Source organism: Lissotriton helveticus, chromosome 8 (assembly GCF_964261635.1).
Source record: "Lissotriton helveticus chromosome 8, aLisHel1.1, whole genome shotgun sequence".
In the NCBI taxonomy this organism is placed as follows: domain Eukaryota; kingdom Metazoa; phylum Chordata; class Amphibia; order Caudata; family Salamandridae; genus Lissotriton; species Lissotriton helveticus.
Genome location: NC_136069.1, coordinates 1,688,299,510 through 1,688,360,457, shown reverse-complemented (window position 1 = coordinate 1,688,360,457; position 60,948 = coordinate 1,688,299,510). Strand labels below are relative to the sequence as shown.

Below are 60,948 nucleotides of genomic sequence, written 5' to 3'. Positions count from 1 at the left end.
TGAAACACGTTCTGAAGGACTGCTTAATAATCATACACATGGATATGACAACCCCTTCACTTAAGAGTCATACAATCTGTGTTTAAGTCACTTTCAATCTAAATGTCTCTTTCAGCGCCAGAACAATTCTTCCTTACCACTCCATGTCAGTCTGTTTTGTTCCTTATTACTGCATACCCCTTTGTGAAGTCTGTCTTTGAAATATTGGCAGCTACATTGATCCGCATGAGTTCTTCTTTCCCATGCCTTAAAGAGTGTCTTGCTCACAGGCTTGGTCTCACTATGTATGCAAGAATGGGGAATATATTTAAATTTCTGTTTTTTGCATGTACAGTGCACCTCCATTTTCTTCTCCTGGATGCAGTCCATGCCATATAGTACCTCCAATGAATAAATACAGCTAATGAGTTACTCTCATTCAATCCTTTTATGACCAAAGTGAACTTTGCCAACAACACGCTGTTTGGAATTCCTATCAGGCCTTAACAGAATGATATAGCACTTTGGGAAGAATATGCACCCCAACAGCCCTGTGCTGGAGCACAAGATGGCAAACACCTCCACGGCCACCATGTACTTGCCCCGTGTGCTCAGGTATGCTGGGATGAAGGAGATCCACACACTGACAAACACCAGCATACTGAATGTGATGAGCTTGGCCTCGTTGAAGCTTCCAGGCAGGTTCCTTGAGACAAAGGCTACTATAAAGCTGACTGTGGCCAGGAGGCCCATGTATCCCAGCATGCAGTAGAAGAAAATGGCGTCTCCTTCATTACACTCAAAAATTACTTTGTTTATATAAGACACTTTGTTCAGTTCTGGGAAAGGGGCGGAAACAATTATCCAAACAACACAGATTAATGTTTGTACCAAGGAGCAGAATAAGACAATAGATATTGGCGTCTTTAATCCTAACCACTTTCTTGCAGAGCTTTTTGGGTTTGTTGCCGTGAAGGCAAGAAAAACAATTACAGTTTTTGCCAGAATACAGGAGACACTGATGGAAAAAATGACTCCAAAAACCGTCTGCCTCAGTGTGCAGGTGAGTCTTCTTGGGCGGCCGATGAAGATGAGGGAGCACAGGAAGCAGAGCATGAGGGCGAATAGGAGCAGGTAACTAAGCCCACGGTTGTTGGCCTTCACAATGGAAGTATTGTGGTACTTCATGAAAACTAGAAGCACAGAAGCTGTGAGGAAGGTCATTGAGGAAGCAGATATTGTGAGTGTTAGACCCAATGGCTCCTCAAATGTCAGGAATTCCACAACCTTTTCAATACATTGATCTCGTTCTTCATTGGACCACTCGCTGTCAGGACATTTGGTGCAGGAGATCATATCTGAAAAAGGATTAAAACTAGCTTAGACATGTTTTGATAAAAACATTTCAAAGCAATCTTCATTGGTGCCTTGGAAGGTGGGGACAGGCTCTTATCTGGTTTAGCCTGCAGAATATGTTTCAATCACAATTAAAGGCTCAACTTCCAGAAGAGATTTCAGTATATCACTATCAGTATGAATATATTTGTTTATTTGAGATCTTGTCTCTTAAACAATAAATAATTAAAATGTAATATGTTATGGAATGCATTGGAAATACTTCACAGAAAATCATTTATACAGTGCTTACACTAAAACACGGCGAAAAGCACACATAGGTTAGAATAGCAAATAATTCAGCAGCCAGAAGAGTTCACATCTGCTACCAGCCCCTGTGCAAAAACAGAAATGTATTCAAATATTCTTTGCCTACTCTGAGATCTTCATCCTAGGGGATTTTAACCAGAAATTGAGCTCCCAAGAGGAGCCACCCTCATCAAATCAGTCAGTGCTCCTGTACAACTTTGACCTTTCACAAAACCAATGGCATAAGACAGGCCCCTCTATGGAGCAGGGGGTCTCCCAATCCTTGACGGGGACCCAAAACCATTCAAGGGCCCCATTCTACCAAAAGCCTAAGAACATTTGCGAGACATTGGAGATTCAGGGGTCCTACTCACTTTATGTACAGGAGCCCAAACATTTTGCATTATGCCACTGCACAACACGGGAATGTCGCACACAACTAAGGAAGACTCTTTAAACTTGTTTTTTCAACAGAAGAAAATGTACAATGAGGCATGTCCAAATAAGAAACAGGCGCTGAAGATTGAATGGCACCAAAAATATTCCCCTTCTTCTCACCAAACAAGGAATACAGAACTTGTGTTAAACATCGCAAAGCGCGCTTAGCGCTATTTATTTTATCGCTGGATTTCAATGCAGAGATAGCGCATTATTATCAAGGCTTATCTCTGAGGTGATATGAAATCCAGCAATAGAGGCGAAAAGCGCCAGTATCGCCTGAAAACAAAAGTTCATTTGGAGGAGATAAGGAGATCCTTGCTAATATGCCCCAATGACCGTAACCCTACAATCCCCCTCCCATAATGTAGATGGCTTAGTCGACTTTCAAGCAGGTGTTAAGATCCTGTGATAATGGGGCTTAGCGCGATTGATCTTGTCGCTAAGCGGGTCTGCTGCAGGCTTGTTAATGAAGCGAAGCCTTGTTAGCGTCCATTTCCATGATGTTTTGCTCCGGAACGATTACTTTGCATGTCATTAGCGATGACATGCAGGGCGATTAGAAAACGGGAGCAAACTCATGGAAAATAGCGCTAACAAGGCTTAGCACGAGCTTGCTGATATTGCGATGTAAATATTGCCGCCAGAAAGCCAGGAAAGCGGAGTTATGGCCCTTGATGATATGCCCCTCATTGATTGATTGGTTAATGCTATTTACAAGAGCGATTTCAACCCCAAGTGGAGAGCTTGTCTTTTTGCACTTTATGGTTAACAAGAGCCTCAACCTGAGCTCTCCGACTAGAAAGTTGAGAGCTTCATTGAAATCTATGGAGTGGCCGCAAGCTATAAGCGCTGGTTCAGACCTGCTGCCATCAACAGTGCGATGTCCTAATCTACAGCCTCTGCCTTCTATTAGCCTTTACCAGGGGTGGCAGATTTACAAGGAAGTGCCGCAGCACTGCATCGCAAACCCTTTGGCTGAGCCGTGCTGCAGCACTTCCGGAGCACAGTAAAGCAACATATTTACAATAATATGTTGCATTCCTGTGCTCTCCCCTGCACTGGAGCACAAACTGCTGCCATGCGTCAGCGCAGGCACCCTTGCACCACAGTGCAAGGATGCCTACGTCATGGGGACATTGATTTTGTGCAGGAAGGGGTACCTTCCTGCACAAAAACAATAATGACAGGCATTTCCCTCTTTCAATGCGAGCTCTAGAATGCATCACACATTGAAAGAGGAAAAATGAGGTGAAATTAAAACATTTCACCTCGTTGCACCTCGCTACGCCACCCTAGGGGTGTAGCATTCAAACACATTTCCAGATTCACGATTCCTCGTAAATCTGGAAATGTGTCTGGTTATGTTATGTTATGTTAAATTATTTGTACCGCGCACGGTCACCAAACGGTTTCATGGTGCTCAAACAAATGCGGAGGGCAGGGACAGGGTATACTCAAACGCTAACCGAAAGCGACAGGGTTTACTCAAACGCTAACCGAAAGAGGAACGTTTTTAGCATCCTGCGAAAGCAGTCATAAGTTGGGCAGTGTGGAAAAGCAGTTGGGAAGGAGTTCCAGGTCTTGGGGGCCAAAAAAGAAAAACACAGGCCACCATGCTTTTTTCGTTTGATTTTAGGAATAACTGAGGGCCCGATTCACAGAATGAACTTAAGACTAAATCCTAAACTTACTACTATTTGGTATTCACAGAATGCACTTACTACTTTCGGGATTCACAGAGTGAACTTACTACTTTCGGGATTCACAGAATAGATTTAAGACTACTAACTCTAAGTCCGAAATCGGGGAGTAAATTACGGCCCGGAGGCGGAGCTTACGGCCCGGAGGCGGAGCTTCCGGCCCGGAGTCGGAGCTTGCGGCCCAGAGTTGGAGATTTCAGCATGGCAAAAATCCCCACCTCCGAGCCGGAAGCTCCGCCTCTGGGCCGGAAGCTCCGCCTCCGGGCCGGAATTTACTCCCCGATTTCGGACTTAGAGTTAGTAGTCTTAAATCTATTCTGTGAATACCGAAAATAGTAAGTTTATTCTGTGAATCCCGAAAGTAGTAAGTGCACTCTGTGAATCCCGAAAGTAGTAAGTGCATTCTGTGAATACCAAATAGTAGTAAGTTTAGGATTTAGTCTTAAGTTCATTCTGTGAATCGGGCCCTAGGAGATTGTGAGAGGTGGAGCGAAGGTCTCTCAGGGGCACATATCGCTTCAGACAAGAGGAAATGAAGACAGGAGCTTGGTCAGACAGAGCTTTGAAGGTTGTACAGCCAAGTTTAAAGGTGCAACGTTTGGCCACCTGGAGCCAATGTAGGCTCTGCAGCAGCGGCGAAACGTGCTGATGTTTAGGCTGATGGTAAATTAAGCGTGCTGCCTGATTTTGCACCAGTTGCAACCTGTGAAGACGGTAAGCAGGGATTCCCACGTACAAAGTGTTGGCATAGTCAATTCTGGACGTAACGAGAGCCATGATGACAAGTATAAGTGCATCTTTAGTGAGGAACCTGCTGATTTTACGTATCCTACGCAGATGGAAAAAGCAGGATGACGTGACAGCATTGATATGAGGCCTCATTGATAGATCACCAGAAATGTCTACGCCCAGGCTCTTTACTGAGTTGACGGGGCAAGGTGCAGACCCTAATGAAGGAGGCCAAAAGCTGGCATTCCATGGATTGGTTGACCCGCCTACCAGCACCAGCTCGGTCTTAGTAGGATTTAATTTGAGCTGACTGTGATACATCCATTCCGATATATCAAGCATGGTAGTTTGGAAGTTAGCACGGGAGGATAAGGAAGTGTCAATAGGAATAATTAACTGCAAATCATCCGCATAGTTGAAAATTGTAGCCGAGGATTTGCGAAGAAAGGCGATTAGGGGCTGCATATAAAGATTAAATAATAAGGGGGACAGAGCGGAGCCCTGTGGGACTCCGCAGGATAGGGGGGAGTAAGAAGCAGAGAAGGTAGACAAGTGCACTGCCTGGGATCGCTTATCCAAGAAAGATCTGACCCAATCGAGAGCTACGCCCTGGATGCCAGCATTATTGACACAGTCGATCAGTATTGCATGATCGACCATGTCAAAGGCCGCCGACAGATCCAATAGGACCAATGCCTGAGAGATGTTATTATCGGCGCCCCCTCTCAAGGCATCCATCACAGCCACAATAACCGCCTCGGTAGAGTGTAATGGCCGGAAACCGGCTTGCTGGGCATCCAAAAAAGACGAGCTCTCAAAAAAGGCACTCAGGCAGCAAGTGACATACGTCTCCAGAATTTTACCAAGATAGGGGAGAAGGGAAATAGGCCTGTAGTTGCTCAAAACCGTAGGGTCGGCATTGGACTTTTTTAGTAGCGGTATCACTACTGCCTGTTTAAAGGAGTCTGGGACCACCCCCGTAGTCAGTGAATTATTGAGTAATGCCAGTGGGGGGTCAGGACAGGCCAGGAAGATTTCCTTGAGGATATGGGCAGGGCAGCAATCGTTAGGGGAACCAGAGCTCAGAGCTCAGAGCTAGGAGTGAATGAAACTCCGTGAGGGAAATAGGTGGGAAAGCGTCCAGGCTGTCTTGATTTTTGGGAGGTGAAGGAAGGAGGGAAGAGGATGAAGGCGAGGAAATATTGTTCTTAATAGTAGCGATTTTGTCTAAAAAGTAAGAATTGAGAGAATCACACAAATCTTGTGTCGGTAGCGGTTGGGGGTTAACACGGTCTGGCAGAGAGAGCTCATTTACTATGGAGAAGATATCCTTTTCCTTAGAGACAGACTCCATAATTTTTGAGGAAAAATAGGTTGTCTTAGCCAACAGGATAGATTTTTTATAGGCTTTCAGGCAATCCACATATTCAGTTTTAAGTTGTTGGCCATAATTACGCCTCCAGCGGCGCTTAGCCTGGCGAAGAGCTAGTTTGTCCAGCTTTAGTTGGTCCGTGAACCACCGCTGGGCGTCGTGAGGGCGCATTGTTTTTATAGTTTTCAGCGGGGCAACAATATTACAGGCGGACAACAGCCATTGTTCAAGAAGAAGGGCCTGGCAAGTCACTGGGACGGAGGCCGAAGGAGCTGAGGAAGCCAGTATAGAATGTAATTCCACCAAATTGGCTCTCTTCCAGTTCCGAGCTGGGAAATTAGTAATAGGGGTGGAGTGAGTAGGGATTGTTAGGTTGAGAGAAAAAGAAATAAAACAGTGATCTGACCAAGGACAGGGGGACACTATAGGAGGCGAAATTTCAAGATTGGCCGTCCACACTTGATCTAAGATGTGACCCTTACAATGTGTGGGAGTTTTAACATATTGATTGCAGTTCAGGCCTAATAGAAGGTCAGAAAATTCCTCCGAGAGGCTACTCTCCCGGGAGTCGGAGGGCCAGTAATTGAAGTCTCCAATAATAATAACCTTAGCGTGATTGATGATGAGCTGGGAAATTAGGTCTCCAAACTGTTGGGGGAAAAGGGGCATGTGGTCGGGGGGTCTATACACGAGGACACAAATGGAGGAGGACCTTGGAGAGGAGAATTTAGGAATGAGACTTTCAATTTTGGGGATCGCGACACTAGCTAGGGTAGTAAAAATATGTTGGGAGCGAATAATAGCTGCCTCCCCGCCTCCGGCCTTCCCAGCGGGCCGATTAGATTGTAAAATGTAATTCGCGGCGGGGACGGCGGCAAGAATATCAGGGGCAGAGTCCTCAGTCAGCCATGTCTCCGATAGAAGGAGAATATCCACAGCTCGATCGTCTAACAGCTGGAAGATTTCGAGCTGGTGTTTCACCGTTGACCGGGTATTAAGGTAAATCACGGTCAATGGAGTAACCCCAGGTATTGCCGATTTGTGGCATGATGTTTTCGGCTCAGTGCACAGAGAGAGAATCTCTGGACCAGAAGTATCAGAGGAGACAAAAATACCACAATCCTGAGCAGCCCTGGCAGCACGGGCCTGAAGAGGTCCCGAGCAGCGGAACATCAGGAGGTCGGCAGAAGAATAGGTGATAAACTGGGCATTATAGCTGGCGCCAGGGCCCGGTCGGCCGCGGACGGGCGCAGACGGGCTTAACTTAGGCGCAACTTCGGCGCAAAGTCTGCGCGCCCGCTGCGCTTCCGCCAGGTTACCATTTTTTACAGACCAGGAAGTGAGCCACTAGACTGCTAACCTGCAAGATGGAGGGGCAGGGCGGAAGTGGTGTAAGAACAGGAAGTGGCGCTCGGCTAAACGACCCTCCGCACAAACGGCACAGAGCCAGGGCGGAACGGGGTCAAGAGCGATGAGGAAAGCAGGTAAGTAAGTTTTGCTAAGCTCAAGTTCCCACAGATATCATACACAATGCAGGTTTTGCACTAACACGATTAATTGCACAGAACTTTTAAAATCAGCTTATTAAAAAAACAGCGAGACGAGCACACACCAGCACACACCCGCAGCCTGAATCGCCGCGTTTGTCAAGGGAGTGCTCCAGCTGTTGGGCCTAAAATAGGAAAATTTCAGCAGCCACTAGACCGCTAACCTGCAAGATGGAGGGGCAGGGCGGAAGTGGTGTAAGAACAGGAAGTGGCGCTCGGCTAAATGACCCTCCGCACAAACGGCACAGAGCCGGGGCGGAACGGGGTCAAGAGCGATAAGGAAAGCAGGTAAGTAAGTTTTGCTAAGCTCAAGTTCCCACAGATATCATACACAATGCAGGTTTTGCACTAACACGATTAATTGCACAGAGCTTTTAAAATCAGCTTATTAAAAAAACAGCGAGACGAGCACACACCAGCACACACCCGCAGCCTTAATCGCCGCGTTTGTCTGGTTCCAAGGGTGTTGCGTTGGAACACCCACAGCAACACCTATGGAACGCCCCTTTCACGCAAAGTGCTGCAGGTAAAGGGTCCATATTTAGGGAGGCTTTTCCTGTCCTTGTAAATATGGAGCAGTATATATCAAAAAGAGAGGGGGGGACCAAGGAGCTTATAAGGTCCAGTGTCCGTGCTCCGAAAATCAATGTTTAAACAACAAGGAGGACAAAGTTCCTATGCCAGGGAGCAAAAAGTCACCCATGCATCGTGGTGCAAAAAGTCACCCATACTTAAAAAATTGGAAGAAAAAGAAAGAAAAAAGAGAAAGGGGGATTCCTAGGTATAAAAGACCCAAAATTATGAGAGGGAAAGACATTGTGTTTCCTCTGTTGCCCTCACACACCCCGAAGAGTGTCATGCTTCATCATCGGGCGTTTGCTCCTCGTAGGGCCGGCGCTGCAATTCCCTACGGGTCCCCCGAAGGGTCACTTTATCGGAGATCTTTTAGAGGAATGCCGGATGATGCATGCGGGTGTGCGGGTAATGAGTCAAGAGGAGGGTAAAGAAAAATCGTGCCAGTGTGATAGATTGAAATTAAAACAAGGGTAAACATGCAGCGATATGTTTAAAAGTATACCCTTGGCAGTCAATACTGCTAAAAATTATTGACCCAAGAGGCCTATTATGCCTAGGTGTCAATTGTCAAGGTCAACATGTTTCGCGCTTCCGTTGCCCATAGGTCGTTAGCGCTTCGTCAGGACCATAAAGAGTATGTAAAGTGCACGTGATTTAGTGAGTATAAAAATTACCCTCTTATCTCAATCAGGGTGGAGTAGAACCTGTGTACCCTTATCATGGTCACAGCTAATAGGTGGAAGCCACTCCTGAATGAAGCCTAGGAAATTGAAAAAGAACAAAACAAAGTAATAAGACAGCATCGATAACAACTTGATGCCGCAAAATGTACCACATGTGTGTACATCAATTACACTTAAGCAATAAAGTAGAAAGGCACACAGGACAGGTTGATCGTAACTGGTCAAAAAGAGGGGGGGGGGCTTTGTTTAATGTGGTTTTGGCCACTACCCTACATAGCATCAATATTGAAAAAAGGCGGGGAGGAGTTTAAGTGGTCCCCAACCTAGTAAAGTTTAAAATATATGCTCCATACGACAAAGCAATCTGTCCTGGTTTGTTTACTTAAAACGAGCGTACAAACTGTAAAGTGATAAGTGCTCAAAGAATATGCTCACCAAGCACTGCGTGTAGTAATCCTACGTGGTCAGAATTATGGGCGCCCGCAAGTAACCGGGCTGTAAAAACAAACACAGAGACAGCAGCCTACAGGCACATTAGCCAATCATTCCTTTCCTCCCCGGAAAAGGATACCGCCTCACACCTGACCCGGCCTGTGCATTTAAACCGGCGGTTTTACCGATGTGAGTCTCCTTTCGGCAGAAGCGTGGTCTTGGGTAGGTTGCAAGAAGGCAGCACCCGCACTCATTTGTAAGTACTTCAAAGATACAATATCCTGCACTGTGAGCACTCGGCCCAGCACTTCAGATGATTGGCTAATGTGCCTGTAGGCTGCTGTCTCTGTGTTTGTTTTTACAGCCCGGTTACTTGCGGGCGCCCATAATTCTGACCAAGTAGGATTACTACACGCAGTGCTTGGTGAGCATATTCTTTGAGCACTTATCACTTTACAGTTTGTACGCTCGTTTTAAGTAAACAAACCAGGACAGATTGCTTTGTCGTATGGAGCATATATTTTAAACTTTACTAGGTTGGGGACCACTTAAACTCCTCCCCGCCTTTTTTCAATATTGATGCTATGTAGGGTAGGGGCCAAAACCACATTAAACAAAGCCCCCCCCCTCTTTTTGACCAGTTACGATCAACCTGTCCTGTGTGCCTTTCTACTTTATTGCTTAAGTGTAATTGATGTACACACATGTGGTACATTTTGCGGCATCAAGTTGTTATCGATGCTGTCTTATTACTTTGTTTTGTTCTTTTTCAATTTCCTAGGCTTCATTCAGAAGTGGCTTCCACCTATTAGCTGTGACCATGATAAGGGTAAACAGGTTCTACTCCACCCTGATTGAGATAAGAGGGTAATTTTTATACTCACTAAATCACGTGCACTTTACATACTCTTTATGGTCCTGACGAAGCGCTAACGACCTATGGGCAACGGAAGCGCGAAACATGTTGACCTTGACAATTGACACCTAGGCATAATAGGCCTCTTGGGTCAATAATTTTTAGCAGTATTGACTGCCAAGGGTATACTTTTAAACATATCGCTGCATGTTTACCCTTGTTTTAATTTCAATCTATCACACTGGCACGATTTTTCTTTACCCTCCTCTTGACTCATTACCCGCACACCCGCATGCATCATCCGGCATTCCTCTAAAAGATCTCCGATAAAGTGACCCTTCGGGGGACCCGTAGGGAATTGCAGCGCCGGCCCTACGAGGAGCAAACGCCCGATGATGAAGCATGACACTCTTCGGGGTGTGTGAGGGCAACAGAGGAAACACAATGTCTTTCCCTCTCATAATTTTGGGTCTTTTATACCTAGGAATCCCCCTTTCTCTTTTTTCTTTCTTTTTCTTCCAATTTTTTAAGTATGGGTGACTTTTTGCACCACGATGCATGGGTGACTTTTTGCTCCCTGGCATAGGAACTTTGTCCTCCTTGTTGTTAAAAAAAAAAAAAAATATGGAGCAGTAACATGCGTCACTGGAACGACACAAAAAGTTACCTACTGGTGGAGCTGAGGGCTTGCACATCTGCCCCTTGGAATGTGGATTGTTGGTGTTGCAGGGAGAGAGACAGAAGCTGTGATGTCAGCAGAGGCACACCCCCTCCTCCTGCACGGCCTACTATAGGCAGCATCAGCTGTGAGAGGAATTCATGCAAATATTTTAAACTTATAAAACTACAATTACATTTCAAGTAAGGCATAAGACGCACAATGGTAAGTGGGTAATTGAGCACATGATGATGGTTGTCACTACTTTGAGTCAAATCGTTATCCATTTTTCCATGGCACCTTTAGAAGATCACAGTGCAGGAAATGCCAGCTTCCCATGTGTATCTCTATTATGCAAACATTTCATAAATTAAAAGAACACAGATGCAACACTGGTAGGCCTCTATAGCCAAGAACACTTATCCTAGCAGTCTAGCTATAAAGGGGGTCAATGTGTGGTCTTCTGCAACGTACGCACATGAAGACCAAGCAAAGAAAATAGTCACTGCAGCTCTCAGTCAAGGTCAAGTAAGGACTTTCCAGATAAATGTTTAACACTTGCTCCTAGTGCACTGTGCACTCTTCAAGAACCAACAATTGCTAGGAGGGAAAACAAATATGCAATGTATACAATTGACATATAACATATAATGTGTGGGGAAATAATATCATTCAAAATCTAAGCCCACCTGTGACATTGCTGATTTCTCCTTGTGCACAAGGGACACAGTCAAAGCAGCACACAGGCTCCCCCTCTCTAGCAGCCTTTCTGTATCCCGGGGTACAACTCTCACTGCAGACAGAGCGGGGAACCTGAGGAACAAACAGAGAGAACATCACTACTACTGACTGAGGAAAGGAGAAAGTGAAGGATGAAGAGAGAGAGTTGTATTAGTAACAATCACAGATAAAGGGGGAGTAGGAAGAAAGAAACACATGTCACTAGGCGTGTGATAGCATTGGGGCGGTGTGGCTTAGCTGCCTAAGATGGCGGGCAGAAATTAAAGTAGCTCACAACCACCTATCACCAATTCTGCACCATCCTGTCTATTTAACAAAATAAAACCTACAATCAGCTGCTCCTCAGCATTGCTCATCTGCTGGTCACGGGATTGAGCAATTTGGGGACAGCTAGAGGCATCTAGAGCCAGGCAAAAGGAAACAATAACACTAAGGCCAAGAAGACAGCATCCTGGCATACCTACAGAGGCAGAGCGGAGGGGACCTGAAAGTGGGCGGCTGATGTGTGCTGCAAACGTGGCCCAGTGCTGATAGGACCCTGGTCGGTGTTGGCACCCTGCTGTGCAACATGGGGGCTGTGACAGAAAGAGGTCCACTTCTGAAGCAGATTACCACAGCAGAGAGGTGGAGCTGCAGCAGAGTGGAATGCAGGCACTCCCTGCTCACTGTTGCCCATCCAAAAACTTGAGTGCGACGATATAGTGAGCCCTAAATGTCAACAAATTTAAGTCTATGCAGGCACCACCACCGAACTCATGCAAAGACTCCAGATGATCCAGAATGTAGCCTCCAGACATATTCTCAACCTGGCCAAGAGAACCCACATCACCCAGCACTTGAAGGACTTACACTGGCTCCCAGTCTATGAGAGATACCAGTTCAAGTTCCTGACACACGCCTATAAAGCCCTCCATGACCAAGGCCACCCTACATGATTCACTGTCTGCACTTCCACCGAACACCCAGGAACCTCTGCTCCGCACATCTCAGCCTTACACAGACACTGCACATACGCCATACCAGAGGATGCTCCTCCTCACTGCCAAAGCTTGGAACACCCTCCCCCTTCCCCGCAGCTCCTCGCCCTTCACTGACCGACTTCAGGAAGACCTGGCTCTTCCACTGACACCTATAGCAAGTGCCTGGATACATTCACTGGTTACAAGCCATGATTTATAAATCCTGCTTTAGTGTTTGAACATAAGGAGGGGCTGAGTTTGGCCCAGGGGGCTGGAGAAGGATGAAGATCCCCCGAGTTGGGTCCAAATAGGCAATTGAAGCTGGACAAAGACTCCAAGCAGAGGCCTTTTTGAATCTCCAAAGCCTGGCAGGAGAAGGGCCCATGAGTAAATTCCTTCACCCTGATCCTAGCTTGAGCCTGAGGTTTGGAGTGCCCTTGGCTTCAGAGGCTACCCCCATTCAGAGCCAAGTGGAAAGAGAGGCAGGGAAAGAGTGACATTCGCGGCCAGCACACATATCCATTACTGTGCAGCAGCCGACAGGATGGCTGCTGCTGATTCCGATTGAGGGCCACCATGAAACACACCTGTAAATAACGCAATGGTCGCCTCAACAGACACCAACCCACGGTGACCATGGTAATGGATATTTAATGTATGATCACAAAAGTCTCCTCCATCTCTACAGGACTGGCACGAGAGTGGAGGATGCCAGGGAAAACCCTCCACCTAGTAGGATTCCTAGACCAGTAGATCTGCTCACTAATTCAAGCTGGTTCCATGTCCTCATTCTTTATCATTGAAAGGGCCTATAGATCCCTGGCCACCCTTAGGAACTCCGGTCAAACCTCAACTAAACTGCACTTTCATTAACTTGATATAGACACCATCCTACAGTATGAGGGCACCCAAGAATTCTTAATGGACTTAACCAACCTAGTCCAACAACAGAGAAAGTCTTTCATAGAAGCCAAGAAAAAACTGTGCATTCTCACCATCTGCTACATGTGGTTGTATCTCACCAAATTCAAATCAAATATCAAACAGGCACCCTCTTCATCGAGACCCTGAGGAAGTGTTCCAATTGACCAACGAAAGAACTACTGTGTGGCCACACATCCTGCCCCAGATCATGATGGATTGCTTAGCTGGGGCCCCTGCCACAACCTCCCCACAATGGTCCAGACACTCTAGGCTCATCAATAACTGCTCTTGGTCATCCTGGAAAAGCACACAAGCCACAGTGAGTGGACTGCGGGGGAATGATGGAGGGGCACAAACGACTGGTGCTGTAATACTACAGGGGGCTATGGGGAGATCCAGGCCATCAGATAGTACAGGCCCTTGATAGATTATCTTTCTTCTACTGAGGGGGGAGCTATTATAAGTTCCGGGCTGGGAACCACAGGGCCCATGGGACCCCTCTATCCCATTCTCCTCCAGCCAACCTGCTCAATGAAGTGCATCATTGACTAATTCAGGACATACCCAAGACAGTTCCATGATGGCACCCTGCTCTGGTGCCACGTACACATTTTCTCAATGAGCTCATAACCCCAAGTGTCGACATGGGAGACTCTTAACGCTGGGGTACGAGCATAGCTGGTGGTCTGTCGGAATGGACTTCAGTTGAGACATGGCAATCTGGTTAGCCCATTAGCACTAGGAACTGTGCTGCTTCACAGCAGGTGCTTCATGTTACCGAAGTATAGGGTGGGTGGGATTGGGTAGTTGTCATTGGTATTGTTATTTTTTATGTTATTGGTGCTAACACAACTTTCTGTAGTTACCGAAATCCACCCCATACAACGCACATACTCACCCCCGATGGCGTACCCACGAGAGGAGGCCTGAGGGACCAGATCAGATTATATCCGTGACCCCAGTACAGAGCATCAATTGTCTAATTTACATGATCAAAAGAATGCAAAAAGAACAATTGATGGACGTAATTCAGAAAAATGTCATACATTTACCCCAGTATAGAGATCTGGGCCTAAACCCATCGGTTTTTTGCTCACCATGCCATTCCAGTTTGGACCCAGCCATATGCAAATCAGTCTTGACCCTGTGCCCAATGGGAACAGTCCAGCCCAATCTGCCAGGCCAGGTCCTCCGTGGACTGGAAACAAGCATCCTAGGACTGGTTTTTGGCTTTCAGCCCTCATCAGCCAGGATAGCTTGACTCCAGTGGCAAGGAGAGCACGGGACTCACGTCTGAACATACCCGTCCCACTCGGGGTGACAAATGCAAAAAGAACAATTGATGGACAGAATGCAGAACAATGTCATACATTCACCCAAGTACAGAGATCTGGACCTAAATCCATACTTTTTTTGCTCACCGAGCCATTCCAGTTTGGACCCAGCCATGTGCAAACCCAGATCAGATGACTGGGGGTGAGTGCTTTCAATGTTCAACACTCCGTCCATAATCCCCTCTGGTTTTGCTTTGTTCGCCCTAAGTTGGCAGAGTATGCCCAGATGTGGGTTCCTTGCTCACTTTGCCACTGGATTCAAGAAAGCCTGGCTGATGAGGGCTGTGAGCCCGAAACCAGTCCCAGGATGCTTGTTTCCGGTCCAGGAAAGACATGGCTTGGCACTTCGGGCTGGACTGTTCCCATGAGGCACAGGGTCACACTGATTTGCATATAGCCATGTCTGAACTGGGGTGGCGGAGTGAGCTAAAGAATGATGATGGATTAAACCTAGATCAGTTGACTGTGGGTGAGTGCTTGCAATGTTCAACACTCCGTCCATCATCCCTTTGGTTTTGCTATGACCAAATGAATGGCAGTCCTCTGGGCTGCAAAAAGAGCACAGTCTGATGTGCTGTACTACCAGGAGACTGACTTGCTGGGCAATAAAGTCCCCTTCCTAGTATACTGTGGGCCACTCAGGCTTTCCACTCTGGTTTTACAAGAGGATCCAGAAAAAAGCCTTCTTGATTTAAATCCCCCTTCCCTTCAGGGTTACAACGGAATGGAGGGGTCAGAGGTGGAGAAACATATTCATTCATTGTTTCTTGTATGGTGACCCCCTGACACTAATGAACGTCTACCCCACCTTTTCACACTTAGAATACTTACTAGTGCCCAAAACATATGGACAGTGTGACGGCGGCACACATCCTAGCCAGAAGATCTTTGGGCCACTTCCAAGTAGTCATTTGTATGACAACAGGACACCACGTGGGCCCCCAATGATGGAGACTGACCTCACCAAAACAAAACATGCCCAACACACATAGAAGAGATCATTGACTCCTTCTTTACCCAGAACCGTAGCTCCACAGACTAACTGGGCATCCTATAGAAGGCATTTAAAGCGACCCTTCAGGGTATATTATAAGGTATTCAATGGGGGAGAAGCATAGAAAACAACAAAGAGCAACTGATCTGTAGTACCAGATCCTTGGTCTGGAAACGTGTTACTTAGACAACCCAGTACCGAGGCTGCGCATAAACCTGACTCACACACAAACTCTCTTACAACACATAATGCTAGATGAGGTGAAGAACAGATGGCCCACTTCACAAACACATCTCTACCAATAGGGAGACAAGGCGATCAAGCTCTTTTTACCATCTCTGCTTCAACATACAACACCGTACCCCTATCACATGGTAACAAGACAAAATATCGAATTCAAAATATAGAATTACCAAAATATCGAAGTTAAAATATAGAATGGACAAAATATCGAATGGACAGAATATAGTGGTCAGAAATATCGAATTGAAGGTAAGTAATATAATATCGATTTTTTTAAATTTAGAAAGTCAAAATATCGAAGTATGTAATATAGGTATTAAAATAGTGTTTTGTATGTTAGTATATGTGTGAAAAGTGTATATTATTTAAGTAATTTATTTTAAATAATGAATTTTATGTTATTTAATTTTTGCGTAATTTAATTCTGTAGAGGGTTGTGGGTTTATGGGGGAATAGGGTGGGGAGTAATTTAATTATATTCAATTAAATATTAATTTTTAGAAATTACTAATTATTTTTAATTTAATTTTGCGTTTTAGTTCTGTAGCGGGTTGTGGTTTCATAGGGGAATAGGGTTGGAAGTAATTTAATTGTGATTAATTAAATATTTTAATGTATTTATTGGTATTCATTTTGAATTCATTGTTAATTAATTTTTAATTGGTAATTAATTATTATTAATTGATTAATTGATAATTATGCTAATTGTATTATTTATTTTCCGTAGCGGGTTGTGGGTTTATAGGGGAATAGGGTGGGAAGTAATTTAATTGTATTTAAGTAAATAATTTTTATTTATTTATTGGTATTGATTTTTTATTTATTGTTGATTGTTAATTGTTAATTAATTTGTATTAATTGGTAATTAATTTGTATTAATTTATTAATTGATAATTATGATAATTGTATTAATTTATTTTCTGTAGCGGATTGTGGGTTTATAGGGGTATAGGGTGGGAAGTAATTTAACTGTAATTAATTACATCTTAAAATAATTTATGTGTATTGATAATTAATTTTTATTATGAATTAGTTTTTGTTATTGAAAATTAATTCATTGTTAATTAATTATGAATAGGTAATTAATTTTAATAACTAATGTTTTGTGTGTTAATAATTAATTAATGATTACATAATATTAAATTGCCAATTAATTGTAATTAATGTTTTATTGGTATTGATATTTAATTTATGTTTGTTAATTTATTAAATCATTACTTTCCCTACTGTTAAATTCACTAGAGAGGGAATAGTAATTTTTACCCCTACGCTATCCAACGCTTTCTCTACTGTTGAACTCTCTGGAGTGGAAATAGTCATTTTTACCCCTTCGCTGTCCAACGCTTTCCCTACTGTTGCACTCTCTGGAGTGGGAATAGTCATTTTTACCCCTCCGCTAAATGTTACCCTCCCGTTATCCTACAGTAAAAATATTGATTTTTTTAATTAATATTATGTTAATATATAAATATATATATGTATTAAAACATTAAATTGTATTTTTTTAGATAATTTCAATTCATTATTTAATAATTTTAAGGTTAAGTATTTTTAAGTATGTTTTAGTTAATTATATTTATTATTTCATTAATATCAAATTACTTTTAAGACATTTTAAACATTTGATATTTTGACTAACTATATTTTTTAAAACAATATTTTTTATGCGATATTTTTGTACTTACCTGTTTGGAGATAGGAATTCGATATTTTTGCAGTCTATATTTTTTCCTCGATATTTTAGATTTGTCGAGCCCTGATAGCTCAAAAATTACTAGTGACAGATATTGTCACCTACTTTGAGTGATACAGCTCTGAAAAATATACAAGAAGAGAAGTACTACCCCAAGAGCAGATCGACTGGTTTGTGTAAGACCTACGCCTTTTGACACTTTCTGATGCTGAAAAGCAAAACTTAGACGGGGATCTCATGAAAGGGGAACTCTTGGTAGACTTGAGCGAGTTGATGTATGAGAAATCACCTGGTCTTAATGGGTTCCCAGGAGAAATCTTTAAAATTGTCATGCACAAATTGAGTGTCCCCCTAGAGATGGTCATGAAGGAATCAGTGGAGGCGTTGCGTTTACCACAACTTTAGTACTTTGGAGATCATAGTGATTTTGAAACTGAAGTGTCAACTGGAAAGATGATCTGCATACCACCCCATTCCCCTCCTAAACGCAGAGGTAAAAAAGTTTGCCAAAGCACTGGCAGATTGATTTCTCCTTGTAGTTTTCTCACCGGCACAACCCAACCAAGTGGTATTGATGCTCAAACAAGCTGCTCAGATAACATTAGGAAGCTCTATATTGCCCCTAGGCCTGGCAGACAAACTGAAATGGTTGGCAGCAACACTGCTCTTCGATTTCAATTTTTTTTTTGTCATAGCTGCTCCGTTCCCCCGGCCACTTATTGAGGGGGCGGGACTCCGGGCCTTTGAAAAGGTCCTGGTGTTGCCCGAAAGGACACTTCGAGTTCTAGATTTTTGATTCTGTTTTCCTCACTTCCAGGTCGCGCAGGCACTTCCGGGTCACGCTCCGCTGTTCCCTGTTGTTCGATTCCTTGCCTTCTCCGTATCGGGATCCCACTCTGTTCCAGCATGTCGTCGGTCAGTCTCAGTGGACTGCTTCTCCTGCTGCTACATTTGCTGTTCCTTGACCAGCTACCCTCACTTCACCATTCCACCTTTGAAATTAAGGCAGTAACACGCTCGGGCTAGTTTGAATGTTGCTAGCCTACCACACTGACTTGAACGGTTGTTATAGGGCGCTGTGGCTTACGTATGAATTGCAAAAAACACAGTTGATGGACAGAATGTAGAACAATGTCATACATTCACCCCAGTACAAGGATCTGGGACTAAATCCATCGTTTTTTTGCACTCCACATCACCCTGGGTTAGACACTGGCTATATGCAAATCAGCTCTGACCCTGTGCCTCATGGGAACAGTCCAGTCCGAACTACCAAGCCATGTCTTTCCCAGACCGGAATCAAGCATCCAAGGACCGGTTTCTGGCTATCAGCCTTCATTCAGCCTGGATAGCTTGACTCCAGTGGTGTGTAGAGCCTGGGACTCACGTCTGAGCATACCCAGCCCACTCGGGGTGAAAATTGCAAAAAACACAGTTGATGGACAGAATGTAGAACAATGTCATACATTCACCCCAGTACAAGGATCTGGGCCTAAATCCATCGTTTTTTTGCACTCCACATCACCCTGGGTTAGACACTGGCTATATGCAAATCAGCTCTGACCCTGTGCCTCATGGGAACAGTCCAGTCTGAACTACCTAGCCATGTCTTTCCCAGACCGGAATCAAGCATCCAAGGACCGGTTTCTGGCTATCAGCCTTCATTCAGCCTGGATAGCTTGACTCCAGTGGTGTGGAGAGCCTGGGACTCACGTCTGAGCATACCCAGCCCACTCGGGGTGAAAATTGCAAAAAACACAGTTGATGGACAGAATGTAGAACAATGTCATACATTCACCCCAGTAAAAGGATCTGGGCCTAAATCCATCGTTTTTTTGCAATTCCACATCACCCTGGGTTAGACACTGGCTATATGCAAATCAGCTCTGACCCTGTGCCTCATGGGAACAGTCCAGTTCGAACTACCAAGCCATGTCTTTCCCAGACCGGAATCAAGCATCCAAGGACCGGTTTCTGGCTGTCAGCCTTCATTCAGCCTGGATAGCTTGACTCCAGTGGTGTGGAGAGCCTGGGACTCACGTCTGAGCATACCCAGCCCACTCGGGGTGAAAATTGCAAAAAACACAGTTGATGGACAGAATGTAGAACAATGTCATACATTCACCCCAGTACAAGGATCTGGGCCTAAATCCATCGTTTTTTTGCACTCCACATCACCCTGGGTTAGACACTGGCTATATGCAAATCAGCTCTGACCCTGTGCCTCATGGGAACAGTCCAGTCCGAACTACCAAGCCATGTCTTTCCCAGACCGGAATCAAGCATCCAAGGACCGGTTTCTGGTGGTGTGGAGTGCAAAAAAACCATGGATTTGGGCCCAGATCCTTGTACTAGGGTGAATGTGTGACATTGTTCTACATTCTGTCCATCAACTGTGTTTTTTGCAATCTCACCCCGAGTGGGCTGGGGATGCTCAGACGTGAGTCCCAGGCTCTCCACACCACTGGAGTCAAACTATCCAGGCTGATGAAGGCTGATAGCCAGAAACCGGTCCTTGGATGCTTGATTCCGGTCTTGGAAAGACATGGCTTGGTAGTTCGGACTGGACTGTTCCCATGAGGCACAGGGTCAGAGCTGATTTGCATATAGCCAGTGTCTAACCCAGGGTGGTGTGGAGTGCCAAAAAACGATGGATTTGGGCCCAGATACTTGTACTGGGGTGAGTGTGTGACATTGTTCTACATTCTGTCCATCAACTGTGTTTTTTGCAATCTCACCCCGAGTGGGCTGGGGATGCTCAGACGTGAGTCCCAGGCTCTCAACACCACTGGAGTCAAGCTATCCAGGCTGATGAAGGCTGATAGCCAGAAACCGGTCCTTGGATGCTTGATTCCGGTCTGAGAAAGACATGGCTTGGTAGTTCGGACTGGACTGTTCCCATGAGGCACAGGGTCAGAGCTGATTTGCATATAGCCAGTATCTAACCCAGGGTGGTGTGGAGTGCAAAAAAACGATGGATTTGGGCCCGGATCCTTGTACTGGGGTGAATGTGTGACATTGTTCTACATTCTGTCCATCAACTGTGTTTTTTGCAATCTCACCCCGAGTGGGCTGGGGATGCTCAGACGTGAGTCCCAGGCTCTCCACACCACTGGAGTCAAGCTATCCAGGCTGATGAAGGCTGATAGCCAGAAACCGGTCCTTGGATGCTTGATTCCGGTCTGGGAAAGACATGGCTTGGTAGTTCAGACTGGACTGTTCCCATGAGGCACAGGGTCAGAGCTGATTTGCATATAGCCAGTGTCTAACCCAGGGTGGTGTGGAGTGCAAAAAAACGATGGATTTGGGCCCAGATCCTTGTACTGGGGTGAATGTGTGACATTGTTCTACATTCTGTCCATCAACTGTGTTTTTTGCAATCTCACCCCGAGTGGGCTGGGGATGCTCAGACGTGAGTCCCAGGCTCTCCACACCACTGGAGTCAAGCTATCCAGGCTGATGAAGGCTGATAGCCAGAAACCGGTCCTTGGATGCTTGATTCCGGTCTGGGAAAGACATGGCTTGGTAGTTCGGACTGGACTGTTCCCATGAGGCACAGGGTCAGAGCTGATTTGCATATAGCCAGTGTCTAACCCAGGGTGGTGTGGAGTGCAAAACAACGATGGATTTGGGACCAGATCCTTGTACTGGGGTGAATGTGTGACATTGTTCTACATTCTGTCCATCAACTGTGTTTTTTGCAATCTCACCCCGAGTGGGCTGGGGATGCTCAGACGTGAGTCCCAGGCTCTCCACACCACTGGAGTCAAGCTATCCAGGCTGATGAAGGCTGATAGCCAGAAACCGGTCCTTGGATGCTTGATTCTGGTCTGGGAAAGACATGGCTTGGTAGTTCGGACTGGACTGTTCCCATGAGGCACAGGGTCAGAGCTGATTTGCATATAGCCAGTGTCTAACCCAGGGTGGTGTGGAGTGCAAAAAAACGATGGATTTGGGACCAGATCCTTGTACTGGGGTGAATGTGTGACATTGTTCTACATTCTGTCCATCAACTGTGTTTTTTGCAATCTCACCCCGAGTGGGCTGGGGATGCTCAGACGTGAGTCCCAGGCTCTCCACACCACTGGAGTCAAGCTATCCAGGCTGATGAAGGCTGATAGCCAGAAACCGGTCCTTGGATGCTTGATTCCGGTCTGGGAAAGACATGGCTTGGTAGTTCGGACTGGACTGTTCCCATGAGGCACAGGGTCAGAGCTGATTTGCATATAGCCAGTGTCTAACCCAGGGTGGTGTGGAGTGCAAAAAAACGATGGATTTGGGCCCAGATCCTTGTACTGGGGTGAATGTGTGACATTGTTCTACATTCTGTCCATCAACTGTGTTTTTTGCAGTGGCTTACGTATGGGCATCTGCATTTTCTCCCTGCTACAAAAATACTTATTGAGCATTATTTCAGAGTTTTGCTGGCCACATTCTCCTGAAGCTAAGGAGATTTGTGGTGTTCATTATTTCAGTTATGTTTGCCTCTTAGATTGTAAGTCTTTCATTCTCCTGAAGTAAGGAGTAGAGGCATTTTCCTAATTGAGGTTATATTTTATCATTGTTGCTAATCCCCTCATGAGTGATTGTAATGTAAATATATGTATTAGCCATCTGTGCCCACTCTTGCTTGCTCGTATTATAACGGCACAGACTAGTCAGTCCTGATCCTCCACTGGTAAGCATTTACACATACACTATAATTACAGAGACTATAGCAGCACTGCACCCTATTCACTTTGTTTATCTGCTCTATGATCATCTAGGTAGATTGAGTATCGATTCCTGCAACACATTATTCAGTTTTGGACACAAGCGTAAGAGGGGAGTAAGACAGGTAGATTCCTATAGTTTCCATGTAATTGTGTATTTTCTTAGTTCACTATTTGCAGAGTAGTGTGTTGACCCAGTTTTCGTTTACAGGATCACAGAAGTCTCCATTGACGAATCCTAGATCCCAGGCCTTGCTGAGGGATTATTTTCGGATTTCTCTTCCACTTCTCTCCCCTCTTTCCCCTAGTGCTGATCTCGCTTTGACCCAGTTGGGGAAATTAGCGGTGGTTGGAAGTTGGGAACTAGCGCCAAGCTCCAGTCTCTCGTTCCTGCGAAAACTTCAGGTGAGCCCTGATAATTTCGACTTAGTGAGATGGCCATACCTGTTCGCCCTTCTCTGTCACCTAAACTTGGGATTCAAATGTATTACCAACATTGTATACAAATGTGACTGACTGGGTCTGCAATACCATCTGAAATATTGGAACAATTTGCAGTTTGTCACAACACAAGACATGGTTACATATTGTCCCCACTTTTGTTGTCCATTGCCCTGGAACCATTGGCTTTGTGGCTCAGCATGGATACTCAGACACGGAGGTATGAGTCGAAGGAGTGGAGTATCAGACAGGATATTGCTTTAATCTGACTAAGTCCTCATTTTATTCACTTTTCTCCTACCTTGAGGGACTGGGATGGGTATCCAATCTCTGGTTGTCATGCACAGCTCCAAATACCTAGGCGTATACGGTGCCCCAGCTGCTTCCACTGCATGGGAAACTAACATCCAACCACTAATAGGCACACTAAAGGCAGATATTAGGATGTGGTCAGGTCTTCCCCTGTCCTCAATGGATCGAACAGCCATCTTCAAAATGGGCTCCCTACCCTGTTTTCTATATCAACTGCAAAACTACCCATACAACCTACCCCATTCTTTTTTCCACACAAAATATTCTCAGCTTCACACCTTCCTGTGGAACCAAGGCTACCCATGTATCTCCCTCAATAAATGCTTTAAAGATAGTACCCAGATACCCCTAGCGGTGACAGGGCTGCACTTTCCAAATGCTTGATTGATTGGAAAGCTTTTATGATGGGGGCATTGCAGCAGCTGACATCTAGGCAAACTATAAATCCTCACAAATGGAAATAGTCATTGAATGGTGGAACAGCACCCAAGAGGACCCGCCATATGCATTTGAGATGTGGAAGGTCTTCATGAAGGACTTAGGATGGGCAGGGAGGCTCACAGAACAAACTCCAATTTGGTGGCTTGAGGTGGCAGAATTGGCACATGCCCTATACATTCACTCTACTCCACTACACATGGGAACCTAGGGCCTTACGGATATAGAAAGGGCAGAGGCGTGAGCCTCACCGTGACATTCGGCAAACGCGACACAATTTTGCATCATTCAGCTGAAATACAAGACAAAAACCACGGAAAATGGAAGTGACTGCATCCCCTAACTGCTCTTATTGTAGAACACTAGAGGGAGGATTACTACACAATGTATGGAGGTGTGTTAAGATGGGACTGGGCACTTTAATGGCAGAGGGCAGCTCTGACATATAATGTGCCTCAGAACCCAAAGGTGATCCTTCTACATATTACCACAGACATTGGCAAAGGTTGCACACACTGATATTGCTAAGACTAGGATTGATGGTGACTAAGAGAGCTAAAGCTCACCGATGGATGGACAGTGATGCCTCCTTCATTGAGGAATGGTGCAGGGGACACGACTGGTGAATGAATCAAGAGAACCCACTAAACAATGACAGGGGGGTGCCCCCAAACATTTCTTTAAATCTGGAGAAGATGGGCAGATTATCAGGCCATTATTATCACATCAGGAGAATCAAGCCAAGACACTAGACAGAAATCCTCACATGTCGGGATGACTACACTTGTTCAGATCCAGTGGGACCAAGATACTCATAGCAGCAAGGGAAATTCGGGTGAGGGGGCTAAGACTGGGGAGACTAAGGGACGAGAAGCACTTATGTTACACTCAGCAATGTAATCTTTTGTATTAAACAACCAAAATACAATCAAATGTGTTATAAAAAAGAAAAGAGTATGATTGCATGAATATTTTGCTTTTATTGAAAAACTAGCTTACCCGTCGCGTGTTGCTGCGATCTCCGAAGAAAGGAAATTCAAGGAAACTCATTATGATAACATTCAATTTACATTGTGTCATTTTTATTGAAACTTATTCTTTTTAATATGGAAAACATTTCAAAGTGTCGTTTTAATTTAATTTATTTATTCGAGTGCTTGTGGATACACGATTTTTTGTTTTTCCGTCTGGTGCGTACATCAGTATTCGACAGATTATGAGGGCCCTGGGGGGCCGATATTTAAAACAAATGTATGCCAGAAACCTTTGCGGGAGTGTACTCAACAACTTCCCAAAGTTTCCTGGCGATCGGATGAATGGTGTTTTAATTCTTTTTATTTATTTGAGTGCTTGTGGATACACAATTTTTTTCCCCGTCTTGTGCATACATCAGTATTCGAAAGATTATGAGGGTCCTGGGGGGCCGATATTTAAAAAAGTTTTATGGCAGAAACCTTTGCGGGAGTGTACTCAACAACTTCCCAAAATTTCACGGCGATTAGATGAATGGTGTTTTAATTCTATTTATTTATTCGAGTGCTTGTGGATACACGATTTGTTGTTTTTCTGTCTAGTGCGTACATCAGTATTCGAAAGATTATGAGGGCCCTGGGGGGCCGATATTTAAATGATTTTTTATGCCAGAAACCTTCATGGGAGTGTACTCAACAACTTCCCAAAGGTTCATGGCGATCGGATGAATGGTGTAGTAATGCATAAAAGACAAACAAACAGACAGACAGACAGACATACTTTTGTTTTTATATATGTAGATGATTACTCTTGACTGCTTTATTTACCATTTATGATTAGATATGTATATTTGCAAGGAGGCCAGTTATGTAGGGTTAAGATCATGGCATGGATTTATGAATGGTCAAACCTAGACAGTGCTAAACTGAAAGTATCTTTATATGGTGTACATAATTACACATGTACCCAGGTCAGGGTGGACATATGTTGGGTTCTTCCTTTATATGGGTTGCACTTGAGGAGTTCTGTTTTTTTCTGCAAGGATTCAATAACGAGGATACAAGGATTGCTGTTGCTGCCACTTGGGAGCTGTGTGCAGCCAACTGTCCTTGCTTGACTGAGGAGTTATCTTTTTAGTGGGAATGAGCTGTTATGCAGCACACCAAGCTATCCACCTGCCGTACTACCTACAGGCTGCATTCACTTACATTCTCTCTGGTTCTGTCTTCTACAGAGAGCTACTCTGCATTGGAACTACCGCTCATGTGCCAATGGGAGGAGCAAGATGGCGGATTGATGCAATCATGGAACACAGCTATGCAGAATGGCTCTCTAATGCCCGGCTAAACTCGATGAAGAGAAACTATCCAAAGAGGAGAGATGAGGAGAAGATAAGGAAAACGTGAAACGTGACACCACAAAAACGTAAAATACTTTCTGAGCCTTTGAAAGTCTGTGGATACCTGGATATTACAAAGTGAGTCTCTGAATGCGGGTGCTTCATGGTCGTTGATGCTTGGCGCTCACATTTTAAGTCTCGGCTGGTCCGCTGGAAGCATGTATGGATCGGCAGTCGGCTGGTCTAGACTGTTTCTAATCCCAGTGCTTGTAGAAACTACGGCCCCAGAAGTACGCGGGCTGCTCGAGTCCGTGCAAACGCCGCAGGAGGTTTGGAAGCGGACACGGATGCTACAAAAAACTAACACTTCTAAGAACTCCTCCAAAGTAGGTGCACCGCTTTTACGTTTGCTGCAGTCTTGGAAAGCTGCTAACCCTCTCTCAACTGGCGAGCCTAATGAGTGCATAAATGGCAACAAAATACCAGGGGGCTCATTTATTAGGCCGTGCGTCACTTTTACGCCGCCGGTGCGTCACTTTTTGTGACGCACCAGTGGTGTAAAAAATGTGCCTTGTTGCGCCACATTTACAAAGTGACGCATCTAGGTAGATGCGTCACTTTGTAAACCCCTGGGGCCTCATTTATGAAGTTTGGCCGTAGGGAGGCGCAGCACGCCTTCCTGCTGCGCTTCCCTACGGCAAAAGAAAAAGGCAGGAATGCGCCGTATCTATAAGATACGGCGCATTCCTGTCCTTTTCCTCTGCGCCGGCGCACAATGGGCTGCCTGCGCCAACGCAGGCACCTTTGCACAATGGTGCAAGGGTGCCTGCGTTACGTGGATTATTATTTTTGTACAGGAAGGAAAACCTTCCTGTACAAAAATAATCACAAGAGGCTTTTCTTCTTTCTATGTGTGCTGCAGAATGCAGCACACATAGAAAAAGGAAACCCGAGGAGAAATAAAGATGTTTCTCCCTGTTGCGCCTTCCTTATGCCTCCACTGGGGAGGCGTAAGCTTTTGGCACTGCCTTAGAATTACGATTTCTCGTAAATCCGGGGCAGTGTCAAAAGGCCACGGGTGTTGCTGGGAACGCCCCAAGCAACACCCATTGCACGCCCCTTTAACGCAGAACACTGCGTTAAAAGGGCTGATATTTAGCAGGCAGCATTAAGCCACAAAAAGTGGCTTAGTGCTGCCTGATAAATATCACGCAGGCAGCTGCGCCACGGAACGTCGCAAAAAGTGACGTTCCGATGGCGCAAGGGGCCTCATAAATGAGGCCCCTGCGCTACATTATACCTGCATCAGGGTGTTCCCACGCAAGCAAGGGTCACAGAAGTGACGCAGTGAAATCTACCAGATTTCACTGCGTCACTTCTAGGACTCAAATGCGTCAATTTCTTACACCTGCCTCACAGCAGGCGTAAGACTGACACAGGCCCTTTCACATGGGGCTTGCCCCATTTGAAACGACACATTGCTGGGGTTGCGTCACTTTTGTGACACACTCCAGCAATGCGTCACTTTTGCGCTTACAGATACGGCAGAAATACTGACGTATCTGTAACTCCTTGCGACATGATGCGTCATACTGTAAATATGACGCATCAGGTATATCGCAAGGAGTGCGCACTGTGAAGTGACGCATCGCTGCATGAAAGCAGCGATGCGTCACTTTTCACTGCGTCCTCCTTGCGACACCAATGATGCGTCATATTTACAGTATGACACATCATGTCGCAAGGAGTTATAGGTACGGCAGTATTTCTGACGTATCTGTAAGTGCAAAAGTGACGCATTGCTGGAGTGTGTCACAAAAGTGACGCAACTCCAGCAATGCGTCCTTTCACATGGGGCAAGCCCCATGTGAAAGGGCTTGCGTCAGTCTTACGCCTGCTGTGAGGCAGGCGCAAGATTTTGACGCAACAGCGTCCTAAAAGTGACGCAGTGAAATCTCATAGATTTCACTGCGTCACTAATACGAGGCTTTTTGCGGGGGAACGCCCCCTCTGCATACATTATACCTGACGCAGGTATAATTTAGTGCAGGGGTTTGCAAAGTGACGCATCTGCTTAGATGCGTCACTTTGTAAATAGTGCGCAACAGGAGGCATGTTTTACGCCTCCGATGCGTCACAAAAAGTGACGCATCGGAAGCGCAAAACTGACGCAAGGCCTCATAAATGAGGCCCCAGAGGCTTTGATGGAGGCAATCCCGTTATGCCACAAAGTAGCCTACAATGTTTCTAGTAACGGCTTAAAAGACCCTGAGATTGAGAGGAAGAATTCCTCAGAGCATTTGGAGAGGGAGGTGGATTTAAACCCGGAAAGTGCCTCTTTGATTACAGGTTTATTGGTGAGTGATACTCAGGAGAACGCACTTACAGCCAGATTCATCAAGCCCAAAACGGCTCGCAAAGGGCCAGATTCTGAGAATCCGGACCTTTGCGAGCGCTATTTTTGCATTTGGGATTCATCATCCCAAATGCAAAAATCGCATTTTTAGAAATCGCTAAATTGCGAATAATTGCATTTAAGGAATCTCAATTTGAGATTCCTTAAATGCAATTTATGAACCATTTTAAATTTGCGAATTCGCAATCTGGGGCCCTAATTTACCGCGAAGTCTGACTACGTGGTAAATAGCGAAAACTTAGAAAAATGCACTTTAGTGCATTTTTTTAAGTGGTATGTTACAAACACACATGCCCTTTGGACATGCGCGTGCGCAACACCAGTGTACAATACCATTTCAGGGGTGCTACAGGGTGTCCTTTGGACACCCTTGAAATCGCTTCCTTATTTGCGATTCGCTAATTGCTAATCGCAAATAGGGAATGAATGGGAAAGCCATTCCTTATTTGCGATTAGCAATTAGCGAATCGCAAATAAGGAAGCAGTAGAAATCGCTAAAAATATTGCGATTTCTACATGAATCCCGTTTTGCGAGTCTTTAATAGCGATTCCTTAAAAATCGCTATTAAGGACTCGCAAAACAGGACAATGATGAATCTGGGGGATAATGTTGGAGGAGAGAGGGAAAGTCGCAGATACAACGAAAATGCTGTGGAATCCCCGCAACTACATTCAGCGCCCACAGACTTGGCATGCTCTTTATTGGTAGCTGAAAGGGAGCAGAACACCTGTATTTTTTCCAATGGAAGCTTAGTGGATGATGCAAATGTGCCACCAGATATTCTGACATTAAAAAGGGATGGAGGCTGCGAGGAACCACCACAATTACAAGATGGGGCAGAGATTGGATAATCCTGGTAAAGGAGGGTGATGTACCAGTAGGTTCAAAAGAAAGAACAGTGAAAACTGGATCTGGAGGTTAATCACCTAATGTTTCTCATGGCAAGAAATCAAAAGAAAAGGCTAAAGTAACAAGATCTGGGAAGAAAATATTTCATGTACATGACAATTTGAGACACAATAAAGCGCCTTTACATACCAAAGTTACTTCTGAAGATAGCCCTCTCTGCAAATGGGTTCAGGCTGAAGGGGGGGGGCAAGTCTATGATAACATGACTATCAGGGAATAGTCCTACAGAAGGCCACCCTGTGGATAATGGTCTGGGAGAGAGTAGTTTGGAGAATAGAGGCACAGTAATCCTAAGCTAGAGCTTGCTCAGGCTCCTAGGCAGTTCCTGATTTCAACTTCTACTCTTAATACTGGGGAGGCACAGACACGTGAGAAACAAGTTGAGAAGGTTCAAGAAGCTGGGGAGCCTTCCCTTCTTTTGATTCTCCAGGCACTAAAAGATCAAAGACTCGAACCTCAGAAACATTATGCACGGACTAGAGTGGATAATCAAAGCATACAACAGTCACTACAAGAGATGATGATCAAAATAGGGTCACTTACGTAGGATATTTCAGTGCTACAGCAGAGGGTTGCTGATACTGAAGAGTCTTCTACTCCAATAGGCAACTCGGTACAGAAGCATGATGCTCAGATTCTAGCGATGCAAACAAAGCTAGAAAACTTAGAGAATCGCCAGTGTCGGCATAACTTACGGCTATTCAGGGTCCCGAAGGGAAGGGAGGCCTCAGACCCTAGGGCATTTGTAGTCCAGCTGTTTCAGAAAGCCTTCCCAGAATTGACAGATTGGGACTGAGATTCTCAGCTACAAAGAGCTCATAGACTTCCACTGGTGCAGCACAAGGAAGGAGCTTGATACCCTCGACCATTTTAGATTTTTGGGGGAAATTTCCGGCTTAGACAGGCTGTGTCTTTGTAAGCTCGCCCTAATTCTCCTGTTACAGCAGACTCTATCACTTTTTTTGTTCGATCCGATTTATGTAAGATGACAATGGACAGAGGCTGGTTACTACGCTAGTTAATAGATCCACTAAAGGCCGCAGGCGCACAAGTATTTCTACAGAAACCTGAATGGCTAAAGGTCTTGAAGGGTGGACACTCATATTTTTTCTCAGATGAGCAAGAGTCTAAACGAGCAATCTGCAAGTGGCAAGCGGACGCAGCTAATAAGATTTAACAAAGACTCAACAAAGACAAAAAAAAGGGGGACATTTTTTTTCTATGGTTGATTTTTCTCGCTAGGGTTTCTCCTTTCTTTCTTTCTCTATTTTTTTCCCCTCTTTACTATATGGTATAGGGCATGGGGGGCTACCGCCGTGGTACTGTCTCCGAGGTGCTGCCCAAAACAAGCGGCAGTAGGTAGAAGGGGAGGATTCCTCCTTTATGGAACATGGGGGAGAGAACCTTCAGGGTTCTAGGGGTGGTGGGTGGGTGTTGTGTGGTAAATATAGAGGGCGAAAAATTGTCATCAGGGGCACTTCATGGTTTGGGTAAGAGGATTTTAAGCAACAAGTTTGATATAGGCAGAGGTGTAGGAGATGTAAGAATAAAGAAGGGAGCTTGGTTTAGAAGCAATTATTATTATGGATCGGATTAAATGTTTGGCATGGAATGTGTCAGGATCAAATATTGCAAATAAGTGACAATTAGTGTCTAAGGAGCTGAAAATGTACCGCCAAAGTATAGTTCTATTAACAGAGATGCATCTTGCATATAAAGATCGGAAGCTTTTCAAACACCTGGGGTACAAAATAATAGTATGTACTACACAAAATGTTTCTATAAGGGGCACTGCTATATTAAAAGATAGCAGGTTTTCATGTAAAATAGATAAGACACTGGCGGTCCAGAGGCACAGCTAGAAATTAGAGGCAAGAAGTACGTGTTTTATTCCGTTTATGGATCTAATGTAGATGATCCTTTTGTTTTTGATTTGCTTAATATGGAAATGTTGGATTGGGAGGGGGAGTGGCTGGTGATGGGGGATTTTAACTGTGTTATGGACTACGGTATTGACTCAACAAGGCAGGGGGCTACTCCTAGAATGCGAAAGACGTGCTCTGCAATATTAGAAATAGCGCAATAGCAGACTATAAAGATGCTTGGAGACGACAGATGTATCCTACTGTCCCTCTTTATACGTTTTACTCTGCTCCTCATAGGCTTTACGCAAGAATTGATATGGCATGGGTTTTGGATAATGTAATGCCAGTCTCAGATATGGAAATATGCCCTTGGGTTACTTCTGACCATAACCCTATTCTACTATCTTTTTAAGCTACACCAGAATGTAAAACAGCCAGGTCCTTTTCTTTTCCTAGATATTTACTTACAGATAGCGAATATCTGGCAAATATTACTAAATAGCTTGAGATATTTTTTAGCGAGAACATTGGGACAGCATTTCCGCTTACTGTTTGAGACACTATGAAATCGTTCGTTAGAGGCATCACTCAGAAATGTATATGGCAATAGAATAAGGACCGGTGTTTCCTTCCTGTGGTGCGTGGCCACTGTGGCTTTAGACGTTGTCTTTCCATCCTTTGGTAAGCAGCCTTTGTGGCATCAGACCTTGTGTTTCCATCCTTTGGTCTGCGGCCACTGTGGCATCTGACCTTGTATTTCCATTCTTTGGTGCACGGCTACAGTGGCACCAGACCTTGTGTTTCCATCCTTTGGTACGCGGCCATTGTGGCATCGAACCTTGTTTTTCCATCCTTTGGTATGCTGCTACTATGGCAACATACACTGTGTTTCCATCCTTGAGTGCATGGCTGCAGGGGCATCAGACCTTTTGTTTCCATCCTTTGGTGCGTGACCACTGTGGCATCAGATCTTGTGTTTCCATCCTTTGGTGCACGGCCACTGTGCCATCAGACCTTGTGTTTCCATCCATTGGTGCGCGGCCACTGGGGCGTCAGCCTCTGTGTCTCCATCCTTTGGTGCACGGCCACTGTAGCATCAGATCTTATGTTTCCATACTTTTGTGCACGGCCACTGTTGCTTCAGCATCCTTGCTGCTATCCCTTAGTGCGCAGCACCTTTTGCATAAGCCTATGTGTCTCTCCATTGGTATCTGACATCAGCCCTTGCCTTGTCCTGTCATAAACTTTGGGTTGCAAGATGTCATTTAGGGTCTTCTACGTTATTGTGCCTCCACTCTTCATGGCCTTGCTCAGTACAAACAATATCAAATCCTCCCAGTGTTAACAGTAGCACATTATTCCTATGTCCTAAAAACACAAAATTAATATTCATAATTAAAAAAAATACATTACTATTAATTCACCCTACGTTGCCACGTACGTGAGAAAGACAACATGCTTGGTGTTGTGATCGGGCATAATATACCTGTGAGACTCCACTATATATTAATATATATTCACATTTACAATAGATAAGCCTTCACATTAGGTAAGGCCATACCCACTTTCCATTTACACAGTTGCTGGAATGGGAAGTGGTGTCTAGTTCTGGATTTAAGATCTGATCCATATTTTATTTGTAAAATACTCTACAGGTGACTGGGTTTGGTGAGGTCATCTTTTGATCCCACTCAACATTATGAGACGTGATTGCAACTGAATGTATGGTGGGTGTTAGAAATGTAAACATTTAAACATTTTCTTCACCAAGTTCATTTGGGCATCTTCCGTAAGGTCTTGCATTAATAGCTTTTAACCAAGCCATGAGTGTGGAGCAATCCCAACATTTCAGAAAGTATCACAGACTGGAACCTCAACACTGGAGTTTCAATGATGTGAGATATCAAGGAAAGAAAGAGAAGAAAGACTAAGCAGCAGTGATAATGGCCGTGGACAGCTGATGGAACAGCCTGTTCATCGGTGTAAGGCTTACCCCACTTCCACGGCCCCATAAGATGGCGGCCATGTTGACGGTGATTTCTTTGCCTTCCGGAGCTGCAGTGTCAATTTTTCCAACCTTTACAAGTTCGAAATCCCCACTTTGGGATATTTGAATATTCAGGATATTGAAAGCGGTCTGAGCGTCTCCATTTACATCAATAAAGATTTCTTCCCCATTCCGATCTTTAAATGTGATATTTCTCAGGTAATGAAGTAACTAGAAAATGATACAAAATGAGGGAGTTACTAGAAATGACAGATTTTACTTGTAAGTCTTTCCTTTGTCAAGCTTCTGACTGCCCCCCACATCTGTGTCCATCCCCTCACTCTGTTCCATGTGGGGTGGTAGAGGATCCCTGTGTGGGAGGGAAGCCCTGGGTGGGAGGGTACTCCTGAGTGGGAGCACCGGGTGGAATGGGAGACCTGGGTGAGAGGGGTGCCTGGGAAGGAGAGGAGCCCTGGGGGAGGGGAGCCCTGGGTGGGAGGGGACCCCTGGGTCGGGAGGAGCCCTGGGTGGGAGGGGAGCCCTGGGTGGGAGGGAAGCCCTGGGTTGGAGGGGAACCCGGGTGGGAGAGGAGCCCTGGGTAGGAGGGGAACCCTCGGTGAGAGGGGATCCCTTAGTAGGAGAGGAGCCCTGGGTGGTAGAGGAGCTCTCACTGGTAGATGAGCCCTGAGTGGGAGGGGAGACCAGGGTGGGAGAGGAACCCTTGGTGGGAGGGGAGCCCAGTTCAAGTACCAGTAATAACTTCCTGCTCATGGGGTGGGCTCTTGGGTTCAAGGAAACTTATTGCTCTGCCTATCCGCACAACGGTGACATAATATAATAATAACATGATTAGCCAATAGCGGGGACTGGTACAGGGTTAAATTTCAAAATAGGAGGGTTCAGGGGACTCGTAAGTACTTTCACGTAACTTTTTTTTAATGTTGATTTTAAATTTGGGTTAAGTGAAATAGAATGAGTCAAGGTGAAAGTTGTGTGATTTATGAACTTCTATTTACTCCCTGTAATTAGGCCCAGGACCAATAATTATGGTGATTTATTTCCATTTTTTAAAATCTCCATACGATCCCGGTGGCGGTTCTGTGCTAAGGCCGTTTTTACTATAACATCAATCAATCAATTAATCAGGGGTTTGTGTAGCACGCGACTCGCCCATGAGGGTCTCAAGGTGCTGGGGAGGGGTTCAGCTCCGGATCAGTCAAAGAGCCAGGTCTTGAGGTTCTTTCTGAACGTGTGCAGGGTCGGGGAGCGTCTAATGTTTACAGGGAGCTCGTTCCAGGTTTTGGCTGCAGTGTAGGAAAAGGCTCTCCCGCCGGTTCTGTTTCTGCAGATGCGGGGTACCTCCACCAATGTGAGGTCGGTGGAGCGGAGGTTCCTCTTGGGTACGTGGAAGGAAATTCTCTCGATGAGGTATTTGGGTCCGATGTTGTAGAGGGATTTGTAGGCGTTGGTGAGGAGTTTGAAGGAGACCTTCTTCTCGACGGGCAGCCAGTGGAGGCCTTGTAGGTGCAGGGTCATATGTGCTCATGGCGCGGTGTCCCGAGGACTAGTCTGGCTGCGGCTTTCTGGATGGTCTGGAGCCTGTGCAGAAGAGACTTGTTGATTCTGGCATAGCGGGCTTTGCCGTAGTCCACTCTGCTGGTGATGAGTGTGTGGGTGACGGTTCTTCTGCAGTTAGGGGGATCCACTTGAAGGTCTTACAGAGGATGCGAAGGCAGTTTAGACTAGTAGAGACGACAGCTTTGATCTGGCGGGTCATGGAGAGGGAGGAGTCCAGAATGATGCTGAGGTTCCGAGTGTGGTCTGGAGGGGTGGGTGGGCTCCCGAGGGCGGAGGGCCACCAGGTATGGTCCCAGGTCGAGGTGCAGGGACCGAGGATGAGGACCTCTGTTTTCTCTGAGTTTAGCTTCATGCAGCTGTCCTTCATCCAGGCTGCCATATTCTTCATGCCTTCCTGGAAACAGAGTCTGGTGTCTTCGGGATTCTTTGTGAGCGAGAGGATGAGCTGGGTGTCGTCAACGTAGGCTACGTTGTTGAGCCCATGCTGTCTAACGATGGCGGCAAGGGGTGTCATGTGGATGTTGAAGAGCGTGGGGCTGAGTGATTATCCCTCTGGTACTCCATAGTTGATTTCCGTGGATAGTCTGCTAGAGTGCAATGAGAGACAGTGTCGTAGGCTGCGGAGAGGTCTAGAGGGATGAGGGCTGCGGTGTGTCCCTGGTTGAGTAGCATGCAGATGTAGTCATTGGCGGCGAGTAGGGCGGTCTCTGTGCTGTGGTTACTGTAGAATCCAGACTGGGATGCATCCAGGATGGTGTTCTCTTCTATGAAGGCGGTCAGCTGGGTGTTTACATTTCTCTCTGTGACTTTGGCTGCGAAGGGGATGAGAGAGATGGGCCAGTCCTTTTTCAGCTCCTGTGTGGGTTTTCTTCATGGTTGCTGTGATGAGTTCAATGGTTGCGGGATCCCAGGACGTGATGGTCGGTTTGTCAGTGGCGGAGGGTGGGGGGGGGTGCTCATCTGTGCTTCGCTGAAGTTGTCATAGAGGGCCTTGATCTTGAGATGGAAGTAGAAGCTGAGCTTGACGCAGAGTTCCTGGGAAGGTGTGACATCCGTGGCTTCGCAGGTGGGTTTCTTGAACTGTTGTATGATGTTGAAGAGTTCCTTGGTGTTGGTCACATTGGTCTGGACTTTGTCTCTCATGAAAGTATGTTTGGTGTCTCTTATGCGCTGGTGGTATTCCTTCAGGGCACTCTTGAGGTTGTTCCGTGCATACTGGGACCAATCAACACTGTAAATACAGGGTGGCTTAGCCAAGCATCAATCAATGATGGCCGCTTAGAGTGGAGCTCCATCGCCCGCTTTCTCCCCACGTCTATCCGACTCCCCTATCTGACCCATCTGAAGGTGGCTCCGTGCATCGGAGCATTAGCCGTGACCATCCTTCCCATCCCGGCTCGCATCCGATGTCTGGGACCAAAGATACGGGGATTGGAGCAGTGAGGCCTGCTCACCGATCGGAAGCTGGGACCCACAGTGCCATGGGAGGCCGGGGGAGTGGATCGGCTGTGCTGAGGATTTCTCGCGGCAGCGCGGGACTCTGGGTGCGTCACCGCTGGGGAGGGAATGCTGACCGCTGAGTGAGGACCGTGACCTGCCGAGACACACAGTCAGCAGAGGTCCTCGGAGTGGGCTTCATGGGGGCAGGAGAGGCCCAGACAAGAACACCCTCCTTACGCGTTGGTCCGAAAATCGGCCGATGGCGGTGCTGCGCCATTGAGGTGTGTGGTGCGCCGTTCTGGTCCCCCCACCTGTGGCTGCAGTCAGGGGCCGTGATCGCTGGGCTCTACACATCAGGGCCCACCCACCCATTGTGTTGGAGCCGTAACCCACAGTACCAACGAGAATCCCGGGAGTCCTGCAATCGGGTAGTCTACATCCCGAGTTGCAGCTGAAAAGACCCTGCAGTATTGTCACCTCTGAGAGAGGCAGGTGAGACCCCCCCCCAGGGCGGACCATAAGGGCGTATGGCCAGGGGCCAGTGACGACCCATAAAGGAGGGCACATCTCGACTAGGGAGGCTCGATTTTCAGCCCTGGCACCACATTTATCAACAACGGCTGAACTGTATAGACGTGGGCTTCCACTGGGGGAGACAGAGACCATGTTAGTTCCCCCTTCATCCGGACGGTGAGGTTTGCAATACCACGGACTCATCGGTCAGGAGAGTGCAGTGAGGGTTTGTGCCATCACCTGCCCTGTGTGACCTGTAAGGGTCTGAGTGGATGATCAGTTGTGTGATGGATCGCACTAAAAGCTCAGGGCCCGGGGTCTCAAGGTGGCGCAAACCAACAAATTGGACAGCTACACTGTTCCTAAAGACATGCAACAGAAACGACTGTCCAGAGATGCCTTCCAAGGTGGCCTGGGTGAAGAGGAGCAGGAATTATCACTAAAGGATGTAATGGACACTATCACCGGAGTCAAAGCCTCCCTGGAACATAAATTGGGCGCTATGGCCATTGACATTAACCTCATCAGGGTGGATCTGGCGGAGGCATGGCTTTGGAGCCGATGGGACAGGCTGCGTGAGCACTGAGCTCCGCGCCCGATCCCCGACTTTCTCCTGATAAGCGGTGTCTCTCTGACCCCCTGGTGGCTCCGAGTGTGCTGGGGGCGTCCCTGAACTCCATGGCGCTGAAGACTGCCGGTCGCCGGGCGTAGAGCGAGCGCGGCGACTGCTCGGCCGACAGGAGAATCTGGCCGCCGGAAAACACAAGATGGCTCCGGTCCATTTTGTTTAATCGAGACCCCGATGGCAGCGATGATCGTCGAGATTGGAGGTGGAATGTCGCTGTGGGGGAGGCGCTGAAGACCGGGGTGCAGACCCCTGGGTACGGCTTATCTGGCCGTAGCGGTGCCGCACTGTGGAGGAACGCTACGGCCTGCGGCGTGCTGGTGGCCGGGGCGTCCTGGACACGGGAGGACCGGCACCGGTGACTCGCTCCTCCGAGGTTGCGGAGGTCACGAAGGTGCTCCAGAGATGTGCGGGAGGGGCAGCCTGCCTCAGGGTGAGATCGGTGTCGGCCCCAGACTGGTTGAGTGCAGGAACGTGAGTGCGGGTCCCGGCCGAAGAGGCTGTTGCGAAGGACTGCACTGGGGGCCTGAGATCGGCGGATGTCGGGGGCTCACCCTCGTTGACCCCCGCATGCCAGTGGGACTAAGGGCTAGCTGTAGGATAGGACTCTGGGGCCCGGGTGGGCAGTGGTGATGCCCATGAACCCTGCGGAGTGGGCCCCAAAACTGCGCACACTAAGTGGCCATACTCAAGATGGAGGTGCCCCCAATTTCAAGAGTTTCTGGGCAGCGGTGCAGGCGGTAGCCTGGTGAGGTGTTGTTGGGTGCCTTGCACCCCGGGGTGAGGCCATACCGGTGCGGCTTCTGTTTCTGGGGGCTGCGGGGGCAGTTGGATGATCTAGGGGGGCCCGAGCTGAGCGCTGTTGAATGATCATGGGCGGAGGACTTCTATGTGTTCCCCTATGCAGGACTGCGGTGAATTGGGGGTGTCCTTGCTTGGAGGTGCGCTGGGGTGATTTGAGGGACTGAGGCCCTGGCCGAAGGGGACCCGGCGCAACCGCGCGGAAACCCGCCTGAACGTCACGCCAGGGACAGGGCTTTCTTCAGAGGTGCTCCTGCTCAGTCCTCCGTACCGCCCCGGGACGGGGGGAGCGTGGATAGCGTGGACTGCGGACCCTGCCTACTATAGCCCACTCGGGGCTGCTGTAGATGTTGCGGCGAAGCTGCCGGGCCTGCTGACCATGTGGTGAGCAGTGGGCCATTCTGAACTGTGCAGTGTTAAGGGGGACGGCTTCTGTAGTCCCCGGTCTTGGGGCTGACCCTAGGACTAGTTTGGAGGGTATCGAGGGGCCCTGCAGCATGGCATTGGAGTTACCTGACGGTTGCAGCTATGGGCAAGCCCCGGGCAAGGAAGGAGGAAGACCCACCGCCCTCTAACGCCGAATCCCCGCCTCAGGAAGCTAGAGATGGGCAGGAATACCGCAGGCTCCGGGGCTCCCGCTCCAATTGGATAACATTCTTGCAGCCATAGCGGACTCTAGAGTCGCCCTCCAGCAGGACATTGCGCAGGTGGCGATGGGACTGGGCCTGCTGCGAGCTGATCACTCGAAGCTGTCTGATCGGGTGAAACAAGCTGAAATTAAGCTTCAGGAGATTGAGCCAGCACAGTCCGCGCTGTCTGCAATGGTGACGAATGTCCTGGATTGTCTAACGGTGCTGGAACCGTGGGCGGAGGACGCGGAAGGCAGAAACAGGCGGAACAGCATACGCGTGGTGGGGCTGCCGGAAAAGATTGAAGGATCGGACATGGTGAGCTACCTGGAACCTTGGCTTAAAACAGTGCTGGCCCCTGAGGGGCTGTCGAGCTTCTACACCTTGGAACGAGCACATCGTGTCCCTGCTAGGCTCCCGCAGCAGGGTCGCCCTCCACGGCCGGTGGTGGCGAGGCTCTTACATTTTAGGGACCGTGATCTGCTCCTTCAGAGAGCTCGTAGTGATGGCCCCTTCCAGGTTGATAACAGCAATGTTACTCTCTTCCCAGATTACTCGATTGACACTCAGCGGCACCGCATGTCCTTCCAAGCTGTTAAGAAAGAATTGCGTGCTGAGGGGATTCAGTACTCTTTGATCTTCCCAGCCAAGTTGCGCATCGTGCTAGATGGAAAGACCTGTTTTCATGACATGTCAGAGGATGCGTGGGATTGGCTGGAATCTTATAGGGCTGGCAAGGATGGCCAGGAAGTGGAGGTGCCAGAGTTGGCTGGGGACTCACAGCCTCGCAGATCACAGCGGCTGGGGTGCCGAAGGCGGGGGCCACGGAAACCGTCGACCTCGCAGACGGCGATAGAGCGCAAGGGAGTGCTGGATGCAGTGACGGCAATCTCCGGAGAACTGCTAAGGACTTCCCCCATGGCCTCGGAACTGGGAAGCGACAAGGACCACTCGGAGGCGGAGTCCTCTGCATCGGACGGAGCACGTTTACCGCTGGTTACTCCTGGAATGGCGGATGGACTGGTGGATGAGTAGACTTTGTGCTATTGCTGGGGTTGGATGTTCTGTTATGGTTAAATATATTGTGGTGCTTGTTTTCGAGGGGGATTCTAGCGGCGCACTAGCTGTGTGGAAGGCTGGGAGTTTTGGTTGGGCTTGATTGGGATGGAGGAGGCAACAGTGTGGTTGCGGGGGCTCCGAGTGGGTCTGGGGGTATTGCATTACTGGGGGTTTCTGGGGCGGGCGATGGTTGCGATTCTGGTTTATCGTAGATTGTTTCCTAAGCTCTACCCAACCTCCACCGGATGGTACTAGTTAGTTTGCCTTAGCTTTGCCGAGGTATGTAGTTGGGGCAGTTTGGATGGGTTTCACTATATTGGTGCCTGTTCTTGGGTGGGAGGGTGGCGTTGTGGGTGGGGCAGGACGGTTTGGGAACGGGACTGGTTTGATTTGGGAATGTTGTCTGCCGGCGCGTTTATTTGTGAATGTGGAGCTACTCAGGGTTGTGCATTTGTGTAATGGGTCCTCTACCTGGCACTCAGGGGAGGTGGGCTGTTTCCCGCGGTTTGCGCATCATTGTAATGGGTTCGTTGCCTGATGTGAAACACGTGACCTGGAATGTTTGGGGATTGCACTCCATGCAGCCTAGATGCAAAGTTCACTCCTATCTGGCGCGTAGGGGCCTGCAGGTGGCTTTTCTACAAGAAACTCATTTGACCAAGACAGAGGGCTAGCGCTGCAGCGTAGATGGCGGGGTCAGCTTTATTACACCACTTACTCAGCCTTTGCACGGTGGGTTTTGCTTTGGGTTAGGGCTGGGGTTCCCTTCCAGATGATTGAACAGTTGATAGATCCTGTTGGCCGCTATGTCGCAGTTAGAGGCTGTCTTTATGGGCGAAAGGTGACCCTCTGTAGTGTCTATGCTCCTAACGTAGACCAAGCGTCCTTCCTGGAGACTTTATCGTCTGCCCTCACAGATTATATTATGCCACCGGTGCTGATGGGGGGAGACTTTAACTCAGTTGTTGATGTAACTATGGACAGATCCCACCCTCCATTGCCCATGGCTCCGATTAATAGGCTAGCCAAGGTACGGGTGCAGTGGCAAGATAACTGGGGATTTATCGATATCTGGCAAGGGCAGCACCCGGTTGATAAAGATTACTCGTATTATTCGGCTTTGCATGACCTGCATGTGCGGTTGGATGCCATTTTGTATAGCACCTGCCTGGTGCCAATGGCGGTTGGCAGCGAGTACTTATCGCGTATCATATCGGATCACAATCCGTTGTTGGTGAGTTTCTGCTGGGTGGCGGAGCGTCCCAGGGTCCCTACCTGGAGATTGCGCCCGGAGATGTTGGAGGATCAGGCCTTTCGCGCGGAGTTGGGGGATGGGGTGGAGCACTTCTTTGCGGAGAATGCAGGTTCCGCCACGACGACGGCCCTGGAATGGGATGCCTTCAAAGTGGTGGTCCGAGGGATTTGTATTGCCAAGTGGGTAGGAGTAATGAAGCTGTTACTACAGGAAATTGAGGCGAGCGAGCTTGCCCTACGAGACGCGGAGAGAGCTCACTCAGATGGCTCTGGGACACGCGATGCGGTCCAGTCCCGAAAGGAGGTGGTAGCGCTGGTAGTGGGGTGCTTACGGTGCTTCGACTATAAAGCTTATTTGGCCCGCGCGCACGCGGAACGGGACAAGGTGGGCACATTGCTGGCTTGGTTGGCGGACCCTGCTCCTAGGTGTATACCTATCTTGGAGATAACCTCACCCTCAGGACGCTTGGAATACACGCAGCATCACATTAATGACCGATTTAGATCTTTCTATGCAAGTCTTTACACCAGCCAGTTGCAGACTAGTGAAGCGGATACCAAGGCATTTCTAGAGGTCCTGGAGCTGCCTGCAGTTGGAGAGGAGGACGCGGAGGTCCTCAGGCAGCATATTACATTGGCTGAAATTCGCTGCGCCATTAAGCAATTGGCACGCAATAAAACGCCGGGTAGCGATGGCTTGCCTATCGAATTCTATCTAACGTATATTGATCTTCTAGCTCCCAGGCTATTAGCGGTGTACAGGGAGGCTAGAAGGATAGGGATACTGCCGGCCTCTACTAGGGAGGCTATTATTGTCCCTCTTCTCAAGCCGGGGAAACTCCTGACTGACCCAGCTGCATATAGATCCCTGTCTCTGCTTACCACTGACTATAAAATCCTGAGCCGAGTGCTGGCCACTAGACTCCTCCCCTTTATGACGCAATTGGTGCATTCTGATCAGGCCGGCTTTATGCTGACTCGCAATACCGCTAGCAGCATACGTCGGTTGATAGGTCTCTTGGATGGGGACTGTGGGGTGGCAGGGCAGGCGATGGTCCTTTCCGTTGATATTGCTAAGGCATTCGACAGCCTGGAGTGGCCATACCTGTTCTCGGTCATGACAGCCTTTGGACTCGGGCCGGTTATGTCCGCTGGACTGAAATTCTGTACTCGTCGGTGACCGCTAGGGTTCGGGTTGGAAGAGTTGTTTCTTCCATTTATCCTGTGGGGCGGGGCACTAGACAGGGCTGCCCATTATCCCCGTTATTGTTTGCTCTTGCGATAGAACCATTGGCGGCGCGGGCTAGGATGGGTGGGGCAAAATTGCAGTTTTGTCAGAAAGAAGTGCAATATTTAGGCCATAAGATTGCAAAAGGAATCAGACAAGTCACAATAGAAAGAATCAGAATGATACAAGGAATGCAACCGCCCAGAACTCAAAGACAGGTAAGAATGTTCCTGGGAATGGTAGTTTATTGTAGACAGTGGATGACCTTTTAATGTTTCTGGGGGATGCGGGGGAGGCCCTGGAAGGGGTGCGCTCCCTTCTCGATGGCTTTAGTGACATCTCGGGACTGCGGGTTTACTGGGCGAAGACTTGTGTGTTCCCGGTGTCTAGAACATGCGTCCTGCCCACGCTGCCGCCTGATCTGGCATGGGAACCTAGGTGCCTTCCTTACTTGGGAACGCATGCGTATCATGCTCAGGAGGATCTCCTGGAAGGTAACATTGGTAGAGCGTTAAGAGGCCTAAGGGGTAGTATGAGGTTCTGGGGGACCCTGCCATTGTCTGTGGCAGGTCGTGTGGCGCTCCTGAAGATGGTGGAGCTTCCTCGACTCCTGTACTTCTTCCAGAACCTACCGATATGGATACTAGTTGCTTTCTTTCGGCAGCTCCGCTCCGCGGTGGGCAGCTTTGTATGGGGGCAGGACGGCGCAGGGTAGAGTTGTATACTTTGTTGCGGCCGAGAGCTGAGAGGGGCCTTGCTGGCACGGATTTTGAATTGTATTACTTGGCTGCACAATTCCAAGTTCTTACTCAGGCGGTGGCGTTGGAGTTCCGGGGGCCGGAGGTAGTGTCTGCACGGGAAATACCACGATATATTTTGTGCTTTGTAGTCCTGCAGCAGCGCCTGTGGGCTGCCGACTTATCTGTAGTGGAGGGGACCCTCCGGTATTGTTAGAAACGGTTCCATAATAGAATCAGGGAGCAGCGTCCCTACGCACCCGAGATACAGCTGGGCATGTGTACGGCGTTGCTGCATGGCAGGGATTGGTCCGCCCTGGCGGAATGGGAGGAGCTGGGCCTACAGATGGTGGGCGACCTGTATGCAGATGGCGAACTGTTGCCCTAAGCACATTTCAGGAGTCCTTTGGTCTCCCGCGTGGCCATTTCCTGATACACGCGGCACTGATCATCGCCATACAGAGACACTGGGGTGCTGGTCTCTCGGAACCACCAACGAGTGGAGCGTGTCAATATGTGGTGATGGCAGCGGGCACGTATAAGACGGTTACTTGTCTATATAAACGCATGCTGGGAGAGGGGCTTAACCCGTTGCAAAAGCTACGGGGGTACTGGACGGCGGACTTAGATAAAACGATTCCCGACACGGCTTGGTCGCAGATAATTAAAAGAGCATGGAAGGGCACCAGGAATGCTCGGTTTCAACTGATCCAATTTTTCATATTGCAAAGGGCATACCTCACGCCTGCTAAAATTTATAAGTATTTTTGGATCGACACCGCCCTCTGCCCACGGTGCAGACTGCAGGGTGCGGACTTGTGCCACATGTTGTGGGACTGCCCACAGTTGGGCACATATTGGGAGGAGGTAACCGATTTGCTTTGCAGAGTAACTGGGCGACGGATTACTATGGACAAGGGAGCTTGCCTATTACACTGGTACACACTAGCAAAAATAAGATATCTAGCAAATTTGTAGACTTAGGACTACTACTGGCTAAGAGGGAAATTACATCTCACTGGAAGGCGGCGGTTGGTCCTAGATACGCCAGATGGAAGGCGGCGCTGCTTATGTGGGCGGACAGTGAGAGTTCGGTTCGATTACAACAGGCTCATAGGTCCCATAGCGATAGGGCGCTAGAAGAGGCACGGGCGTGGGAGGCTTTGGTGATAGAGCTCCGGACTTCAGATTTAGACACTGACTCGGACTCCGGCGTGCCGACGGAGGAGGAACGCCAATAGTCAACTTCTTTGGCCTTGGGGAGATTAGCCTGGGAGGGGACTCCTGACTTCCATGGTGGTCACGGCATTCACTGACATTATTGATGCGACAGCCTGCACACACCTTGCACACTAGTGTGACTTCTTCCCTGTGCTCACTCTCCTAGAGAGTAGCGCTGGCGGCAGGGGTGGGGGGTAAGGGGTGGATAGACATGGGGGACGGACCCATCTGTGGTGCTGAATGTCGACCTAGAGCCCAGAATTTGCTATGTGATGGACTGCTGAATGGGGGGCTTGCCACTGCAGCGGCAGGCCTAGAGCAGGGGCACAGCGACTTTATCTATTATTTTGCCCTTGACTGGTTGGGTTGCTGGGTCAATGTCGATGGTTATTTTATTATTGACTGTTGAATTTTTTGCACTGCTGGTGATCTGGCCTCCTGTCTATTTGTATTTGTATTTTGAAACAATAAAAATGTATTTTTTTAAATAAAATAAAAAAAATCAGGGCGGATCTGGCGAAGCTGAACGAGAAAGTCAAACAGGTAGAGAACACTGCCACCAGTCTCATCGGGGATGTCACGCAGCTTCAAAGAGAAGTCCTCGAACCACAAGATTTCCGCAAACTCACAGACTTACAACTATACGACTACGAGGGCCGTCTTCGGCGGAACAATCTCCACATTATGGGTGTTCCAGAAAAATCATAGGGGCAGTCCTCCGACCTCTTTGTTGAAGAACTCATCCTAAAACATCTACAGCCTAAAGGCCTCAGCAAATTCTTTGTCATCCAGCGGGCGCATAGGGTCCGGGACGGCCGTCCCAAGCCGGGCGCTGCACCGCGGCCAATGTTGGCCAGAGTTCTGAACTTCCGAGACAGGGATGTCATCCTCCAGAATGCCTAGATGGGGTCCCCCCTCCACTATGAAAATGCAGACCTTTTTCCGGACTTCACGCAGAGAGTACAAAGACAGAGGAGGTCGCTCCTCTAAGTGAAATGAGTACTCAGAGAAAGAAGAATTAAATATTCAATGTTATTCCCAGCACGTCTCCGGGTCAAGGCAGAGGGGAGGGCATGGTTCTTTGAACATCCAGAAGCAGTGGCAGATTGGATCAAGCACCGCAAAGGGAGGAGCTCAAATGACCGCAACGGAAGGGAGTATGAAGACAATTGACCTGCCTGAGGAGGAGCCCTTGCCGACAGCTGCATCGGGACTGAGTAAATGGGACCTAGGGCTTGGGTGGGGGTTTCCTTCTTTCTGATCCTGTACGGTGGTGGACTCTTTCAGATTTTACTCATTTACTTATTTGGGGATGTACATTTGATTTGGCTGGGGACAGGGTAGCGGAGCGCTCTATTCCCCCATTTTCTTCTACTTTTAGCTCCTTAGGAGGGCGACAGGCACTCTGCAAGTTTTCAATGGGCAGTTTTAGACCCAGAGTGCAGGGCAGCGGGGTGGGGGTGTGTTGTTTGGTTTTAGTTGTAATCATTGCATCAGCGACTTCTATTGCAATTCCCACAGAGGAAGTAGAAACACATGCCACAATTTCCATAGAGGAAGTAGAGATATTTTCGAATTTGTCATGGCTACACGGTGGGACGGAGGGATTAAACTGCTAAGCTGGGACATCAATGGGTTGGGGGATAAGATCAAGCGCAGTGTTGTCTTCCAATACATCAAGCGTCAGGCCCTTGATTTTGTATTGCTTCAAGAAACACATCTCATTGGAAAGGCATGCAAAGCCTTACACAGAGGGGGTTACACCATGTTGGCCCATGCGGGATTCACCTCTAGCTCACAAGGAGTGGGCATTATGATGAGGAGATCCTTTCCTCTGGTGATAAAGGCAACCTGGACAGACGACCGGGGAAGGTACATTGGGGTCTCAGGCACAATGAAGGGGCACCCCATCACACTTCTATCAGTTTATGTACCGCCTGGCTTACAAGCCACCACCTTCAGAGACCTAGGGACTATCTTGCTAGCTATTCCGGAGGGCCTGTTAATACTAGGAGTGGACTTAAATTCAGTAGTCTCGGGCGAGCTAGATCGTCAGCCCCCCAAGAAGTGGGCTACACATCATGTTGGCTTCCTGAATTCCTTGAGACCATGGGGCTGGTGGATAGCTGGCGGACCTATCATCCAAACACAGTGCAGCACACCTTCCATTCCGGGGCACACATGAGCCTCTCACGCATAGATTATTTTTTAATTCCTGCATCTCAAGTTGCACATATTCGCGAGATTAAACACCTGGCCAGGGGTATTTCTGACCATTCGCCAGTTTGTCTTCATGTGGTTCTTAGCAATAAACAGGTGGGCGGGTGGCCCCCATCAATCTATGGTATTTCCGGGATCCTAAAATTCGTAAGGAACTTCTCGCAGCAATAGATAATTATTTTATTGAGAATGAGGGATCAGTGAAATCCCCGCAGATGCTATGGGAGGTCTTCAATACGGTGATTCGGGGTCAGGCCTTATCTTTAATTTCTGGAAAGAATAAAGACCACCAGAGGGAGATAGTTGCCATTGAGGCAGAGATTCACCAATTAGAAACTGACCCGGAATCAGAGGTTACACCGGACAAACTCTATTATCTCAAGCTCCAACAGCAGGAGTTTAGGGCGTTGGCGACTGAACAGGCCAAAGCCTTGGTGAGAGCCACGCAGGGTTGGTTATATGATGTGGGTGACAAAGCCGGGAAACTACTAACGTGGTTGGACAAAAAAGAGTGGGAGAGCCGTCTCGTGCCGGGACTTCATGGGGAGGGGGACAGCCCCCTCACGGATCCCTAAGGCATTATTGACAAGTTTACGGACCATTTTGGCGTTGTCTATTCTTCAATTGCTCCCTTTTCCATAGAGGACTCCTGTCAGCTTTTAACTGACATAACGCTGCCCAAGCTTTCAGATTTGAATGATTACACGACGCAGTGGGTCACTCTGGGGCTTATGCTTGCTAAGAGAAACATTGCACAGCTGTGGGGAGCGTCACATCCTCCTACAGTGGGAGACTGGGAGAAAGATCTGGATTGGTCAATGTTCAGAGAGAAGACAGTATATTTAGCCACACATTGCCGTAAGAAGAGCACCGCATATGGGGCTTGTGGAATTCCTATTGTGGGGACATATGTCAACCACCCCTCACTGTCAGCTGTGAAGACCCCCCAGCACCCTAGATCTTCCAAGTGATATTTTGTAATGATTGACTTTACCTATTGTCTCTTGTCGCCTGCCTTATTACCTCCTCTGTAATGTAATCAATAAGCTGATGTCTGTTTTTTTTAAAAACCACTTTAAACACAATTGTCTTTTTACTAAAGTTAAATGTTTATGATGATTACAATCTTGATTTTGTTCTGACTTTGTGGTGATTTTAATTGTTCACACAATCAACGGTTGCCTACAAGTGTATTTTAGATATAGAAATCCATTAGTGAATTGTGAAACATGCATTTATCCTGCTCTTGACCAGCTCATAGGAAAGGCTCTGGACTCAAACTAAGATATCTATGGAATTCTGCCAGATCCTATCCATGGTCATCTGGACTCAGAGGAGCCCTCGGGGGTCTCACCTCATCCACTTTGGGACTGCTCTGGACCAGATGAAAGACAGGCAGAGAACAAATGCTTTTCTCATGCTGTATGGGAAAATGTATAACAAAAACTAAATTTCTGGTTTCACCTTCCAAATCATGGAGCGCCCTGGATGGGTGAGTGTGGATTAGTTCCATTTTGTACTGTTAACTGGTGGCCCTCTTTCTTTCTAACTTAGTTCTTTAGTGGATCCCATTTCACTTCCAGGGGCCAGGTCCTTTTCACCATTAGAACCTGCAGCTAGCATCATGTTTGTGTGTGTTTATGTGGCCCCAAAGACCTTGGTACTAACAGTAAACTTGTTCTGATCCACACGAAGGGAAAACACACATCTGAGCTAGGGGACTGGGTGTGAATACAGGAGAGGGTGATGTTGAGAAAAGGACAAGAAGAGATAGAGACTTTGAAGGAAAAAATTCACATGAAAAGTAGCAGTGAGAAGTGGAATAGTAGGGTCAAGAGGAGAGCAGGCAGGGAATATCAGGCCTTCTTCCTAATTTTATAGCCAGGAGGTTACTTATCCAATAGATGCTGCTTAAAGAGCAGGGTTTGAGTTATTTTCTGAGGAATAAATGAGGTTTTGCTATTTGGCTCTAAGTTGGAATGCTGTTAAAAATTCATGGTTTGTAACCAGATGAGGCCTCTTCAGATTTTGGACTGAAGACTGGAGATGCTACTTTTTGCATGCCTTGTATGTTCTCCTGATGACGCCATGATTATCCTGGCTACTTTTAGTGGGTTTCCATTGTTGATAGACTGTAGGCTAAACATAGTTTTCAGTGTGAGGTGGGGCGGAGAGTCTGTGTATTTTCTCAGAGCATCAGAATTTTTAATTAATTCTTTCATGCAAAATAGTCCTTCATAGGGTTAAGTAGTGTCTGGGTCACCAGACTGTATATTGTTGCCTTCATTGAAGTGAAAGAGAGTGGGTATATGATGATGATTTCTAACCCCTGTTTTAACATGAGAGGTTTCACTTTGGGCCAAAGGGGAAGCTGGTACATGAAGTCACAACAATTACAGCAAATCATTAGCATTTTCATTATTCCAAAATCATGACAGAAAATAATGATTTGCCATACTTTTTGTGGCTTTGTGTTTGATTTTGGAGACTTAACAGCAAGTAGACCTCTAGCTTTCTGGCTTTGTGAGTTACAGGGGAAGTTAATGTCAGATGGTCTTGCTTTTGTGAGAGATGTGAGCTTTCAAGTTGCTGGTGACATGATTGCGGCAGCTTGGAATTTGGCACTGTTGACAACATGGGGAGAAGTTGCTCAGGTTCATTTTGTCATGGCATTGCTGGAACTAGCAGTGCTACTTTGTTGTTGGTAATGAGTAGTTTTTGAGGTGCTAAACTTGAAGTGGCACTGAATATCCTGTCTTGCATGATTGTAAGGCATGTTTTTAACCAAACAATGTCTTGGTTGGAAGTGTCCTTTACATACAATTTGGCATTGTTTGCAAATCAGTTCAGTCATACCTTGGGCTCCACATAGAGCTTGAAGCACACATCATGGTCATCTAAAGTACCCTTGCATTTGTCTCAGGTCAAAACAGAAAATGTGCTGGAATAACATGCCCACCTACATGTAGAAGTACACTACTATATATTTGAATTATTAGCTTCATCATATTACTCATTGTAATCTTAACTATGTGATATTTTGCCCTTTCCCACCTGCCATGGTCGGATGTCCTTGATGTTGGCACAAGATCCATCGATGAAAGGCCCCATACCTGGTTTGCAGTCCATCAAGGTGTTCAAAGCACGAGCGAAGGCGTAGACTGCAGTGTAACTGTGGTAAGTGTAGCTCATGTCATTCAGTTCAAAGAGAGGCAAGGTTGCTGCATCAAAGTTTTCCTGTCCGGAACAAGGTGCCAATAGATCTACCTCTGCGGCTGCATTTGTAGTGTCGCTTCGGTTGACCCATGACAGTTGACAGCTGAAGATCTGCTCCCATAAGAGCTCGGTGAAGACGTCATCTGGATGAAGGCGGTAGAGAAAGTCTGTAAAGCCGGGCATGATGCCTGCATAAAGGGTGAGTGCCAATGTCCCATTCAATATTTTCCATGCCTGGTCAGCAAATATAGCAGGCGAGATGACAAAGTATGCAGAGAATATCAAGGTTTTCCCAGTAACATTGTGTGAATACATAGTTTCCAGTAATGCCTTGACATAAGCTTCTGCGCTGTGAACAATAGCAACCTTGACTGAATGCTGTTGGATCTGTTGAGCAACTTGGAGGACCTTTGCCTTGGAGTACCGCAGGTGAATTTTTGCTATGAAGGCCACACAGCCACCACTCTCCTCAATCTCTTGCTTGACGTGCTGACCACCCTGCAAACCAAGCTCATCATCAGAAACGATCATTCCCACCCACGTCCAACCAAAGTGAGCCATAATCCGTGCCAGCGCAATGTTCTGGAGTGTGTTTACAGGAAGAGTCCGCAGGAAGGACGGGAACTGAAGCTTGTCACTCAGAGTGGCGAGAGAAGATGAGTGGCTGATCTGTCAGGTGTGAAGAAACAGGTCTATCTTTATCATGATCATTAGTGCATGTGCCCAACACACTCCACTCTTGGGTCCTTATTGCCCATTGCATTTACATAAACATTGAAACATGAAATAATGAGCACTGCTTAAAAGGAACGAGTATGTGGCATAGTAGTCAAATAACACCAAACTTGAATGACCTGACACATAGGAGCCTCACGGTATTCTCCTTCTCTGAATGCGGAAGCTTCAGATTATAGGATTATAGGATCTGCTCAAGATAACAGACTGCAATAGTGGACTGGCTAAAGAAATTGACCATAATTGGTCTTTTTGGTAATGAGAATTCCAAAGTCTGTTAATGCGAGTTCTGGATAGTGATATTTCTTAAATATTCACTTACAAGAAGATAGTCCAAAAAAGTCATTACCTCAGTACAAGACATTAGAATATAGCCTTATAGCCCGTCGTAGAGGGCTATACCGGCTGTGAAGCCAGAGCTGTGAACAAAGAAACATTGGAATGTTGAAGCTCCAAGCTTATATCAGCCATTATAAGCCTGACGTACTCTATTTTTTTCAATGGAGCTACCAACATTCCAATGTTCTAATATTGGTTCAAGAGGGTGCAAACACACTCCCAATCTTTGTCTGGGTGAAATAAAATAGTTATTTAATAAACCTGTGCTTAACCCTCTGGTAGCTAGGCACAAAAGCAGGCAGACTTAATTTAGAGTAAATGTGTAAAGCATTTATGTAGCGCTCAAATAGTAATAAAGTGAAAACACAACACGAGAAAAATCCCAAACCAATTTAGAAACACAGAGATAAGTATAAAACATAAAATCACACCAAAATGGCAAAACGCTAATAAGTAGAAACTGAGATATGAATTATTTAATTTGTAATAGCAATAGCTCCAAAAAGCACAATGTGCCATTTATAGTTATCTGTTTTGGTCACGATGGACTGGGTCACAGTCAAAAGTTAAGGCCAAACACAAGGCAGTGAAGGTCATATACAGGGATGGGGTTCGTCTTGGTGGAAAGTTTATCTTCAAAACTTAGGGGCCCATTAGGATGTCGGGCGGATTTCCCCCGCCAGGCTGGCGGTAGGATCCGCCGGCCTGGCTGGGGCAATCCGCCCGACATCCTCTTCTGAATGCCCCCCCGCCATATTAGTATGGCGAGGGGGACCGCAGCGGACAGAAAGACCGTCCGCTGCTTTTCCGCCCCGGTCGCCTTGCGGTCGGGGCGGAAAAGGTTTAATATGGTGACGGTGTCAGTTTGACACTGTCAGCCATATTACTATGGGCCCGATCTGATGCCTTTCCGTGACGGCAATGCTGCCATGGAAAGGCATGCGGTCTTCACTTCGGGGACCCCCTGCAGGCCCCCGGAGTGAATGGGAGGTGGGGGGGTGCACACGGGGGGTATCTGTGGTACCCCCCAGCATTTGCATAAACAAAGCGGCAGGCACCGCACAGTGCCTACCGCTTTGTGTATGCAAATGCATACATGCATTCTTAGCATTGTGGCGGGTGGTGCTGAGAGTCCTTCATCTAAGTCTTCACAGGCCCAAGAGTGTTCTTATTAGAAGTAATGGGGTTGCCACTTTTATTCAGAGTGCCACTGTGTGGGTAAGGGAAAACCCATTTGTCTGAATTGGTTCAGATCCATTCTTATCTTTCCCCTGGGTCTGGCTCCAGCCTGGGTGGTGAAACAAAGGGCAGACAGGTCCATATGCGTGCTGCAGTTGTCAGTGAAGGGCAGGCAAGGCATCTTCTGAGTAAGGAAGGGGATGGGCACAGCCCTCAGGGTATCCTTTGAAGCTTTGAAAGGGCTGGGTACAACCTCCCTGACCATCCTGCTCAGGAGAGGAACACCCTTCCCCACACAAAAGGCTATTTTGTCCACTGTCTAGAAGGAATACACATCACACCACAGGAGACCCATTAACGGTAATGTGACCTTGGATGAATGCAGAAAGGAACATTTAGTTGAGGCTGAAAATGCCATATTTCTAAAAGTGCCATTTTCAAAATAGCATTTTAAAATCTAAACTTCAAATTTTAACTTACAATTGAAATGAGTGAACGACGCATTTTCTAGCTGTTGCCAAACTGAAGTCATCAGTTATAAAATGTAATAGGGTAATCCAGTGTTAGTTATGGGAGGTCAACCTTGCCACAACTAATAATGGCTGGGGAGATTTCTTACTGCCAGAACATGTAAACCTTTAAATATACATGTCCTAATTTTTAAATACAATACACCCTTCCCTATGAGCCATTACATTTACATAAGGGGTGAGTTATAGCTATTCCACAGGAAGGTTTAGGCCCTTACCATATACCAGGGACTTGTAAGTAAATTAAATGTGCTGATTAGGTATTGGCTAATGTTACCAGGTTTTAGGGAGAGAGCACAAGCCTTTTAGCAATGACAAAGTGCACAGAGTCCTAATGCTAGCATAAACAAATTCAGAAAACAGGAGGAGTGAAGGCAAAATGTTTGGGGGTGACCCTGCAGAGAGGGTCAGGTCCAACACTTTTGTAATAAGTCCAGCACTACATATTGTCAACTACTGGTACTTCAATACCCTCCCATAGAAAATAGTATAGGTAGGGAATTGAAGTAAAACCCTCATAGGAAACAATGTTAAATTACATTAGATCATTTAAAATTGTAAAAAAATATAAATAAATATATATTAATGTTAAACAATATATGAAAAAGAACATACATTAGTAAAAATAGTTCATATTTATTATTTATTATTTATTTTTAATTTGAGACACAATGTAGTATCACATTTTATTTAAAATATTTAGAAACATTTTAATGAATTACATACATCTCTTTGAATAATTATTCATGCAAAAACCTACTTTTTTTCTTCAGGTGGGAATCTATATTTTAATTTAAGAAAAATAATTGTCATTTATTTTGATATAAATCCTTTAATTAAAGTTTTAATTCAAATGAAATGTTATAGTGCTGTAGTATTTTTCTACTTTTTGTTTACTTTCAAACAAAAAACATACATTCATTTACATTCATATTTATCTTAAAAATATGTCAGTTTTTGTTTTGAGTGAAAAAATCTTTTTGAACTTTCCATTTACTTTACCATGCGGAGATCTCTGCCCTGACTGTGGAGTCTCCCATTCTTAACTCCTGGGCATGTGCATCGGACGGCCGGGAGCCGTCCAATCTGCGCACGCGTGGAATTTTCTTGGACCGCAGGCAAATTCTGGCTGTGCCCAAAGGGTTAAAGTATGGGAAAATCTATTGTAAGAAACTCACATAGGCTGCTTTTGGTGCTAAGATTAGCTAAGTTAGAGGCAAAATGGGTGAGGTTGAAGGAATAAATACATGGAAACTGTAAATTACTATTATAATGTTCCACTTTTTTCTTATCTGTGTATTAGTTGTTGGTGTTGCCTATATTATGTTTGCTTTTATAGTTACAACTATAAAAATTCTATTCACTAGAATGGCATTTTTATTTTAATAAAAGTCATAAAAGTATATTCTTAGTGTATATTATTTAGTCTGTCTATACAAGGTGGAAGGAGGTTTGGAATCAACTATCAACAAGTACTCCTGGGAGTCTTACGGGACTAACCAGTGCCCAGAACACAACATACTCATGTAATGAGTGGTTTGTAGGTTACAGTCCACCGGGTTCTCTCTCTTATTGTGGTATATTGACTAAGTTTGCACTGCAAGAAAGTCTGGAGATCCCAAAGCGCCGGCCGTATTCTAGATACATTTCAGAAAATGTATCACTAGCATATTTACCATGCATCACACATGGCTGGTGACATTGAAGACACAAAAACAAATGCTATGCTCATGTGACACAAAATGTGATGCAGCATTATGCCATGGCACAAAGGCTATTGGACAATGTCTTGCAAGCTTGTCTACTCAAAGCAACAACTTGCAAACAGGTAGCTTCCTACAGACGATTGCACAATATTACATTAAGTAATGCATGAACTTTTCACAAATGTTGCATGTAAAATGCATTGAACAATAATGTAGTATTATCCACCCCCACTTACGTTCATTGTTGGTGTTGGACCTTGGCCTCTCTGCAGGGTCACCCCCAAATGTTTTGTCTTTTGCCCTCCACTTTTTGTTGAATTCATTTGTGTTGGTCGTAGGACTGTGTGCACTTTACCACTGCTAACAAGTGCTAAAGTGCTTGTGCTCACTCTCCTTAACATGGTTTGATTGGCATATACCTAATTGATACATTTAATTTACTAATAAGTCCCTTGTAGAGTGGTATACCATATACCCAGGTCCTGTAAATTAAATGCTGCAAGTGGGCCTGCACCACTCATTGTGTCACCCACTTAAGTAGCACCATAAAACATGCCACAGACCAACCACTGCAGCCTGAATGTGGTTTAATACTGACATGTCGACTAGGCATTTAAACCCCTTTGCAAATACAAGAAGATGATGGGCGGAGGGCTGAAATGCTTCAGACACTCTTCCCCAGTCACAGATCTCGGTTGAATCCATCATCATTCTTTAGCTCACTTCGCCACCCCAGTTCAGACCCAGTTCCGTCTTGACCCTGTGCCTCCTGGGAACAGTCAATCCCGAACTGCCAAGACCAGGTCTTCCATCCCATTGCTTTGGACCGATCATTATTTAGTGAAGTTTACCATTCCCACTCTCACAACAGAATTAGTCTCCAAAGAGGAATTTATATCTCCTAGACCCCTGAAAAAAATTACGTTATCCTCTTTTTCTAGTATTTCCAGGCCGACTCTATAATGTCCATCGGGAGCGTCAGTGCAGCTGCACAGCATTTTGACGCAAGTATCGAAAGAGTATTGGACAAAATTGCACCCCGGCGTAAGGTTAAGTGTAAGACCAGGACTGCCCCATGGTTCACTGAACAGTTAAAAACCACCAAATCTCTAACAAGAGCTGCAGAGAATAATAAAGATCCAGTGGACCGTAATGCATATAAAACTCTGCATACCAGCTATATGCGGGATATAAGATCGGCTAAGCGAGCGTACTTAATGGAACGCATAAATAAAGCAGAAAATTCCTCTAAAGAACTGTACCAAATTTTAAGAGAATTTACTGCCCCCAATAATCCATCGTCCACTCCCAATTCCAGAGGATGGACCGAAGCTCTCTTGGGATTCTTTGAGGATAAAATAACTGCTATACATATATCCTTTTCCCCCTGTCAAATCCCAATGCAGCCTAAAGGGCCGACATCCACTCCAGATGACTTACCGTACATCTGGAATGAATTTAAAATGTTTGATAATGATAAGACCTTGTCAGTTGGATTAAAAATCAAGTCTGGTTCCCCCACTGATCAGGTCTCCCCTAAACTGTTTACTATACTGGCCCTGGCCCTGGTGGAATGCCTAACCAATCTCCTCAATAAATCTCTTCTGGAGGCAGACTTTCCCATAGTATGGAAGGCAGCTAGAATCAGGTCAATATTGAAGAAATCCTCAGCCGACCCTAATGTTCTCTTAAATTACTGACCGATCTCTCTGTTGCCATATTTCGGAAAGATATTGGAATCCTTAGTCAATAAACAGCTGGTGAGCCATCTAGAGAATCAGGGACTCTTAGACCCTTCCCAATCGGGTTTCCGTGCTGCTCATAGCATGGAGACAGCACTGGTTGAGGTCGCAGACAATATCAGGCTGGCCCTTGATAAACATCAATCAATGATTCTTGTCCTGCTTGATTTGTCTGTGGCTTTTGACACCATATCCCACCGCATTCTTATCCAACGGCTGTGGGAGATTGGTATCAGAGGAAAAGTCCTAAAATGGTTTACCAGCTATCTATCCGACCGTACAACTACTGTCCAAATTGGCAAAAACATACTTGTAGGTTCCACATACATTCTTGAAGTGGTTCTCTCCACCATACTTCCTGCATTTTTGACCCATGGTGGGACATCCATCTGTGTGAGGAAAGTCATAGCCTCAGCGGTAGCATTTGAGATGGCGCTCCCGCCGTCTGTTATTTCGACTGGAGCTGCGACGTCGTCGGTTTACAGATTGCTGTTGTATATTGGGTCGAGATGACCTCCGTTTCGCCAGAGAGTATCTGCGTGTTTTGCGAGATTGAAGTCTGAAAGCTTGTTCACGCTTTTCACTTCTCCCGGCTTCCATCTTATTGGCATGTTCTTCAGCCTGATCATGCACCCGTGTCACCTCTTCGATTTCATCCAGCGAGTAGCTTTTCTTTAACAGCGTCCGCCGCAGTGACTCAGAGTCTTAGCCTTCGATGACTCTCAGATGAAGGGCATCTTCAGTCGAGAAAGAATCAAACTCGCAATATTGTGCCAATCGTCTGAGACGTGTGATGAAAGCGCACATGGGCTCTTCCTTTTTCTGAGCAGCTAAGTTAAACGTGTATCTCTCATAGTCAATGTTCCTTTTCTGCAGGAACTTTCGGTTCAACGCTTCACACACATCAGCATAAGATGCCACAGCCGCCGCAGATAATTCCTTTATGATTTGGCCGACATCTTTACCTATTAAATTCATTAGGGCTATCAGCTGTTGATCGGCTTCCGTTACATGTGAAACCTTCATGAAGTCTTCAAAATCTTCAAGCCACTCCTTCCATCGAAGACCCATACCTCCTCCTGTTTCGAAGGCCAAGGGTTCAAGTGGACGCAGAAACAACACTCCAAGCACCCCCATCTGTCCAGCATTGACTTGCGCCGGACCCACGTGATGAGGTGGTGAGGTAGCCATGGTGAGAAATTGTCCTTCTGTCACGTCTGTCAACCAACTGAGACGACAGCTCCTTCCGTTGCTTCGGAAGAAGCACACTCCAAATATCCACTGGACGTGCCTGACTTGAACTGGTGAGGGCTTGATTCAACCAATACGCAAGAGAGCACACCCCTGCTGTATTTGAAACTGCTCGGTTGCCTTTCACCAGTACCTGATGATTTTCCAGCCTATTAGTTGAATGTACCAATGCTTGATGAATTTCAGGGTTTTTTTCAGTTGAATTTGCCTATGCTTGATGAATTTACGATTTCTCAGTTGAATTAGCCAATGCTTGATGACTCTCCTAGTTCACAGTTGAATATACCAAGGCTTGATGAATTTCTGATTTTTCAATTGCATTTGCCATTGCTTGATGATTTTCTGATGTTTCTGTTTCTGATGCTTTTTAGGGACTCTGCCTGACTCCAAAATGGCCACCAGGCCTTCCTCCCAGGGGATTGGTGCAGGCGCCTGACATAAAGATGGCCACCACGAACACTCTCGGGCCTCACGAGATTTTGCCTTCTACACACTGGCAGCAGCTCCTCCAGCCAGCCGGACATCCCCAGGAACCGGAGCACGAAGAGAAGACACTCACCCCAGGTATTTGGCACAGCACCACGTGACTGGGGTGGGCTCCCAGGTCGCTCTCGCACAGTCAGCCACGCGGGACCTCAGCGATGCTTCAACGTCGGGGGTTGGGGGATCACAGGTGCCCCACACCCGTTTGCACCGTTCTAACGTCGGGGGGGGCTCACAATATCCCGTACTCTGCAGCGAATCAGATGCAACCGGGGTAGGCACGTGGATCGTGATGCGCCTCAGGGAACGCGGTTGGGGTAGGCTCCCGAACCGCGCCAAGCAGATCCTCGCTAGGCGCCCCACGCACTCATGGAGTGCTCCCAACGTTCACAGGGCATACAGCCACACCGCTTGGGTCATGGCCACCTTCGTCGCCAGCTGTAGTGTCCTAGCTACAAAGGACACAGACTCAGATAGATGAGTTGCGAATCTATCTTTATTCACGTCTTCTCTTTTCTTATCTCAGACTGCAACTACCCCTTTCCGGGCATGCTCCTCCTCTTCCCCTGTCCCTCCCTCATCCCGCCTCCTCAGCCGAGGACGTCCTAGTGCCCACAGCTTAATGCACCCATTACAGGAGGGCAGAGCTGAACACAGCCCTACTTACACCAGAATAGCGTGTGCTTTTCCTTCACACAAATGGCCTTACAACACTTTCTTGTCACTGCAGTCAGCTTTTAGCCTGTGCAGGGGAGTCAGGAAATTCCATGTACTTTAAAGAACCTTTCCAGAAGCTTCTCCCATCTTCCAGAAGACGGGTACCCGGGTATAAAAATAAGACCTTTAGACCCACTCTATAATTCACTGCTGGACCTGTGGAAGGACTCTCAGAAAACTGCCTTCTGCTGTGACCTGCTCTGCACTCGGCCAGACTGTTGGTCTACCTGGAAGTAGGCCTGGGAGGTGAACTTAGCTCTGTTCACGCAGTTTGCACTTCGCATTCGGCGGAGCTCACGGACTGCTGAAAACTCTGCTTTGTGGTGTGCAGAGGAGTGTTTTTCCCTCTTGCGAGCTGCCACTCTGGTAGAATTTCTGCCTGAGCGGCAAGAATACCAGCACAAACTGCAGTTCAGCGTAGCAAAACTTCATGAACTACGCCTGGGCCTAGCTGGAAGGACTGCTTTGCTGCCTGGAGCCTGCCTTGAACCCCCAGAGGCCAAGACTGGTGTTAAGCCTTACATCTTTGCCTGCACCCACGGCTAACAAAAGTGACTCCAAGGGCTAGTTTGATGGCCTCCTGTTCAGAGCTACAGGGACATAGAAGGCTCCTGCTATATTAAACCCCCACCTAGAACCAGCCTAAATAAGTCCTGACTCCCCAAGAGGTCTCCCTCCAGTCCTAAGCCCTTGATTGTGGTGCTAAAGGTGCCCAGATGGCCAAAAACCAACACTGAGGATTTAGAAAACTGTAGCTCAAAAGTGCTCTGAGGATCAGGAGCAGACCATGACCAACTTGCTTGTCTATATGCCCAAAGTGCATTACCAGTTGGATTGACTTTGCATTTTCTACCACTTCGTTCTTCTCTGCAGCAGCAAATCCCATTCTGTGGTCCTTTCCCAAAGGGGTAATATGACCATGTGGAACTGTCTTTGGCTATTTCGCTGTTACTTGTCCTTGCCCACTGCTCTCCACAGCATCATCCCAAGGTCACCCGATGACAAATCTCCCTCCTTGGACCCCTTCTGTAGCCTTGTCTCGCTGAACTTCACCTTCTCAGACACTTCTTTCAGAATTTTCTTTAAGTTCAAAGTGCTCACCATACCAAAGCCACATTGTGTATCTGAACCGTGCTTCATCGAGGTCAGCCGTATTTGTTTACTTTGACTTGGTCTCACAAAACTAGATGCCTCTGTTTTGACACTAGTTTTCACTAAAAACTTTTCAAATTCATAACGAATGTTATATTGATTGGATTTTTGTTGTTTTGGTGTCAAATAATTTATTAAAATGCACTCTATTTTTTTAATTTGTTTGGGATTTTCTTCTGTTGTGTTTTCATTTTATAACAGTTTCTGTAATGCATAAGTACTTTACACTTCTGCCTCTAAGTTAAGTCTGACTGCGTTTTGTGCAAAGCTGTACTGGTTAGGCACAGATTAATTTAGTGACTTTTTTGGTTCACCCTGCAAGGGACTGTGGCTGTTGCTTGACCAGGACTCACACCCCAGTCAACCAACTACCCAATTTCTCACAGTTTGGACTTGTTTTCATTTGGTGTTAATATTCATGACAATGTTACGTTACGCTGTTTTCCAGCATTTTAGCCCTTATTCACGCTGATTTACGCCACACGAATAGCTGCACACAGCTTTTATATGAATCTTGGACTAAATGTGAAAACCTCACAAAAGCCACTATTGTCAGTCAATTCCACTGTCTTATGGATTCAAATTTTAAAAGACATTAACTTTCAGTAGAAATGTGCATATTGCTATTCACATTCCTTGTTAATCCCGCTGGGCTGGTGACAGAAACGAAAGCATCTAAATTCACGTTTTTCTGTAGTCTAGGCATCAGTCATTGGTCACCCCATCGGATATGCAAAGCTGCATGATCTGTTGAAAAAGAATCAGACCTGAATTTCACTGAGGTTTCAAGAAACTATTGTGTAGTGGAATATTTAAAAACTTTGGGCCATATTATCAAGAAAGGGGGATACATTAGTGCCGCTTTTATCAGCAGGAAACTGCCGCTAAAGCGGCGATAATGGGCTTGATTATATGCCTTTGTGAATTCCCATAGAAGCCCAGGTTATGGTGTCAAGGGCGTATTATCAAGCCCATTATCGCCTCTTTAGCGGCAGTTTCCTGCCGATAAAAGTGGCGATAATGTATCGCCCTCTCTTGATAATATGGCCCTTTCTTATTCTATTCCCCTTACATTCCAGATGGCAATACCCAGTCCTCACCTTCCTTTATATTGATTACTATTGAACAATTTGTGTTTGTACAGGGACACAGAAGTCCTTTCAATTCTCTGCCTGAGTCAGTAACAGAGCGAATTATAAGCAGTAGAAAATAAAGTCATACTAGTGGCTTACGAAAGTCCTAGAAGTGAAGAGACAGATCCGATAACTGAAGGGTCAGAGGGGCATATTACCTAGCAATAGCGCTATTTATCGCTAAGCAGGGTTAGTGGGAATAATTTTATCGCCGCGCTACGACGATTTTTATCGCTGAGATACCTTGCTATCCTCAAGGTTTATCTCAGAAATGATAAAAATCATTCGAAATGCGTGAATATCGCTGGAAATATAGCGATATCCACACATTATCGTGACAATGCTCTTAGTCCTGTTATCCACCTCCGATTGGATAACATGGCTAAGAACTGGTATGGGCAGGTGTTAGCTTTTGGAGATATTCACGCTTAACGCGAATATTTCCAAAACTACGCATTTGTAGGTAATAGGAGATAGCGATGTTAGCGACTGTTGTCAGTCGCTAACATCTTGGCACGCCCACTTTGCATGTCATTAGCGATAATTATCGCTGACATGCAAAG

At 46.6% G+C, this 60,948-nt stretch overlaps 1 protein-coding gene across 1 annotated transcript; it reads right to left on the bottom strand.

The window, feature by feature from the left end:
- Window positions 1-414: 414 nt before the first annotated feature.
- LOC144774092 (vomeronasal type-2 receptor 26-like) lies at window positions 415-35,857 on the bottom strand. Its single transcript, XM_078659118.1, has 4 exons — window positions 35,813-35,857; window positions 32,904-33,128; window positions 11,307-11,430; window positions 415-1,337 (listed from the first exon to the last, which is right to left on the bottom strand). Exons 1-4 carry the CDS (start codon window positions 35,855-35,857, stop codon window positions 415-417), a joined length of 1,317 nt encoding a protein of 438 aa, XP_078515244.1.
- Window positions 35,858-60,948: the final 25,091 nt, after the last annotated feature.

Coding starts and splice junctions, on each gene's coding strand:
- LOC144774092 (XM_078659118.1), bottom strand. CDS start 35,857: ATGGTCACGGCTAATGCTCCGATGCACGGAGCCACCTTCAGATGG. Junction 11,431..32,903: donor TATGGGGCCGTGGAAGTGGG/GTAAGCCTTACA, acceptor TTTGTTCCTCAG/GTTCCCCGCTCTGTCTGCAG. Junction 1,338..11,306: donor AGAAATCAGCAATGTCACAG/GTGGGCTTAGAT, acceptor ATCCTTTTTCAG/ATATGATCTCCTGCACCAAA.